General features: G+C 42.0%; 3 protein-coding genes across 8 annotated transcripts; 1 reads left to right on the top strand and 2 right to left on the bottom strand.

Annotated features, from left to right (window-relative positions):
• Nucleotides 1–2,736: 2,736 nt before the first annotated feature.
• LOC123086759 (uncharacterized) lies at nucleotides 2,737–6,593 on the bottom strand. Of its 2 annotated transcripts, XM_044508553.1 has the most exons (4): nucleotides 6,138–6,593; nucleotides 4,316–4,576; nucleotides 3,889–4,114; nucleotides 2,737–3,139 (listed from the first exon to the last, which is right to left on the bottom strand). In XM_044508553.1, exons 1-3 carry the CDS (start codon nucleotides 6,519–6,521, stop codon nucleotides 3,923–3,925), a joined length of 837 nt encoding a protein of 278 aa, XP_044364488.1. In that variant the 5' UTR covers nucleotides 6,522–6,593; the 3' UTR covers nucleotides 2,737–3,139; nucleotides 3,889–3,922. The 2 variants fall into 2 exon arrangements, with proteins under 2 accessions (XP_044364488.1, XP_044364487.1); XM_044508552.1 differs by lacking the exon at nucleotides 2,737–3,139 and having other exon boundaries at nucleotides 3,769–4,114.
• Nucleotides 6,594–37,425: 30,832 nt separating this feature from the next.
• On the top strand, nucleotides 37,426–43,663 carry LOC123086757 (probable serine/threonine-protein kinase At1g54610). 5 transcript variants are annotated; one of them, XM_044508549.1, is made up of 10 exons: nucleotides 37,426–37,866; nucleotides 38,221–38,312; nucleotides 39,059–39,643; nucleotides 39,764–40,048; nucleotides 40,133–40,450; nucleotides 40,563–40,790; nucleotides 41,484–41,584; nucleotides 41,679–41,760; nucleotides 41,965–42,261; nucleotides 42,731–43,663. In XM_044508549.1, the coding sequence occupies exons 3-10, from the start codon at nucleotides 39,152–39,154 to the stop codon at nucleotides 42,866–42,868; spliced, it is 1,941 nt and encodes a 646-aa protein (XP_044364484.1). In that variant the 5' UTR covers nucleotides 37,426–37,866; nucleotides 38,221–38,312; nucleotides 39,059–39,151; the 3' UTR covers nucleotides 42,869–43,663. The 5 variants fall into 5 exon arrangements, with proteins under 5 accessions (XP_044364484.1, XP_044364483.1, XP_044364485.1 ...); XM_044508548.1 differs by having other exon boundaries at nucleotides 38,977–39,643; XM_044508550.1 differs by lacking the exon at nucleotides 37,426–37,866 and having other exon boundaries at nucleotides 37,895–38,312; nucleotides 40,154–40,450.
• A 217-nt stretch (nucleotides 43,664–43,880) lies between these two features.
• On the bottom strand, nucleotides 43,881–45,392 carry LOC123086758 (glucuronoxylan 4-O-methyltransferase 2). The gene has a single exon (XM_044508551.1). It carries the CDS (start codon nucleotides 45,114–45,116, stop codon nucleotides 44,142–44,144), a length of 975 nt encoding a protein of 324 aa, XP_044364486.1. The 5' UTR covers nucleotides 45,117–45,392; the 3' UTR covers nucleotides 43,881–44,141.
• Nucleotides 45,393–72,089: the final 26,697 nt, after the last annotated feature.

Genomic DNA, 72,089 nt, shown 5'->3' with positions numbered 1-72,089 from the left:
GACCGATACAGACCCGCATTGGATGGCTTCCGCGGTTCGAATCGTTGCGGGAGGTTTGCGGGTCAGCCCTCAAATATGTTAGAGTTGGATATATATGTATATATATAGGCGGCACAAAGACCAAGAAATGAGATTGCATGATGAATAGAGACTTTGCACAATGGAATACCATGAAATTGTCGCATTAATCTATCGCACTCCGTTTCGAAAGAAAGATGTACGTGCTTTACACACACGCTGAATAAGGACTACTCCCTTCGTCCGGAAATACTTGTCCTACAAATGAATAAAATAGATGTATCTATAACTAAAATAAGTCTAGATACAACTATTTCGAGGATAAGTATTTTCGGACGAAGGGAGTACAAGACTAAACAGGAAAAATGAAAAGGACATCACACCAGACAAGAAGCATAGAGAACCAGGATAGAAAAGGAAGTATGTAATCTACTGGAGGAGGAAGAAGGGTGAACATGAGCCCAGAAATATCTGCCAACAACGTCCAAACTTCAGTTAAGTATGATTAATTTTGATCCTTCCCATTTCTCATTTCACCATTCCTGGCTCAACTCCCAAACATTACCAACATTCCCTTCAGATCATGAGAGCATATGTCCCTTGGCCCAGAATCGATTTTCGCTCTAAATTACCCTTAGACTGCCACTTTCTGGTATGCGACTTTGCAATTGACATCTAAGAATAAAACCACAAAATTTTGTTGCCGCGTAGATCAAGAAAAAAGGTATACATAGGCAACGGGATTGTTTTGTGCTCAAGGAAGCTTCCGAGGTCAAAACAATGTAGGGGGCAGAAAGCTCTAGTTTAAGGGTGTGTCAAAACAAGTCCAGGTTAACGTACTATCTGTTTAGTTGTCTGATTCAGTCCGCGTCTCCGAGATTTGGGTTTTTTTTTTTGAGAATCACCGGAGGAGGAGTCCCTCCACCTGAATATATTGCTCAAAGTGGTCATAATGCCAGGAGAGTGATCCAGTTTATAAAAAAATCGGATCGAAAATCTTAACAAATTGACCCCATTTATAAGGAAAACCAAGCCGAAAACCAGACAAGTAACGAGTGTTACAAGAAAAGGAGAGGAACGGGACGCCCAACATAAGGCAAGACCTAGCATTGCTAGTTCATTCCCCATGTTAGCAGTGTGGACTCAGCAGAAATGCATGCAGTATACAACGGTATAATCCTTGCACTCCGGATTGGTTGCAGCTCAGTGGTTATTGAGTCTGATAGTACAAATGCAGTTCAGATTTTCAACCAAGGCAATGAGTTCTTTGGACCAGATGTTGCCATAGTACTAGAATGCAAACAATTAATAGCAGATCTTACAAATGTGGAATGTATCCACTGCTTCCGAGAGGCCAATGAAGTAGCAGATAGCTTAGCAAAATTCTCTTTCAAAAATAGATTTTCCAATTTTTGGGAAAGTTCTATACCTGACTTTGTTTCTCACCTTATTGTAAATGACTTGGCTATCATATGAGAAATAAAGTTTTAAGTTATAAAAAAAAGACCTAGCTAGCATACTAACAGGACCAGGTAGATGAGGGGTGCATCGAGGGATCACAATACCAAGACTCTACAAACAGCCTAACGCACCAAGACTCCGAGATTTGGGTTGACCTTGAGCATGTTCTCCCTATTCCTTCCCGAGCATGACATTGGTCCTTTATCCCTTTATAAGTAAAGCTTAGGCCTCCTTTGGTTTGTAGGAATTTCATAGGAATTCTAGAGGATAGGATTTTTATAGGATTTTTTCCTTTAGAGCCCTTTGGTTCATAGGAATGGATTCCTATTCCTGCATAGGATTGGTTTCTATCCTCCATATTTCATAGGAAAATAAAAATGAGCCTAGATTCAATGGAAAAATTTCTTTGGTGTCAATCAAATGACATCTTGTTTCCTATTCCTACTCATAGGATTTGAAATATATGTCATCTCATTTCCTACAAGATTCCTATTCCTACGATAATCCTATCCTATGAATCAAAAGAGGCCAGGTTGATTTTGACTGCCATTGTGATTGTGGACATGTTTCGTGTCTTTGAACTATGTGTAAATTTTCAAAGGAGAAACAGTGTGTGCGATTTTGCAAACACGTAGCTATCGTACATGAATGTCAAATGATTAAATTTCTTCTGTAGGAGGGAGGCGATTTGGAGCTCGGACTCATATGCTCTTGCATGACCAAAGATCGTCTCTTCGAACTATATGTAATTTTTTTTGTGAATAGATGGCATGTGTACTGGTCTAGGCAAAAAAAAAACACTGCTAAAAAATCATGCAATTTTTCATAAATAAAAGACATGTTTGGGGATCTGGTCTTTTATTGACAAAAGTTATCACACGGTTAGAAGACACGAACGTGTTGATTAAAAAGATCAGATTTTTTTTACTTTTTTTTCCTTCTATTTAACTGTTCACGCAGGTGCATAAGAGCCAACCTCCGTTTTGAATTTCCATCTATTGTGCATCCTATTTGAGAGAAGAGCATAAGCATTGTTGAGCTCTATACTCCACACTGAAATGAACCTGGGGCATCTGCTCTATACATTTCCTGACGATGACATTGACATTGTCGTGCACTTTTGTGTTAGATGGTGGATAAGTTTATTGCATCCCTGATTCTGCATCGATGATGCATAAAACCATCGCCCCCTTGATTAAGGTAGGTAGATTTCAACTAGCAATATAACCGGCCTGGCACTCGAATGCTGTACATAAATACTTCAAAACCAAACAATCAGCTGGCAGTGACAAACCAGATTTACTGGCTTGAGGAGAATAGCAGATTGCTCCACTAAACTTCACACCGGAAATAATACAGTATTGTTGTACTCCTTACATGATAACAAGCAGCAATCTCTTGTTATTCACTCGATCCCAAAAGAAGTGTTAGAAGTGTTCAAGTGAATAAACCACTTCTTTCAGGTTCGAGTGAATAAATCCAAAAATTAAACAAGCAAAAACCTAGATCTAAAATCTTCTCATCTTCTTTTGACATAAACCACTCAATGATCTCATCTGAGATACAGCCAAGTGCAGGAAAATGGGATTTCTGAAGCCAGGAACTGGAAGCAATGAGCTCCGTATGCTAACAGGGCAGCAATGCTGGCACAAAGAGAATGCTGGGGATGGAAACAAAGAAGCTTCAGCACTTTTGTAAGATAGGGCCCAAACTTAATCCTAAAATCCTAAAATGAGATTGTTTTGAAACTCAAATAGTTAAAAAATTCTCATTTTATGGTTCCTATCTAACTTTATCGAAAAAGGGGTAGAAATGACCTATCTTACAAAAGGTGAGATTTTAGGAAGTTTGGGTAACCTTCAATACCACCAGGACATATACAGCAAAAAACAAAATTGCTAAGAGAAGTTAAATTTGTAATACATAATATGGTGGTTTCTCCCCATAGTATTTGGCTTTCAGAAGTATCTTCGTGATCAGATTTAAATAAAGGAAAATAAACAAAAAAGTTTTTCCTGGTACAATCAGCTTTGTTGTTTCCCATGTCATACATGCAATCTACTTTCTTGGTTTTCCTTAACATCAATTTTCTCATTCACATGATCTTGAAACTCACATGAACCCCAATCAGGAAATGGAAAAGTGAGTTTATTACCGATTATAAGATAAGCCCGTAGCCCTTTTTCTTGCTTAGATGATTCACAGCCTACATGTTGCATATTGAGTAAACATGTATACATCTATAACCTCATTTTGGGGTTTATGGACAATCAGACAGATCCAAGAGTGTGAGTACAAGAAGTTCTCTTGTATTCCTTACTTTGTGGGCAAACATAGTGTTCACTTACAATTGCTCGTGTACTCAACTGTATGTAAACAAAATCTAGACTTACATGAGTAGTGATATACCTTGATAACACTGCACACTAAACAGAAAACATCTTTACGAGCTGAAAGCACTTGAAATTGCATAGATGAAGTCCAACAAACCAGTCCCCTTTAGAAGGCCTTTACCAGTTAAAAGTTCAAAATCTATCAACAATAGAAAGCCAATTATGGCAGCTTTTCCGTTGACCAGTTCATTGTAAGCAGTGAAACCAAAACCTCCTACACCTTCATCGACCACCATTCTAACCTGAAAATGTAACACAAACATGTCATATTCTAGTTGCAAACTGTAACCAGTTTGGTAAAATTCCCTTATTGCTAAGAATGGAGTACACTAGAGTAAATTATCCATGCAGGGATCACCTAATGAAAGATAAAAGAAATGTATTATGCATAGATATGATCTTAAGCTTCAGAGTAAAAGTAATGGAGCAAGGGAGAATGAAACCTCTTCGATGTTGACATCAGATGCAGTACTCCCTGGTTGAGCTTTCCCGCTGAACAGAATCTCAGCTGATCCACCAGAGCTAGCAGCGCCCCTAATGCTGATGTATATATTTTCTCCATCCGTTTTTGCAGGGTACACGAATAGTTTTCTCAATACAGGTGTCAGAGCCCTTAAAACAGGGTTTTTCGGATACCACTCTTCTATTTCCCCAGTGCGAAGATCAAAGGTACTATCTGTTGATGGGCAAACAATGCAGCCATCCTGAAATGCAAAATACATAAGGTTACATCCTTGAGATATGAAGAGGAATTATCTCATGCAAGCAAGCGATATAGTTTACACAGAGTGTGTGGTAATAAAAAAAAAGACTAGCAGCATTGCAGCTTGCAGTATAAGAAGAAATAGCAGCTAACGAAGTAATATGGTGCACCAACAAGCAAATAACTATCTGAAACCTATAGAACTTTGTCTTAACTCGAAGTGAAGGTGTTTCCCTCACATCAAATTTCTGAACATATTTAAATGTAAATTTTTATGCAAACCCAGGTGCCCAAAAGTTGATATAACAGCACAATATATATACAGTTCAGAAAATAAAATGTGTGTTCGAATTTATATCCTTAGTGATAGAACTCACAGAATTGCATGTACCTTCGCATATTTGGAGCAGTGACCCTACCATTTCTTTACATTAAACATAAAGATTGTTGAATATTATGTCAAGGTTGTCCCATAGCATAATTCTGTTTGAAATGAAAGGATATTCCAAAGCATGTCTCGGAGGAAGGCAGGCAACTGGAAAGAAGAAACTAGAAAACTAAATGACATGAAATCACTCCTATGTGAACTTGCTAGCTAATAGGCATCTCAGCAACAAATTGACTCTGACACCTGTCTCACTCAGTTCATAGTCCTGTTACCCTTTTCCTCCTTTTTGAAAAAAAAATTTAGTCCTGTTACCCAAATTGATACAAGGCAAAAATCCCCTATGACATGGAATTTTAAAATATGAGAAACTAGGGCTACTTACAGTAGTGGCAAAACTGTCAATGACATGAAATTCAAGAAATTGAACACCAAATCTCTGACAAATATATTTCAAACAGGAGTTTAAGGCCTCAAATCTCTGATATGATATTTAATTCAAGAATTTCCACCATCCCTTGATGAATATATGTGCATACTTGTAACAGAAATACAATATGTCTTGCGTGTCCATCTTTCCTAACTATCTTCATCTCAGCGTTCATATTCAGAACTGTATTATGTTTGGTTTAATATAATGAAACTTCAATGAATTGCCCATGAATTTTTTTTTCAATTTCAGATCATTAATAGGTAATTTTTAGCATTTACTTCTTGATTAATTAGTAAAATTCCACACACCTGCTGATCAGAATAAAAATATAATTACACGGCTATAGAAAAGACTGTCCGATGAAAACAGGGATGATCTACATCATAACACAATTTCGCACTCCGAGGAGATACACAAAATCCATAACAGATACAAGATAAAAAAAAAAAAGCAAAGCAGAGACATGTAGAGCTCGCTGTCCTTCAGCTTAATCAGTCTCGGTGTGTGCAGGTCAATTAACCTAGAACATGGAAATTTTGTACTGATATAGTAGAATAGAAGCCATGCTCTACATGCACCATTTAGTATGTATCTTGTCCAAGTGGTTTTTCGCCTATGCTTCTATTATTCTGTAGAGCACTTTGAAAAACTGACTGTGTGACCTTATAACCTTCCAAAAGAGACACACAGATGGATCGGGTACAGAGACTAGACTACATGCAGGCATTTTGCCGAGCAGTTTACCTGCGTGAGCTTGGCGTTGAGGAGGCCCTCGGTGTACGCGCCCTCCGCCGGGGAGCGGTTCTCGATGGCGAAGACCTCATCCTTGTACCAGAGAAGCAGGATCTCCTCGCCGTCCTGTACGATCACACGGCGCTCTCCCCGCGGGAGCGCCGCCAGCGGCACCACCGGTAACCAGCTGTTGCCCCCACCGGTCTCTGGTGGCGCCGAGGGCTCGGCCCCGGACACATCGGTGGCGCGGCAGGTGAGCCTGTAGTGGCACCGGTTGCGCGCGTGGAAGGGAACCAGGTGGCTACGCGGGGGCGGGATGGTGGTTGTTGGTGGTGACGAGGAGATACGGCGGTGGAGGAAGGAGGAGGACGCGGTTGTGGTGGTAATGGCCGCCATTGGGGGAATGCAGGGAGGCGTGTGGGGGCGGAGGGGTTAGGGTGGTGGAGGAGGAGGGCGGGGTGGTGGTGTGGGGTGGAGCGTCCATGGCCACAGAGCGAAGATAAAAGGACGGGCACGAGGCTCCGTGACAGCGTGTGGGTGTGGGGAAGACAAGCGGACACATTTATAGGTTGCTGTCCCGTTGCGGCCTGAGTGGTCTGGAACGAGTTGCACGAACGAACCGATGACGTGGCTCAATTCTAAGTGCAACTTCAACACCGATCACCGAATGGGGCTGCTAGGCGTGAGCCGGCTGATACGAAAAGATCAGCCGCCTGGCCAGCCGTTCATTTGCATCGATTTGAGCCGCATGATCTCGGCACCACGCCATCACTAATCACTTCCACCCCAAGACACGCGCATATATCTCATGCGGGCGAATACCATACGGAAACCAATATTCAATGAAAATTTCATGAAAACCATATTTTAAAGTTTTAAATAAATCTGAAAAAATAGGGATGTTAAGAGGGTGATGTTTTATTGTCACGCAAAATTTCAAGTTCAAACACAATACAAGGTGTGAGCTATGAAAAAGACAAATTCAGCCATAAATAGTGACATTACTGTTCGGCACTATTTAATGTTGATTTTGTCTTTTCCATAGCTCACGTCTTGTAGTGTGTTTCAACTTAAATTTTTGTGTGGCAATAAAACATAATTCTCTTAATATTCCGTATTTTTTTCAGATTTTTTTGAAACTTCAAAACATTTGCTTCTTGTGGTTTTTACCGGTTTCCATCGAATGTTGGTTTCCGTATGATATTCTCTCTATCTCATGCAACGACTCCAGCCAGCCATTGTATGCAACGCAGCATCATTGCTTCCCATGTGACAAGCCGCGGTTGGCTGACATGGACTACAACTTCTGCTTGCACTAGACGCAACGCTCAGGTTGAATCAGCCGTGTTGCCGGGCATCTCAAAGCAAAACGCCGACGAGCTCGTCACATACCAGTCACAGCTGCAACACCGACGTTGTTGCGACCATCTTCTGAAGCATCATCGATGCTCCGGCGAAACCATCAATGCTCCATCACAGCACCAATGATGCTCCAGCAGCTCGGCAATGCTCCGTTGCAGCACCGATGATGCTTCGATGACGCGTTGATGCTCCGTCGCAGCATCGGCGATGCTCCGATGACCAGTCGATGCTCCATCACAGCACCGGTGATAGTCCGACGACCCGTCGATGCTTCGTTGCAGCACCGGCGATGCTTCAATGACGCGTTGATGCTCTGTCGCAGCACCGACGATGCTCTGAAGACCCGTCGATGCTCCATCGCAGCACCGGCGATGCTCCAACGACCTGTCGATGCTTTGTTGCAGCACCGGCGATGCTCTGACGACCCGTCAATGCTCTGTTGCAGCACCGGCGATGCTCCAATGGCCGGTCAATGCTCCATTGCAGAGCACATGAGGTTCCGGCGGCTCGATGATGTTCCATCACAGCACAGGTGATGCTTCGGTGACCCGTCGATGCTCCGTTGCAGCTCCGGCGATTATTCGGTGACCCGTCGATTCTCCATTGTAGCACCCGCAAGGTCCCGACGGCCCGATGATGCTCCATCCCAGCACATGTGATGCTCCAGCAGCCCTCAATGCTCCGTTGCAGCACTGGCGATGCTTCGGCGACCCGTCGATGCTCCATTGCAGCACTCGCAAGGTTTCGGTGACCGGCGATGCTCCATTACAACACCCGTGGGGTTCCAGCCGCCCGACAAATGTTCCAACCCGGCACCGGTGATTCTCTGGTGGCTCGGCCATGCTCCATCGTAGCACCGATGATGCTTCATCACGACCGGGCAGAACCAACAATGCTGCATGGCAGTATGACGACTCCTCGAAGCAAGCACTAGTAGAAAAACGGTCAAATGTGAAGCACATTAGTGCCGGTTTGAATTTGAGCCGACACTAATGTGACCATTAGTGCCGGTTCCAACGGCTAGCCGGGCCGCTACCATTAGTACTGGTTCGTGGCCAATCTTTAGCACCGGTTCGTTCCACGAACCGGTACTAAAGAGAGTGGTGGCAGGATGTTGTCAGTCTGGGGCCCCTCCAGCACGTTTAGTACCGGTTCGTGACACGAACCGGTACTAAAGGTCGTCCTACATAAACCCTTCGTCCACCCGAGCTCGCTCTGTTCTTCCCCTTTCCCCTCTCCTCTCTGTTCTTCCCCTCTTCCTCTCGAGCTCATCACACATTTTTCCCAAAATTTATCAAGATTTGAAGGCCCCCATCCATTCAAATGATCACTAAGGTTAGCAACTTTGTCCTTTCATCTCTCATTGCTAGATTAGCTCTTGCAATGCGTTATATAGTGATTAATTTGTGAGTTTAGTAATTTGGGAGGAAATATATGTGCTAGTATTTGATTTATATGCAATTTGAGGTAAAAATAACACTTAGTTTGTATATGTAGGTGTGCTTTACTTAGTGCCTTCTAAATCACCGTCGTGACCACTGTCGATCGCCCACAGCGTCCCGTCGTCGGCACCACCTTGTGGTGAGCCTCTTGTTCATGAATGTTTTATATAAAAAATTGATGTTTGTGTGATTTGGATATATAGTTACTCATATAATTATCTTACCCGCACGTTGTTTGTTATACATAGTGCCATGGTTTTGATATCCGTCCCCGTCGGCCCTCGTCCTTGTTATGATTCGGATGTGGTATATTCTCTTTTAAAACTATTTGTTGCATTTCGTGTTTATGACAAATTATGCCCATCAAGTTGACATAGATATTTGTATGTAGGAGGTATGTGAACCGAAAATTCCAACCGGCCCTATTGTCGAGAGGTTAAATTTAGTTGAAAGAGAAAACGAGGATTTGAAAGAAAAATTGAAAAGAATTGAGGGGGAGAAGATGGAATTGGAGTTGCATGTTGCCGATATCGTCGATTATCACAAGATCAAGATGGAGAAAATGCGCTTGAAGATTAGAAAGATTAGAAAATATGACATTCATAGTGAGGCTTGGTATCATTATGCTGTTGGATCAATTGTTACCTTAGTTGCGATCTTGATCGCATTTGTTGTTGCATTTAAATGCTTTAGCTAGAGAGTTATTTGTTTGTTGCATTTAAGTGTTGTATGAACTTTATGTATATATGAACTTTATGTATGAACTTGTATTAATTTGGTCTTTTCGGTGTTGTGTAATGAAGATGAGCCGACAATGGATGTACGATGACCGATGCTCTCCCGAGTTCATTAATGGCGTGCAAACTTTTCTGCTTGCGGCTGAGGCAAACAAGCGGGCGGATGGTTTTATGCCTTCTCCATGTGCTGGCTGTAAGAATGATCACAATTACTCTAAGTCAAGAACCACTCACGTCCACATGTTTGAGTCTGGTTTCATGCCCCACTATAATGTTTGGACCAAGCACGGAGAAAGAGGGGTTATGATGGAAGACAATGAAGAAGAAGAGGACGACGACAGTTATCCTAGCCATGGATTCCCTGAATACGATGATACAACAATGGGGGAAGAAGCTGAGCCAGTAATGCAGGAAGAAGCTGAAGAAGAGGCATCAGATGAGCCCGCTGATGATCTAGGTCGGGCCGTTGCCGATGCAAAGAGAAACTGCGCAAGTGATTTGGAGAATAAGAAGTTGCAGCGCATGTTAGAGGATCACAAGAAATTATTGTACCCGAATTGCGAAGCTGACAAGAAAAAGTTGGGCACCACACTGGAATTGCTGCAATGGAAGGCAGAGAATGGTGTATCTGACAAGGGATTTGGAAAGTTGCTGGTAATAATAAAGAATATGCTTCCAAATGACATCGAATTGCCCGAGAGTATGTACGAAGCAAAGAAGGCTGTCTGCCCTCTAGGGTTAGAGGTGCAGAAGATACATGCATGCCCTAATGACTGCATCCTCTACCGCGGTGACCAGTACGAGGATTTGAACGCTTGCCCGGTATGCGGTGCATTGCGCTATAAGATCAGCCGCAATGATCTTGGTGATGTCGAGAGCGAGCGCCCCAGGAAGAATATTCCTGCCAAGGTGATGTGGTATGCTCCTATAATACCACGGTTGAAACGTTTGTTACAAAACAAAGAGCATGCCAAGGCGATGCGATGGCACAGAGAAGACCGTAAGAAAGACGGAAAGTTGAGAGTACCCGCTGACAGGTCGCAGTGGAGAAAAATCGAGAGAAAGTACAGGATGGAGTTTGCAGGTGACGCAAGGAACGTATGGTTTGGTCTAAGCGTAGATGGCATTAATCCTTTTGGGGAGCAGAGCAGCAACCATAGCACCTGGCCTGTGACTCTATGTTTGTATAACCTTCCTCCTTGGTTGTGCATGAAGCGGAAGTTCATTATGATGCTAGTGCTCATCCAAGGCCCTAAGCAACCCGACAACGACATTGATGTGTACCTAAGGCCATTAGTTGAAGAACTCTTAGAGCTGTGAAATGGAACAGGTGTACGTGCGTGGGATGAGCACATGGGGGAAGAATTTGACCTAAAGGTGTTGCTGTTCGTGACCATTAATGATTGTCCTGCTCTCAATAACCTTTCAGGACAGACAAACAAGGGATACCGTGCATGCACGCACTGTTTGGATGATACCGGCCGTATATATTTGGATAATTGTAGGAAGAATGTGTACATGGGACATCGTTGATTTCCGAGCAGGCGTCCCGTAAGAAAGAAAGACAAGCATTTCAAAGGTGAGGCGGATCATTGGACGAAGCCTCGCCACCATACTGGTGCTGATGTACATGATATAGTCAAGGATTTGAAGGTAGTCTTTGGAAAGGGTCCTAGCGGACAACCTGTTCCGAATGATGTTGATGGACGCGCACCCATATAGAAGAAGAAATCTATATTTTGGGACCTGCCCTATTGAAAAAACCCAGAGGTCCGCTCCGCAATCGACGTGATGCACGTGACGAAGAATCTTTGCATGACCTTGCTTGGCTTCTTGGGCGTGTATGGGAAGACAAAAGATACACCTGAGGCATGGGAGGATCAGCAACGTATGCACGGAAAAGATGGCATACATCATGGTCATGCCAGCTAAGCTCTTACCAAAGAAGAGAAGGAAATCTTCTTTGAATGCCTGCTTAGTATTATCCTATGATGGTTCCTTCTCTTTGGGTGTCAGGTTCTCCAATACCTGACAGGTTCTTTGGGAGATGACCGGAGATATGATCCTGTGATGGTTCTTTCTCTTTGGGTGTCCACCGCCCGCGCCTCGGGAACCGCGAGTGGCCTAGATTCTTCTATAGTATTCGATCTTTATTAGCTAGCTAGCTAGCTAGTGATGTATTCGATATATAATATTCGAGATGATGTATTCGAGATTATATATTATTAGAGACGATGTATTCGAGATTATATATTATTCGAGACGATGTATTCGAGATTACATATTATTCGAGACGATGCATATTATGTACTATGATTCAGTTTTTCCTTATTGATTGCATCCATGCATTGTAATATGAATACTAAATTGTTTTATATTTCTTCTGAATTAGTTAAATAAAAGCTATGGCGGACAATACCGGCAGAGAGGGAGAAGAGACCATGTTCGAGATCATACGCAGCCCTCGCGGGCCAGATGATCAGAATGAAGATTATGACGGCTCCGAATATCTGAACAATACCGAGGAGGGTGATGATAAGATATTCGATGTCGACGACCGACTTGATGAAGTCATGAACTATGATTATGATTATGATGACGCAGAAAATCTTGAAATAACAAAGACTAGCGAGGTATATTTATATAAGCAGGCATCTGGTGATCATCACATGTTTTTTGATTTGAAGATATATTAACGAATCGATCTTTCTTCTTTCAGCCCTTCGGATCGAGCAAATCTGCTTCTACAGACAGCAAGACAAAGCGAGGCCCAGGCAAAAAGTTGAAGGACGGTGTAAAGTACAACATCGATGCCATCAAAACTAATGGAGAACCAATCACGCCTAAGAACATTGCGAACAAGTTCGTTCATCGGTGCGGAGTTCTTGTGAAGGACCAACTACCGATCTCCATTCAAGAATGGAACGAGCTAAAAAAATAAATAGCCAGATGTTACTTGGGTCGACGACAGAGCAAAATAATGCTTTGGGAATCTCTCATGGAACATTTCACCCTACCAGATCATTTCACTGATGCAGATGTGCAGAAAGTCAAGGACGCTGCTCTTAGGAAGATGACAATTGCATTCAACACCCACAAAAAAACTGTATGGGCCAACTACGTCGAAGAAGGAAAGAAGACTCAAGAATTCAAGGGAACACTGGAGAAGCAAAGAGAACACTGGCCCGCTTTCGTGAAATTCAAGGAATCAGAATTATCTAAGGAACGGTCGAGAAAAAACAAGGCCAATGCCGCAAAAAAGACGCAGTTCCATAGGCTGGGGCCAGGTGGCTACGCGGTGGCAATGCCTAAGTGGGATAAGTCTGAACAAGAGATGCTGGATGCAGGGGTCGATCCAGTTACTAGAGCTGCCCCCCCCCCCAGGTGCAGAACTTGGTTCTATGCGCATGGGGGGCGTTGGACTCGAAGACAGACCTGGTTTCGAAGAAGGCAAGTCTAAAAGGAGTCGAAGATAAGTTACTTCAAGCAATAGAAGATGCTCGAATGGGGGTGTTCACGCCCAACAGAGAGAACGACGAGCTTACGCACGCCCTGGGAAATCCTGAACACCCGGGAAGAACATGAGGCAAGGGCATTGTTCCGTCGTATGAGGGCTTTTCGGAATGGAACACCGACTACAGAACCCGTAAAAGAAGGAAGATGGAGGAGGAGAAGAAGAGGAAGCTGGAGGAGGAGCAGATGAAGCAGGAAGCAGAACGCCTTCAAGGCCTAGAATCAGCGCACGTATACTTGGCACTCAAATTCCCGCGGCAGCAGCAGCAGATCGACTCACTTAGCTAGGAAAGGGGGTCTCAGCAGCGGCAGCAGCTAGCGGATGATCCAACATTGGATAACACCGTCCCATCCATGCCGAGAAGCAGCGTTGGTTCCGCCCCGAGCGACACACTGCTGGATACATACCCTATGGATGACATCATAGAGAACACTAACTGTGAGCTACATTTCAAAATGAAGAACATATCCATGAAAGTGGCGGACGCCATTGCTTTTACAAATCCCCCCGAAGCAAACTTCCACTGCAACCCGATTCCAGCGGGCTATGCTCGTGTCCTAGTTGATGAGGTGGTGGACCAATATTCAGGGCTAGAGCTTGACATTCCTGGAGGTGACGACGAGCACACACTGGAAGAGGCCATACATCGTATCATCCTATGGAGAAAGGATTGCATCATATTTCGAAGGCAACCGACACCGTGTCAGCCGACTCCTCCTCGAAGTACGCCACCGAGCCAGCAGACTCCCGCTCCTCCAAGTCCACGAACGCGTGAGCCGACTCCTCCTCGAAGTCCGCCACTGTGTCAGCAGACTCCCGCTCCTCCAAGTCCACGAACGCGTGAGCCGACTCCTCCTCGAAGTCTACCACCGTGTCAGCAGACTCCCGCTCCTCCAAGTCCACCAATGCGTGAGCAGACTCCTGTTCCAACTCAGCCACGTCAGCCGTCTCCGCCGCCTCAGCAATCGCAGAAGAGAGCCACCGCAGCTATGGTGCGTAGTGCTACGAGTTGAGGTAGTACAGGAGGTACAAGCCGAGGCAAGCGATATAAATATGGTCCAAGCCTCGGTCCTCTTCTGAGAGGCCTTACGACATGACCGAGGAGCAAAACACAGCCATAGTGAAGGCCCAAGTGGACGCCCATTTTGGACCGAAACCGACACCGCCGTCAAGGGAGAAAGTGCCCGAGAAAAAGATTGACCACTGATACGTCTCCAACGTATCTATAATTTTTGATTGTTCCATGCTATATTATATCCTGTTTTGGACATTATTGGGCTTTATTATACACTTTTATATTATTTTTGGGACTAACCTATTAACCGGAGGCCCAGCCCAGAATTGTTGGTTTTTGCCTATTTCAGGGTTTCGCAGAAAAAGAATATCAAACGGAGTCAAAATGGAATGAAACCTTCGGGAACGTGATTTTCGGAACGAACATAATCCAGAGGACTTGGACCCTACGTCAAGACATTAACCAGGAGGGCATGAGGTAGGGGGGCACGCCTACCCCCCAGGTGCACCCTCCACCCTTGTGGGGCCCACGTTGCTCCACTGACATACTCCTTCCTCCTATATATACCTACGTACCCCCAAACTACCAGATACATAGCCAAAAACCTAATTCCACCGCCGTAACTTTCTGTATCCACGAGATCCCATCTTGGGGCCTTTTCGGAGCTCCGCCGGAGGGGGCATCGATCACATATGGCTTCTACATCAACACCATAGCCTCTCCGATGAAGTGTGAGTAGTTTACTTCAGACCTTCGGGTCCATAGTTATTAGCTAGATGGCTTATTCTCTCTTTTTGAATCTCAATACAAAGTTCTCCCCCTCTCTTGTGGAGATCTATTCGATGTAATCTTCTTTTGCGGTGTGTTTGTTGAGACCGATGAATTGTGGGTTTATGATCAAGTTTATCTATGAACAATATTTGAATCTTCTCTGAATTCTTTTATGTATGATTGGTTATCTTTGCAAGTCTCTTCGAATTATCAGTTTGGTTTGGCCTACTAGATTGATCTTTCTTGCAATGGGAGAAGTGCTTAGCTTTGGGTTCAATCTTGCGGTGTCCTTTCCCAGTGACAGTAGGGGCAGCAAGGCACGTATTGTATTGTTGCCATCGAGGATAACAAGATGGGGTTTATTTCATATTGCATGAGTTTATCCCTCTACATCATGTCATCTTGCTTAAAGTGTTACTCTGTTCTCTTGAACTTAATACTCTAGATGCATGCTGGATACATGTTGATGTGTGGAGTAATAGTAGTAGGTGCAGGCAAGAGTCGGTCTACTTGTCTCGGACATGATGTCTATATACATGATCTTACCTAGATATTCTCATAACTATGCTCAATTCTGTCAATTGCTCAACAGTAATTTGTTTACCCACCGTAATACTTATACTCTCGAGAGAAGCCACTAGTGAAACCTATGGCCCCCGGGTCTATTTTCTATCATATTAATCTTCCATCAACAAGCTATTTCCTTTTTTGTTTATTTTGCTTTCTTTACTTTGCATCTTTATCATAAAAATATCAAAAATATTATCTTATCATATCTATCAGATCTCACTCTCGTAAGTGAACGTGAAGGGATTGACAACCCCTTTATTGCGTTGGTTGCGAGGATTTTATTTGTTTGTGTACGTGCGAGGGACTCGTGTGTGACCTCCTACTGGATTGATACCTTGGTTCTCAAAAACTGAGGGAAATACTTACGCTACTTTGATGCATCACCCTTTCCTCTTCAAGGGAAAACCAACGCATTGCTCAAGAGGTAGCAAGAAGGATTTCTGGCGCCGTTGCCGGGGAGTCGATGCAAAAGTCAACATACCAAGTACCCATCACAAACCCTTATCTCCCGCATTACATTATTTGCCATTTGCCTCTCCTCCACTTCACCCTTGCCGTTTTATTCACCCTCCCTCTCCGTCCCCCTTATTTTTGCCCCTTGTACTTTCTGTCATTATGTCTGAAATTGGGGAAATTATTGTCGATATGGACAATAATAATATCATGGAAAATTCTGATGCTCCTATTGAAGAACCCCCTATCTTACATACAAAAAAATTCCGAATTGGTAGTGGTAATATTATTGGAAAAGGAATTATCCAAGATTTCTTTACTTGTGCCGGTGCTTTGTCTTCTATGGGTAGTTCTATTCTTCATAGAACTAGTAGTCTTGCGGACGCTATCGCCATGCTCGTAGTTGAACTTGAAAGACAATTTATGCACATGCATCCTTGCATACAAAGGATTTCCTAGAATTTTCTAATATTGAGCATTCTTCTGTTAAGCATGCCGCTACTATATTTTTGGCTCATGAGTTTAGATTTATAATAAAAGAGGCCAAAGAAATCTTTGCGCATTATAGGGTGGACGCTGGTCGTTCTCCCATAGAAGCTATCCTTTTTGATCAACAAGAAATAATGTGTTTTCAATCTCTAGACTTTGTTGCTTTTAATGAAAATCTTAGAAAAAGGGTTCCTACCAATGTTCTAGTTGATAGAATTTCTGAACTTAATAATGATTTGGCTATTCGAAATAATGAGCTAGGATATTCTCTCGAATATAGGCTCACGAAGTTCTGTCAAAAGAATGCTTATAATGATGAATTGGTTGTGCAATACGAAGGGCCAAAGGAGGAACCTATACCTCCTAAAGTTGATCTTGGGGACTTTGGTCCCATTAAATTTAGGCCTTTTGATTACTTTTTCTTGCCTCAAAGAAAACTTGCTGCCGAATGTAGAGAATATGAAATGAGTTTTAGTGATCTATCCTATTATTATGGCGATACCGAGATCTATCCATGCTTTTATGCCTAGCTAGGGGCGTTAAATGATAGCGCTTGTTGGGAGGCAACCCAATTTTATTTTTGTTCCTTGCTTTTTGCTCCTGTTTAGTAATAAATAATTTATCTAGCCTCTGTTTTGGTTGCGTTTTTTTGTTTAATTAGTGTTTGTGCCAAGTAGAACCGTTGGGAAGACTTGGGGAAAGTCTTTTTAACCTTGCTGTAAAAAACAGAAACTTTAGCGCTCACGAGAATTGCTGCCATTTTTATTTGGAAAGTGCTATTTAGTTAATTCTTTTTGCAGATGATTAATAGATAAATTCCTCATGTCCAGAAATTTATTTTAGAATTTTTGGGGTTCCAGAACATGCGTTAGCTACAGATTACTACAGACTGTTCTGTTTTTTACAGATTCTATTTTTCGTGTGTTGTTTGCTTATTTTGATGAATCTATGGCTAGTAAAATAGTTTATAAACCATAAAGAAGTTGGAATACAGTAGGTTTAACACCAATATAAATAAAGAATGAGTTCATTACAGTACCTTGAAGTGGTGTTTTGTTTTCTTTCGCTAACGGAGCTCACGAGATTTTCTACTTTAAGTTCTGTGTTGTGAAGTTTTCAAGTTTTGGGTGAAACATTGATGGATTATGGAACAAGGAGTGGCAAGAGCCTAAGCTTGGGGATGCCCATGGAACCCCAAGATAATCTAAGGACACCTAAAAGCCCAAGCTTGGGGATGCCCCGGAAGGCATCCCCTCTTTCGTCTACTTCCAACGGTAACTTTACTTGGAGCTATATTTTTATTTACCACATGATATGTGTTTTGCTTGGAGCATCTTGTATTATTTGATTCTTTATTTGTTAGTTTTCCACAATCATCCTTTCTGTACACACCTTTTGAGAGAGACACACATGATTCGGAATTTGTTAGAATACTCTATGTGCTTCACTTATATCTTTTGAGTTATATACTTTTTGCTCTAGTGCTTCACTTATATCTTTTAGGTCACGGTGGTAGATTTGTTTTATAGAAAATATTGTTCTCTCATGCTTCACTTAGATTATTTTGAGAGTCCTACAAAACAGCGTGTTAATTTGCTTTAATTATGTTAGGCATTCAAGATTTTTTTTTTTTATGAGTGTGTTGAATACTATGAGAAGTTTGATACTTGATAATTGTTTTGAGATATGGAGATGGTGATATTAGAGTCGTGCTAGTTGAGTAGTTGTGAATTTGAGAAATGCTTGTGTTGAAGTTTGTGATTCCCGTAGCATGCACGTATGGTGAACCATTATGTAAAGAAGTTGGAGCATGAATTATTTATTGATTGTCTTCCTTATGAGTGGCGGTCGGGGACGAGTGATGGTCTTTTCCTACCAATCTATCCCCCTAGGAGCATGCGCGTAGTACTTTGCTTCGATAACTAATAGATTTTTGCAATAAGCATGTGAGTTCTTTATGACTAATATTGAGTCCATGGATTATACACACTCTCACCCTTCCACCATTGCTAGCCTCTCTAATACCACACACCTTTCGCCGGTATCAGACACCCACTGTATACCTTCCTCAAAACAGCCACCATACCTACCTATCATGGCATTTCCGTAGCCATTCCGAAATATATTGACATGCAACTTTCCATCGTTCCGTTTACTATGACACGCTCCATCATTGTCATATTGCTTTGCATGATCATGTAGTTGACATTTTAGTTGTGGCAAAGCCACCGTTCATAATTCTTTCGTACAAGTCACTCATGCATCATTGCTATCCCGGTATACCGCCGGAGGCATTCATATAGAGTCATACTTTGTTCTAGTATCGAGTTGTAATCATTGAGTTGTAAATAAATAGAAGTGTGATGATCATCATTCATAGAGTATTGTCCCAAAAAAAGAGAAAGGCCAAAAAAAGGAAGGCCCAAAAATTATATAAAGGGACAATACTACTATCCTTTTCCACACTTGTGCTTCAAAGTAGCACCATGATCTTCATGATAGAGAGTCTCCTATGTTATCACTTTCATATACTAGTGGGAATTTTTCATTATAGAACTTGGCTTGTATATTCCAATAATGGGCTTCCTTAAAATGCCCTAGGTCTTCGTGAGCAAGCAAGTTGGATGCACACCCACTTAGTTCTTTTTGTTGAGCTTTCATATACTTATAGCTCTAGTGCATCCGTTGCATGGCAATCCCTACTCACTCACATTGATATCTATTAATGGGCATCTCCATAGCCCGTTGATACGCCTAGTTGATGTGACACTATCTTCTCCCTTTTTGTCTTCTCCACAACCACCATTCTATTCCACATATAGTGCTATGTCCATGGCTCACGCTCATGTATTGCGTGAAGATTGAAAAAAGTTTGAGAACACCAAAAGTATGAAATAATTGCTTGGCTTGTCATCGGGGTTGTGCATGATTTAAATACTTTGTGTGGTGAAGATGGAGCATAGCCATACTATATGATTTTGTAGGGATAACTTTCTTTGGCCATGTTATTTTGAAGAGACGTAATTGCTTAGTTAGTAGGCTTGAAGTATTATTATTATTTCTATGTCAATATTAAACTTTTGTCTTGAATCTGTCGGATCTGAATATTCATACCACAATTAAGAGAATTACATTGAAATTATGCCAAGTAGCATTCCACATCAAAAATTAAGTTTTTATCATTTATCTACTCGAGAACGAGCATGAATTAAGCTTGGGGATGCTTGATACGTCTCCAACGTATCTATAATTTTTGATTGTTCCATGCTATATTATATCCTATTTTGGACATTATTGAGCTTTATTATACACTTTTATATTATTTTTGGGACTAACCTATTAACCGGAGGCCCAACCCAGAATTGCTGTTTTTTTGCCTATTTCAGGGTTTCGCAGAAAAAAAAATCAAACAAAGTCCAAACGGAATGAAACCTTTGGGAACGTGATTTTCGGAACGAACATGATCCAGAGGACTTGGACCCTACATCAAGACATTAACCAGGAGGGCACGAGGTAGGGGGGCGCGCCTATCCCCCAGGCGCGCCCTCCACCCTCGTGGGGCCCATGTTGCTCCACCGACGTACTCCTTCCTCCTATATATACCTACGTACCCCGAAACTACCAGATACGGAGCCAAAACCCTAATTCCACCGCTTTAACTTTCTGTATCCACGAGATCCCATCTTGGGGCCTTTTCCGGAGCTCCGCCGGAGGGGGCATCGATCACGGAGGGCTTCTACATCAACACCATAGTCTCTCCGATGAAGTGTGAGTAGTTTACTTCAGACCTTCGGGTCCATAGTTATTAGCTAGATGGCTTCTTCTCTCTTTTTGGATCTCAATACAAAGTTCTCCCTGATGTCTATTACACAACCTTCTTCTTGTAGACGTTGTTGGGCCTCCAAGTGCAGAGGTTTGTAGGACAGTAGCAAATTTCCCTCAAGTGGATTACCTAAGGTTTATCAATCCGTAGGAGGCGTAGGATGAAGATGGTCTCTCTCAAGCAACCCTGCAACCAAATAACAAAGAGTCTGTTGTGTCCCCAACACACCCAATATAATGGTAAATTGTATAGGTGCACTAGTTCGGCGAAGAGATGGTGATACAAGTGCAATATGGATGGTATATAGGTTTTTGTAATCTGAAATTATAAAAACAGCAAGGTAACTAATGATAAAAGTGAGCGTAAATGGTATTGCAATGCGTTGAAACAAGGCCTAGGGTTCATACTTTCACTAGTGCAAGTTCCCTCAACAATAATAACATAATTGGATCACATAACTATCCCTCAACATGCAACAAAGAGTCACTCCAAAGTCACTAATAGCGGAGAACAAACGAAGAGATTATGGTAGGGTACGAAACCACCTCAAAGTTATTCTTTCCAATCAATCTATTGGGCTATTCCTATAAGTGTCACAAACAGCCCTAGAGTTCGTACTAGAATAACACCTTAAGACACAAATCAACCAAAACCCTAATGTCACCTAGATACTCCAATGTCACCTCAAGTATCCGCGGGTATGATTATACGATATGCATCACACAATCTCAGATTCATCTATTCAACCAACACATAGAACCTCAAAGAGTGCCCCAAAGTTTCTACCGGAGAATCACAACGAAAACGTGTGCCAACCCCTATGCATAGGTTCATGGGCGGAACCCGCAAGTTGATCACCAAAACATACATCAAGTGAATCACGTGCTATCCCATTGTCACCACAGATATGCACGGCAAAACATACATCAAGTGTTCTCAAATCTTTAAAGACTCAATCCAATAAGATAACTTCAAAGGGAAAACTCAATCCATTACAAGAGAGTAGAGGGGGGAGAAAACATCATAAGACCCAACTATAATAGCAAAGCTCGCGATACATCAAGATTGTATCACCGCAAGAACACGAGAGAGAGATCAAACACATAGCTACTGGTACATACCCTCAGCCCCGAGGGAGAAATACTCCCTCCTCATCATGGAGAGTGCCGGGATGATGAAGATGGCCACCGGAGAGGGATTCCCCCTCTGGCAGGGTGCCATAACGGGTCTAGATTGGCTCTCGGTGGCTATGGAGGCTTCTGGCGGCGGAACTCCCGATCTATTATGCTCTCCGATTGTTTTAGGGTATATGGAGATATATAGGAGGAAGAAGTACATCAGGGGAGCCACGAGGGGCCCACGAGGGTGGAGGGCACGCCTAGGGGGGTGGGCGCGCCACCTGCCTCGTGGCTTCCTCGTTGATCCCCTGACGTGCACTCCAAGTCTCCTGTATTGCTTTCTTTCCAAAAAAATAACTTTTCCGAAGGTTTCATTCCGTTTGGACTCTGTTTGATATTCCTTTTGTGCAAAACACTGAAACAAGGGAAAAACATAAACTGGCACTGGGCTCTGGGTTAATAGGTTAGTCCCAAAAATCATATAAAATAGCATATAAATTCGTATAAAACATCCAAGGTTGATAATATAATAGCATGGAACAATAAAAAATTATAGATACGTTGGAGACGTATCAGTATCCCCAAGCTTAATTCCTTCTCGTCCTCGAGTAGGTAAATGATAAATACAGAATTTTTGATGTGGAATGCTACCTAACATATTTATCCATGTAATTCTCTTTATTGTGGCAAGAATATTCAGATCCATAAGATTCAAGACAAAAGTTTAATATTGACATAAAAATAATAATACTTCAAGCATACTAACTAAGCAATCATGTCTTCTCAAAATAGCATGGCCAAAGAAAGCTATCCCTACAAAATCATATAGTCTGGCTATGCTCTATCTTCACCACACAAAATATTTAAATCATGCACAACCCCGATGACAAGCCAAGCAATTGTTTCATACTTTTGATGTTCTCAAACTTTTTCAATCTTCACGCAATACATGAGCGTGAGCCATGGACATAGCACTATAGGTGGAATAGAATGGTGGTTGTGGAGAAGACAAAAAGGGAGAAGATAGTCTCACACAAACTAGGCGTATCAACGGGCTATGGAGATGCCCATCAATAGATATCAATGTGAGTGAGTAGGGATTGCCATGCAACGGATGCACTAGAGCTATAAGTGTATGAAAGCTCAAAAAGAAACTAAGTGGGTGTGCGTCCAACTTGCTTGCTCACGAAGACCTGGGGCATTTTGAGGAAGCCCATCATTGGTATATACATGCCAAGTTCTATAATGAAGGATTCCCACTAGTATATGAAAGTGACAACATAGGAGACTCTCTATCATGAAGATCATGGTGCTACTTTGAAGCACAAGTGTGGTAAAAGGATAGTAGCATTCCCCTTCTCTCTTTTTCTCTCATTTTTTTATTTTTTATTTTTTTATTTGGGCCTTTTCTATTTTTATGGCCTCTTTTTTCTTTTCTTTTATTTTTCGTCCGGAGTCTCATCTCGACTTATGGGGGAATCATAGTCTCCATCATCCTTTCCTCAGTGGGACAATGCTCCAATAATGATGATCATCACACTTTTATTTACTTACAACTCAAGAATTACAACTCGATACTTAGAACAAAATATGACTCTATATGAATGCCTCTGGCGGTGTACCGGGATGTGCAATGACTCAAGAGTGACATGTATGGAAGAATTATGAACGGTGGCTTTGCCACAAATACGATGTCAACTATATGATCATGCAAAGCAATATGACAATGATGATCCATGTCATAATAAACAGAACGGTGGAAAGTTGCATGTCAATATATCTCGGAATGGCTATGGGAATGCCATAATAGGTAGGTATGGTGGCTGTTCTGAGGAAGATATAAGGAGGTTTATGTGTGACAGTGCATATCATATCACGGGGTTTGGATACACCGGCGAAGTTTGCACCAACTCTCAATGTGAGAAAGGGCAATGCATGGTACCGAAGAGGCTAGCAATGATGAAAGGGTGAGAGTGCGTATAATCCATGGACTCAACATTAGTCATAAAGAACTCACATACTTATTGCAAAAATCTATTAGTTATCGAAACAAAGTACTACGCGCATGCTCCTAGGGGGATAGATTGGTAGGAAAAGACCATCGCTCGTCCCCGACCGCCACTCATAAGGAAGACAATTAATAAATAAATCATGCTCCGACTTCATCACATAACGGTTCACCATACGTGCATGCTACGGGAATCACAAACTTTAACACAAGTATCTCTCAAATTCACAACTACTCACTAGCATGACTCTAATATTACCATCTCCATACCTCAAAACAATCATCAAGTTTCAAACTTCTCATAGTATTCAATGCACTTATATGAAAGTTTTTATTATATCCCTCTTGGATGCCCATCATATTAGGACTAAATTCATAACAAAAGCAAATTACCATGCTGTTCTAAAGACTCTCAAAATAATATAAGTGAAGCATGATAGTTCATCTATTTCTACAAAATAAAACCACCACCATGCTCTAAAAAGATATAAGTGAAGCACTAGAGCAACAACAAACTACTCCAGAAGATATAAGTGAAGATCAATGAGTAGTTGAATAATTATGCAACTATGTGAAGACTCTCTAACATTTAAGAATTTAAGATCTTGGTATTTTATTAAATCAGCAAGCAAAACAAAATAAAATAAAATGACGCTCTAAGAAAAACACATATCATGTGGCGAATAAAAATATAGCTCCAAGTAAAGTTACCGATGAACGAAGACGAAAGAGGGGATGCCTTCCGGGGCATCCCCAAGCTTAGGCTCTTGGTTGCCCTTGAATATTTTCTTGGGGTGCCTTGTGCATCCCCAATCTTAGTCTCTTGCCACTCCTTATTCCATAGTCCATCGAATCTTTACCCAAAACTTGAAAACTTCACCACACAAAACTTAACAGAAAACTCGTAAGCTTCGTTAGTATAAGAAAATAAATCACCACTTAGGTACTGTTGTGACTCATTCTAAATTCATATTGGTGTAATATCTACTGTATTCCAACTTATCTATGGTTCATACCCTCTGATACTACTCATAGATTCAACAAAATAAGCAAACAACACATCGAAAACAGAATCTGTCAAAAACAGAACAGTCTGTAGTAATCTGGATCAAACGTATACTTCTGGAACCCCAAAAATTCTAAAATAACTTTCTGGACGTGAGGAATTTATCTATTAATCATATGCAAAAAGAATTAACTATATAGCACTTTCTAAATAAAAATGGCAGCAGTTCTCATGAGCGCTAAAGTTTTTGTTTTTTACAGCAAGATTGAAAAGACTTTCCCCAAGTCTTCCCAACGGTTCTACTTGGCACAAAGACTAATTAAAACATAAACACTCAATCATAATAGAGGCTAGATAAATTATTTATTACTAAACAGGAGCAAAAATCAAGGAACAAAAATAAAATTGGGTTGCCTCCCAACAAGCGCTATCGTTTAACACCCCTAGCTAGGCATGATGATTTCAATGATGCTCGCATAAAAGATAATAATTGAAACATAAAGAGAGCATCATGAAGAATATGACTAACAAATTTAAGTCTAAACCTCTTCCTATGCACAGGGATTTTGTGAGCAAACAACTTGTGGGAACAAGAATTAACTTGCATAGGAAGGTAAAACAAGCATAACTTCAAAACTTTAAGCACATAGAGAGGAAACTTGATATTATTGCAATTCCTACAAGCATATATTCCTCCCTCATAATAATTTTCAGTAGCATCATGAATGAATTCAACAATATAACCAGCACCTAAAGCATTATTTTCATGATCTACAAGCATAGAAATTTTATTACTCTCCACAGAAGCAAAATTCTTCTCATTCGGAATAGTGGGAGTATCATAAGAGACTCGAATACTATAAATTGTTTTCACATTAAAAGAGTGATGTTCAGAAAAAGGGTAATCATAATCATGACAAGTTTTATAAATATAATCACTACTTTTTATAGCATAAGTATCATCACAATAATCATCATAAGTAGGAGGCATGCTATCATCATTATAAATTTGCATATCAAAACTTGGGAGACTAAAAATATCATCTTCATTAAACGTAGCATCCCCAAGCTTGGGACAAACATTAATTGCAGCAAATATATTCTCAAAAACATCATCTTCATCAAACATAGCATCCCCAAGCTTGGGCCTTTTCATATCATAAGCATAATCACCCTCATCATCAATAGTATGGATAGCACCAATAGTATAACAATTATCATATTCTTCCAAGCAAGTGCCAAAAAGATTGTCGAGATCATAAGAAGTATCATTATCTTCCACAATTATATTTTCATGAGGCATAATAGTAATAGGAGCAGCATTATTTGCGGGAGATATCTTTTTACCTCTCTTCCTTTTTCTTTTCTTCTTCTTCACCACATCATGTGTGGGTTCAATCCTCTTTTTGGAGCTCCTTATTAATGAGATTGGTTGAATATGAGGCTCCTCCTCGTTGCCTGATTCATCATAAGAAACAATAGGAGGATATTGGGAAGTCTCTTCCCTTTCATTAGTATGCTCTTCATCTTCTATTTCTTTTCTTTTCTTTATGTAGTTGGCAATATAAGGATTTTCAATACAATTCACCGCACAATACATATAAATTTTCTCTAAATCAAAGCCAAGAAGTTTATCACGGGCAAATACTGGAAGATAGTTAGTTATAAGTTTCATTTCTTTGTAACCCATAAGCAAACTAATTTCATTATGATGTGCAAGAGAAATCAAGTCATCACAATTTTTGTAAACGATTAGATCATGAAACAATTTGCATCGGATGGTTAAATGACCACGTTCATTGCAAAGCTCACAAGTATGGCCAAGAAAATTTAAAATTTTAGCACAAACATCTAGCCTTTCTTGCAATAATTTAGTTTCTAAGTACTTATGCCTCTTGAAAAATCTATCTTCCCTAATTGGTGTGTACTTGCAAACCCAATGCACTCCACAAAAATTGACATGTTTATAGGAGACATTTTCATCATAACTAGTGCAATCATCATTAGTACTATGGATATTCAAGGAGTTCGTACTAACAACATTGCAAGCATGCTCATTATTCAAAGATTTAGTGCCAAACATTTTAATGCATTCTTCTTCTAGCATTTGAGCACAATTTTCCTTTCCATCATACTCACGAAAGATATTAAAAAGATGAAGCGTATGAGGTAAACTTAATTCCATATGCTTTTGTAGTTTTCTTTTATAAACTAAACTAGTGATAAAACAAGAAACTAAAAGACTCGATTGCAAGATCTAAAGATATACCTTCAAGCACTCACCTCCCCGGCAACGGCGCCAGAAAAGAGCTTGATGTCTACTACACAACCTTCTTCTTGTAGACGTTGTTGGGCCTCCAAGTGCAGAGGTTTGTAGGATAGTAGCAAATTTCCCTCAAGTGGATGACCTAAGGTTTATCAATCCGTAGGAGGCATAGGATGAAGATGGTCTCTCTCAAGCAACCCTGCAACCAAATAAAAAAGAGTCTCTTGTGTCCCCAACACACCCAATACAATGGTAAATTATATAGGTGCACTAGTTCGGCGAAGAGATGGTGATACAAGTGCAATATGGATGGTAGATATAGGTTTTTGTAATCTGAAAATATAAAAACAGCAAGGTAACTAATGATAAAAGTGAGCGTAAACGGTATTTCAATGCGTTGAAACAAGGCCTAGGGTTCATACTTTCACTAGTGCAAGTTCCCTCAACAATAATAACATAATTGGATCACATAACTATCGCTCAACATGCAACAAAGAGTCACTCCAAAGTCACTAATAGCGGAGAACAAACTAAGAGATTATGGTAGGGTACGAAACCACCTCAAAGTTATTCTTTCCAATCAATCCGTTGGGCTATTCCTATAAGTGTCACAAACAACCCTAGAGTTTGTACTAGAATAACACCTTAAGACATAAATCAACCAAAACCCTAATGTCACCTAGATACTCCAATGTCACCTCAAGTATCCGTGGGTATGATTATATGATATGCATCACACAATTTCAGATTCATCTATTCAACAAACACATAGAACCTCAAAGAGTGCCCCAAAGTTTCTACCGGAGAATCACGACGAAAACGTGTGCCAACCCCTATGCATAGGTTCGTGGGCGAAACCCGCAAGTTGATCACCAAAACATACATCAAGTGAATCACGTGATATCCCATTGTCACCACAGATACGCACGGCAAGACATACATCAAGTGTTCTCAAATCTTTAAAGACTCAATCCGATAAGATAACTTCAAAGGGGAAACTCAATCCATTACAAGAGAGTAGAGGGGGGAGAAAACATAATAATATCCAACTATAATAGCAAAGCTCGTGATACATCAAGATCGTATCACCTCAAGAACACGAGAGAGAGAGAGATCAAACATATAGCTACTGGTACATACCCTCAGCCCCGAGGGAGAACTACTCCCTCCTCATCATGAAGAGCACCGAGATGATGAAGATGGCCACCGGAGAGGGATTCCCCCTCCGGCAGGGTGCCGGAACGGGTCTAGATTGGCTTTCGGTGGCTACGGAGGCTTCTGGCGGTGGAACTCCCGATCTATTGTGCTCTTCGATCGTTTTAGGGTATATGGAGATATATAGGAGGAAGAAGTACATCATGGGAGCCACAAGGGGCCCACGAGGGTGGAGGGCGCGCCCCCTGCCTCGTGGCTTCCTCGTTGATCCCCTGACGTGCACTCCAAGTCTCCTGTATTGCTTTCTTTCCAAAAATAACTTTTCCAAAGGTTTCATTCCATTTGGACTCCGTTTGATATTCCTTTTCTGCGAAACACTGAAACAAGGGAAAAACAGAAACTGGCACTGGGCTCTGGGTTAATAGGCCATTCCCAAAAATCATATAAAATAGCATATAAATGCATATAAAACATCCAAAGTTGATAATATAATAGCATGGAACAATAAAAAATTATAGATACGTTGGAGACGTATCAGCATCCCCAAGCTTAATTCCTGCTCGTCCTCGAGTAGGTAAATGATAAAAACAGAATTTTTGATGTGGAATGCTACCTAACATATTTATCCATGTAATTCTCTTTATTGTGGCAAGAATATTCAGATCCATAAGATTCAAGACAAACGTTTAATATTGACATAAAAATAATAATATTTGAAGCATACTAACTAAGCAATCATGTCTTCTCAAAATAGCATGGCCAAAGAAAGCTATCCCTACAAAATCATATAGTCTGGCTATGCTCTATCTTCACCACACAAAATATTTAAATCATGCACAACCCCGATGACAAGCCAAGCAATTGTTTCATATTTTTGATGTTCTCAAACTTTTTCAATCTTTACGCAATACATGAGCGTGAGCCATGGACATAGCACTATAGGTGGAATAGAATGGTGGTTGTGGAGAAGACAAAAAGGGAGAAGATAGTCTCACACCAACTAGGCGTATCAACGGGCTATGGAGATTCCCATCAATAGATATCAATGTGAGTGAGTAGGAATTGCCATGCAACGGATGCACTAGAGCTATAAGTGTATGAAAGCTCAAAAAGAAACTAAGTGGGTGTGCATCCAACTTGCTTGCTCACGAAGACCTATGGCATTTTGAGGAAGCCCATCATTGGAATATACATGCCAAGTTATATAATGAAAGATTCCCACTAGTATATGAAAGTGACAACATAGGAGACTCTCTATCATGAAGATCATGGTGCTACTTTGAAGCACAAGTGTGGTAAAAGGATAATAGCATTGCCCCTTCTCTCTTTTTCTCTCATTTTTTATTTATTTTTTATTTGGGCCTTTTCTCTTTTTTTATGGCCTCTTTTTTCTCTTTTTTTTTATTTTTTGTCCGGAGTCTCATCCCGACTTATGGGGGAATCATAGTCTCCCTCATCCTTTCCTCATTGGGACAACGCTCTAATAATGATGATCATCATACTTTTATTTACTTACAACTCAAGAATTACAACTCGATACTTAGAACAAAATAGGACTCTATATGAATGCCTCAGGCGGTGTACCGGGATGTGCAATGACTCAAGAGTGACATGTATGGAAGAATTATGAATGGTGGCTTTGCCACAAATACGATGTAAACTACATGATAATGCAAAACAATATGACAATGATGAAGCGTTCCATAATAACGGAACGGTGGAAAGTTGCATGGCAATATATCTCGGAATGGCTATGAAAATGCCATAATAGATAGGTATGGTGACTATTTTGAGGAAGGTATATGGTGGGTTTATGGTACCGGCGAAAGTTGCGCGGTACTAGAGAGGCTAGCAATGATGGAAGGGTGAGAGTGCATGATTGGTACATGAAAATTACCAAGAGTTCCAATCGAGAGTCCCTCATGGTGAAGGTCAAGGAAGAGCATTACTTCCATAAGCTAGCTCTGTGCGTTGAGTATTCAGAGCTATTTCAGTTATTCAATCAAGATGCACTCGACAAATCTCTCGTCAGTTGCTATTGTCTGTAAGTGATTTCTTTCTATAATTTAAGTCTCAAGCTAGATTTAGTGCTCATTGATCGATCATTACCTGTAATTATCTTCACTATATTCTTTTTTGTGGTATTATGCAGGATGAAGATGTATGAAATGAAAAAAGTTGGACGCTATGACATTGGGTTCATTGACCCAAATATCATTAATGAAACGACATGCACATATGATCATTGTAAACAAGATGTAGAGAATAAAATGCTAGAGTTCTTGAAGCGCCTCAATAGCAATGAAGATATACTACTTCCTTACAACTTCAGGTGAGTCACACTGTCTTGTAGTACAAATCCTGTTTTTGCTTACTAGCTAGCTAGATGTTAATAATTAACTATATAGGGTTTAGGGTAGTTGATTAGTGTTATGCACATGCCCGCTTAATTAAGACATGCAAACGTGTGCATATGCAGTTACCATTGGGTCTTGTTAGACATTAAAGTTGAAGAATGAAAAGTTGAAGTACTGGACTCACTACTTAAGAAAGAAAGTGACTTCACCATCGTGAAGAGGATACTCGACAGGTAATTTCAATCATTATTAACTATATCTCGGTCTATTTAGTTCGTCATTTCCTGATATCAACTATATTTAATAACCCCTTTATTAATTTTCTTTGCCGGCGGGTAGGGCTTGAGCAAAGTTCATCAAGGTGACTCCAGGCAAATGGCGAAAAAAGCTGTTGTGGCATTGACCCAAGGTCAGTAATTAAGTACTACTAACTAACTACCATCTCTTTAATTCTTGTTTCAATACCATTAATTAATTATCATGCTTGATTAATTATTATCTGATTAAATTCTATTCTCGTAAAGGTCGTGAAGCAGGCGTCGGGGACTGATGTGTGTGCATACTACATTTTCGAGAACATTTGAATGATGGTGTCCGAAAAAAGCAAATCTCAAAGACAGAAATGTGTACGTTTGCCAGAACACTATTCATAATTTTTACATGATTATCGATATTTAGTCACACAACTAATACACATGCATATTGATCTCCTTAACAGTTCAAAGAGGTGCGGGACAAGTTCCTAGCAACGGAGCGCATACGAGCACTTTAAGAGGAAATAGCGGGATTTTTGCTCGACCAGGTCATAGATCCCAAAGGAGAATACTATTACCCGCTACCGCCCCCATGAACCACTCCTAATTGTCATCGTGCTTCGAAGGCACCAAGGCAATATGTAGGAGAAATTGTATGTGTATACATGTGTATGTGTATAATGGTGGTTGTGAGACATTCGATGATATATGGGTCGCGCTATTCGTCATCTAGGGTGCAGAATAAATTATTCTTCACCCGAGGTAATCTTACGATCGCTACTTAAATAAATCACGTTTAAAATATAAATAGTTACATGTATATTGATTTAATATATAAATTTTGGTATAAAAAAACAAAAATATAGGTTATAAGACTAGAAAAATCACATTTTATGTATGTTTTACACTATATTTTTACATTCGTAATTTTACGTAACATAAAATATTTTTTACGATGAATACATATTTTTTTACGTTCTCTTTTTATGTATGAAATAATACAAAATTTACGAAACGTAAAAATATGGTGCATTGATGTCAAAATAGAGAGGGGGTGAAGAATAACTATTCCTCACCTAGGATGACGAATAGCGCGACCCATATATATATGATCGATTCTACGAGAAATTCTATTTATATATATGCATAACGTGTACAATATGTAGTATCATAAAATACCAGCAAATAAAAAAGAATTAAATAGAAAACACAAAATTAAAGAAAAAATAAAAAATAAAACCAAAACCATCCAAATATTTCAGTACCGGTTGGTGTTACCAACCGGTACTAAAGGGCTCTCCGTCCCCGGCGCTGTCTCGTGTCACGTAGTGGCCCTTTAACAGCGGTTCGTGTAGAACCAATACTAAAGGGGGGGACCTTTAGTCCTCACTCTTTAGTGCCGGTTGCAGAATCGGTACTAAAGGCCCTTACGAATCGGTGATACATCCCGGTTTTGCACTAGTGAAGGGTGATGTTGCGAAACTTGGCAAGCCTCTGGTTGCAGCACCTGCTCGCTTGCAGTAGCGTCTACCATGGCATCTCAACTCCGGCCATCCTGCCCTCAGGGGCGGAGCCAGGGGGGACGAGCAGGGGCCTGCCCCCCCAATGATCGATAATTTTAATAGCAGCGATGAGTAATTACCTATGAGATTAGATCAATATATGTACTCGGCCTCCCCTATACTCGAATCCTGGCTCCGCCACTGCCTGCCCTCGTCAACATCGCTGAATATTGGCTCACAGCGGTGTCGCCGCGCTCATAATGGTTTTCCTCCACTCAAAAAGTAGCGGTGGTCTTGTATGGTGTCGCGAGCACGTCGGCTTGGGCAAGGGAGTGGTGGCGGAGTGGGGGCGCGAGGAGGGAGCTGCTGGAGTAGAGAGAAGATATGCCGGCGAGATATATTGAGCAGAATAGAGACGCGCCTCGCCGGCCAGAACGACGAAGCAGCGGGCCGCATCATCATGGTGCTCATCATAGACCTGACGCCGGAGGGTTTGGATCACGACAGTGCACTAGAGGCGCCCGCGGAGACAGCGGGCACCGGGGCATGGCGTGGGAAGCGGCCGCCGATGTGCGGCGGTGGATGGATGCAAGGCGGGCGCGTAGGGAGCGGGCTGAGCCTGGAGGCGGATGAGAGCGGCCTGCGTGGCGGCCGGGGCGGAGGAGGAAGCCTAGTGCGTGGACGCAAAGTGTTTTTTACTGGAGCCGAGAGCTACCGGTGATCCTCCCACCAATGAGGTGCTGCCACATCTAAAATTGTGGGACCATGTACATGTGTATATGAAAGTATTGATTGCAAAAAATCTCTTGTATTTCTGATTTTAGTCTAATCAATGTCAGAATGATGTAGTACCTTTCCACAGCAACGGTACGCATGCATGCATGCAGAATCTCTCCTCCGTGTCACACACAAATCCATTCATTTTATCTTTGTTTAAAATTTTAGATGGACAATATCTCTAACACTAATTTTCTATTATTGAATTTTTTATATATTCAAATTCCTGAACATGTGATCTGTAAAACAAGACCAATTTTGAATATATTTAAATTAGTTTAAGTTTTTCTATTTCAATCATATCAAAATTTAAATTTCACTTATTTCAAATGAGCGAGTGTAATTTGTTTTCTGAAACTAGTGAAATGTGTGAAATCTATCTTTTGGAATGAGTGAAATCAGTTTTTTGATTTTTTTTAGTTTTCTTTATTCGTTTGCCTTTGTACATAACTTTATTAATGAAAATTTACCGTAGAACAATTGTTCTACGGTTTCGGGGTCAAAAAAAAGAAATCAGTTTTTTGAAACGACTGAAATATAGTATTACAACTGAGTGGGTGTAATGTGTTTCTCTAAATTGAGTGAAATCTAATTATGTAAGTGAAATTAGTTTTCTGAAATAAATGGAACCAAAACTTTAAGATGAGTGAAATCCCTTCAAATACACATGCCACATTTTTTCGGTGTGAAATATGTGAAACTAGTTATTTAAAAAAAATTAAACTAGTTATTTCAAACATGTGAAACTGATTATTTCAAAACTTTTTTGAAATGAGCAAAATATGTTTTATGAAGCGAGTGAAATTGTTTTTGGAAATAATTGAAATATGTTTTTGAAATAATTGAAATTAGTAAATCAAAATGACCAAAATCAAGTTTTTTTCACAAAACCTGTGGAATCGGTCTCTTAAGGATTGAAATAAATTTTTCGAAATGAGTGAAATTATATTCTGAAATGAGTGAAGTGAGTTTTATGCAACAATTTAGGTCCATTTTTTAAATATGTGAAACTGGTTATTTCGGCTATGTGAAATGGATTGTTGCGTGTGTGAAACTGATTATTTCTTTTTTTGAGAGGAGTGAAACTGATTATTTCAAATATATGAAATATTTTTTCAAAGCGAAACAATTTTATGTTTTGTGAAAGTCATTTCAAAGATAACTGAAATATATAAAATAAAAAGTATTTCAAATATATCCAAGATTGATCTTGTTCTAAAGATCTTGTCACCACGATTCCAAATATATAAAAAATTTCAAAAATGGACATTTCATTTAACAGATATCAATCATTTAAAATTTAAGAATGAAATTAAGTGCATGTCATTTGTATGGAGAGAGAATACATGCAGCCTCCGTCTCTCAATTCTAAATCTCTCTCTCCTCTGCAAAAAGCTGCTAGTCACTGTTTCGTCTCAGACTATATTACGAAGTATAGTTGCTGGAATGAATTATTGTGTTATACCGGGTCAGACCGCACGAATCTTGATGAAACCGATAGACAGTGGATCTAACACCGGTACATCCCCGGATTGGAGCTGGGAAAGCGAGTTGCCCAACGCGGTCAACTCGTTCAACGTGCATGAGGAAGGAGGAATGTGTGGCTGTAGTTTGCTTCATGAGGCTGGTTGTAATATGGAGTATCATATATTAGTATCATGCATATGATACTAGTGTATGATACTGCTTTCCTAATGCATAGTATCATATATTAGTATCATGTAGTACTTTATTTATTACCATGCATGACACAAAGTAGCATAGCATTTATTATGATACGGTATCATGATATGATACTATCCTCTCTATTTTTTCATTTAGTGCTATGACACCTTATCAAAATTGACTAGTTGGCATGCATGATACTAACTATGATACTACCATTATAACCAGTCTGAGATGGCAACAGGGAGAGTGACGCTTGGGTACACATGGGGACACGTGGCGATCATGTGAGGCGGTTGATTTCGGGTTAGTTTGATTTATGTCCTGGGCGTTTTGTGCCTGGCTTGAGTCCTCCCTGGATGTTGTATGGTTAGGAGCCTGGAGATGCCTGTATGAGCCTGGTCTGGAAGCCGTTTCTTGAGTTTAGCCTGGTTAAAAAAAATCTGCATGCACTTAGCCGGGTCCAAATATGCATGCATGCGGTTAGCCTGGCCCAGGCATCTGAATATGGACGCCTGGCCTCTACCTCACCTGCCTGGGATTGCTAATAAAGTAACTAGGACAGGTATGGGGTCCACCTAATAATCAGCCATGCTAGGCGCGAACCAAACACTACCATCGCATGTGAGCCTGGTCAGGCAGAAAACCATCACCTCTCCAGGCTCATTCCAGGCACAGGTTTTCCTCAGGCATAAAGTTGTGGATGCAATTCAAGAAATCAGTCGGGCAAAAATAAGGGTTTTCCATCACCGAATCGCCCTGAACGTCCCGACCAGGCTGTGCGGACATTTTTTGTCTTCCAATGTCATGCCTTGGTCTGGATGTCCGAAATCTCACAAACTGGTTGCAAAGTTGGGAGGTTTGTAGGTATCCAGACCTTCTCCATGTAGGCCCGTGACACCTCAGACTTAGCCAAAACCATGGCGAAGCCCGCACGTTCTCACTTCGCCCCTCCTCCATTACTCTGTATCCGCTCCCTTCCCAAACAGACGGCGACGTTGTACCATTATCGGCCGCCCACCCAGACCTTGTCGGACGTCCGTCACTCCATCGGGTATTTGGCATGCTTCAAGTCCATTTTGCATTTGTTTGAAGACATAAAAATATGGGATTTAGAGAAATTGTCGGAGAAGATGACGATAGGGGGGTTTTCTTGGGGCTCGAGAGATTGACTGGATAGGGTCCCACAAGTTGTTAATTCACCGGTGTGATCATGCACAACATGATTGTGAGGGTGAGGCAGTTCACACTATTTTGGATTTTAAAAATATGTGTGATCCTATCAAATTTTCACCCTAGTATCCGAATGATATTTCATAATTTTATCCAAATAGATCAACAGATTCAACATCGAACTTCAGAATCTGGTTGAGCACCTGTGAGTGCTTCAGAAGGACAACTAGAACATATGCCCAAATAAGTTGAGTTCAAATTTGAACTATTTTACTTTAAAATTTATATTGGATTGTAATATTTACATTTGGACTATTATTGCATTAGAATATTTGCATGCTATTTTATGGATGAACTGTTCTATTTATCTATAGTTATTTTGGGTACTCTGGACAGAGAAAGAAAAACACAAGGGAAACATTTTTTTAGTACAACTAGTCGTATCATAACTTTATTAGAAGGCAGAATTGTAAGTAAAAGAAGACTACCACTTGCTACGAACCACGAGCGTAGCACGAACACCACACCACCAGCGACCATACAAAAGTACAAAGCAAAAGCGCCTATCCTAACAGATAACTACACCGGCAGGAGCAGATCCGGCTCGATCCATAATATGTTTTCGACCACTACTTCTGCGATGAAGAGGGTAAGGGTAAAGGCAAAGGCAATGGCAAAGGAAAGGATGAGGGCAAGGGCGGCCTAGGATGAACTTCGTCTATAGTCAGATTTTAGCTAGTACAACATGTCAATTTTGGGCAGTCCGATAGCATGTACGAGAACTCCCCTATGCTACGTGTGTTAATCTAGATGAGTTACGTATGTTTGTGTTTTAACGCTGCATGAGATTATATGAAATTGACGATTTTTGCATGAAAAAGGCCGCTTTGGACGCGAACATTTGAGAATGACCGGACGCTGTCTGCGGATGTTTAGAAGGTCCTATAGACAAGTCCGGTGTGTAGATGCTCTTAGTCATCGTATGTTAGAATGTTACGTGTCCGTCGGGTAATAAAATGATAAGATCAGCCGTCTCAACAATCGTCGGATGCCGCCCAAAACAGCCGTCCGGTCTACTGTCCCAGCCAACTGGGCGCCTTCGCAATAGCTAGCTTATTGCCCTCATGGTTGCAAAGGTCCACTGAGACAACACCACTGCCCCGTTATGGTATGAGTCCCTCGGCCATAGAGTGTCGCCGGCCGCCGGAGTCGTGGCGCCTCCTCCGAACCAGCACCCCAAGAAACTGCCTCTACTCCAGCACGACAACGCACTCGTATGGCAATTTCTACAACCGAAGCTATTTCTGAAATATGCGTCGTGTTGCAATGCATGGCCTTGTATGCTCTAACGCGGGACGCTCATTCTGCGTTTTCTGCAACCGGGGCTATGTTTCTTAAACAATACCCTTGTTGTAGAAGAGAAAATATTTATCGTCGAACCATTTTTCTTCTTTTTGAAACAAAAGACCTTTGTTGCAGAAACTTTCTGAAACTAGACCATGTTGCCGAAAGAAAAACTTCACCACCAAATACTTTTTTTCTTTCTGAAACAAGATCTCTGGTGCAGAAAGCTTCTGAAACAAGATGCTTGCTGCAAAGAAAAAAAAAACTAGCTGCACGGGACTTGTCGCCCGTGCGAACGCTGGATCGAAATCAATCCGACGGCAACGCTGGCGGCGGATGTTGTGTGAGCATCAGCCGGCTGAAGGTTAACGTTTTCCTTACTTAGTTAGTGTAGCAGACAATTTTTTTGCTTCTGTTGAAAAAAGAATTTTGAATTTGGAACGCCACAACTAAAACATGCGCTGAACAAGCGACCATCGGACAAGACACAGAGAAGTGGAGAGGCAGTGGTGATGCAGCAGCAAGCTCCCAGCAGCGCCCTCCTAAAATTGGACGAAGGACACGAAGTTCGAAGAAGCAGTCCCCGACGTTATCTCTCTCTTCTCATGCCGGCCCCGGCCGGCACGTACCTCCAGTTCCACATCCACCACTGCGTGCAACAATCTTGAATTTAATCGGCAACGTTCCCCATCACCACCAATTCACCATAAGGTCGCGGTGCCTGCTCGACGAGCGTGAGGAGACTGACCATAAGGTGTTCGACGAAATGCTGGACTAGGATTGTTATGTGCTCGCACTTGTTCGGGTGTCAAGCTTGTTGCAATCTTCGAACAAGGCCAGTTCACATGATCAGCTCACCCCAAGGTGTTGTAGAAGGTGACGTCAAACTGTCAGTCGGATAGACTCTGGGTATGCAGGGATCCTGACCTGCACCGCAAAGGTTTAGTTACTTCTGCAAGCTTCTGTAATTTCTTCTTCCCTAGATTTATTTCATGGTTTATTTAGTCACCCACTTCTATCCATAATAGGGCAGGAAGAAAATAGACAGAAGAAACATGCATACATGCTAACTTTAGTTCTCTACAAATCCTCCCCACCTGTAGTTTTTAATCTACATCACTGTACCTTTTAGGTGCCATTTTCTATTGTCTTTTTTTGTTTGAATTTTCTCTACCTTACTTTTTGTTCAATTAGCGCGAAAGAGATCTTCACAAAAATATACCATTAAGGCACAATCTCATTTTAACAAATTCATTTTGCATAGTTATTCCCACCTTCCTCTCCTCCATTTCAGGATTAGAATGGAGTGAGGGGAAGGTGGGGGAGATTGTTCAGTTTCTGGTGCCATTGCATTTTCTTGAAAGGGGCGTCAAGCGGGAAATTAAGGTATCCATCATAATTCTTCACATATTTCCTCGAAATGTTGAAATATATGACTAGTTGACAGCTAAACTATATATGGTTCTGTCCTTTGCTGTGAAGAGCCTAAATTGATTAGTTGTGTAGGACAAGATTGTAGTTTTCATGGATTGCTGGCATCCCTTTCTCATGTTGTTGACTTCTTAACTTGTGATTTTGCTTTATAGGTTTATTATTTGATTTCCCTTCAAAAAGTAATTTCGATTGTTTTAGCCTTAATGTTTTGCTCTTAAAATCGAATCAATTTTAACCAGAAGAATGACCAGTTCATGATATAGCCTCAGAAGATGGAATTTTGATCATATTATTTTATTGTTGTATTAGAACATTGCAGTTTTGATGGATTGTCTATATCCTTGCTTTTTTTTCTTGACTTCTTAACTTGTGACTTTGGTTTACGGATCTATTTGAATTTGTATTTGTTTTAAATTGTCCTTGATATAGTAAAACTGTTTTGCTCTTGATGCTAGCTTCAAAATGTGGAATTTCGGTCACATTTGGCTGCTTACAGTATAATTCCTTTTTGAATTTGGAATAACTTCCTTGGATAGAGTTAGAAATTGCAATCATGACTATGGTGAAGTTTCTCTTTTTTATTCTCGACATAAGATTCTAATTGAGTTTCTACTAGTTTTGCTTTCTTAATCTAGTACAATGAACTTTGCACTCAAGTTGAAGGAAATATTTGGACATATCTTTTCTTCATATTACAGTCTGGAATTTGGACTTCTCATGCCGTCAAATTAAAATATCTTCAAGGCTGCTGTAACATTGAGAAGTTCAGGCATTGCTTGTCTTTTTGCTGAATGAAGATACATATTCAATTCCTTCGATCAAGTGGAAAGGCACTAAATGTGTTTATAGGCCGCTTTTGTTCTAAATGCACTAAACAAGAAGATAGTGCCACCTCGAAAAGCCAGACCACTGATGGCACGTGTATACATGGGTTAATCGCACCGTCCAGCAAGGATGAATTGTCGGCTGTACCTGAAGTTGCTGGTGATGGCAGAAATACAGAAGTGCCCAATGTCCAGTTGAAAGAGAAGCCAGTTCTTGGTTTTGACCCTCCTAGGAAGCCGAGGGCAAGACATAGACTCAAAATCTGGATCAGCACTCGGCACAATGGCATAATTGGACGATACGGTAATAAACTGGATTTAGGTTTCTTCAATGGGGCGAAGCGGTTATCAGCTGAACATTTGAATACTGGATGGCCAGATTGGCTTGTGACTGTGGCACCTGAGGCAGTGCAAGGCTGGGCCCCACTGCGAGCTGATTTGTTTGAGAGATTAAGTAAGGTACATTATCAGTTTGATGATACAAGTTACTTCATCAGGAAAAAAATGATATTATTTCTTGTTAGTACTTTCTTCTTCTTCTCAATTTCCCCGTTTTGCATTTATTCTTTTGAGTTGCAGATTGGACAAGGGACTTATAGTAGTGTTTACAAAGCTCGGGATCTTAGAACAGCCAAAATTGTTGCGCTCAAAAAGGTTCGGTTTGCCAATACAGATCCTGAAAGTGTGCGCTTTATGGCTAGAGAAATATGTGTTCTTCGGAAACTCAATCATCCCAATGTTATAAAGTTGGAAGGGATAATAACATCTCCTGTTTCACAAAACCTATATCTCGTCTTTGAATACATGGAACATGACCTTGTTGGCCTTGCTGCAACTCCAGAACTCAAGTTCACCGAGTCACAGGTGATTATGATACTATTCTTCTACTGATATTTTGATTGGAATGCATGACATGAACTTAAATTATTTCTCATGAGTCTCATCCAGGTCAAGTGTTTGATGCAACAGATATTTAGTGGCCTTGATCATTGCCACAGCAAAGGAATTCTTCATCGTGACATGAAGGGCTCCAATCTCTTGATTGATAGCAATGGTGTTTTGAAGATTGCTGACTTTGGCTTAGCTACATTTTATGATCCTGAGAGTCGGCAACCACTGACAAGCCGTGTTGCAACATTGTGGTACAGACCACCAGAACTTCTGCTTGGTGCCACCAGGTACAGTGCTGCTGTGGATATGTGGAGTACAGGGTGCATTTTTGGGGAATTGCTGGCTGCCAAGCCAATCATGCCAGGCAGAACTGAGGTACAAGAAACTGCTACACTTTTAGCATCAAGAAAAGGGTATATTGTGATCTGGTTGACTCACAGTTGCTCTTATGTTATTTAATATGTGTTCTACAATAATTCCATGCTAGGTGGAGCAAATTCACAAGATTTTCAAGCTCTGTGGATCACCTTCTGACGAGTACTGGCAGAAATTGGAAGTGCCCCCAACAGGGATGTTCAAGCCCCTCTGCCAGTATAAGCGGTGCATTGCTGAGAATTTCAAAGATTTACCTCCATCAGCTCTAGTTCTTCTAGATAACTTGCTTGCATTAGAACCAGAAGCTCGTGGAACAGCTGCCTCAAGTCTTCAGAGTGACGTAAGTTTAGTCAACCTCTGCTGGTTCCTGGTCATCGTATTTTAGTTTGTAAACTATTGACTTATAGAAATTCTGAAAGTATTATATCATGACACTAATAAAAGGATAATACCAAGGCAGGGCAGCCACAAGGGTTCAAAGGACAATACTATTGGGTCTGTTAACAGCAACCTGAAATACTGATCAGGACTAGTACCATGAAAACTTTTAGGTTACCACGGTATAAAAGTATCTACTTTTGTACAATTTGTTTGTGGTAAGTAGAGGAATTTGAACATCTTTTGATGAGCCTGAATGTTTTTTTGCTGCAACAACTTTCATGCATATGTTATGTCATGAGTAACAAAATGAAACTAAGTTAATTAGTCTACTATATGTGGCTAGTTACCTCACTGAAGCATTTGGACTAGATCTGAACTTGGTCAGTTTTCAGCTTATTGCATGGAAAATTGTGCATACAGCCTGAATAAGCTATCAGATTTTGTTTGCTGGAATAAACTGTCAGATTGGTCCAGTAGTACCTTTTAAAACCTAGCATCATGCCAAAACTAATCTAACCTGGTGAAGATCATCAACTTATTATTTCTAGATCAGTTGGTATATATTTATTAGGTCAGCTGGCTAGTTTTGCAAACTGCATTTATTAAAAGATATTTGCGTACCAGCATTTAACCTATGTATCCAATTCTTCAGTTTTTTAGAACAGAGCCACTTGCTTGCAGCCCTTCGGACTTACCAAAGTGTCCACCGAGCAAAGAATATGATGCTAGACTCCGACAAGAGGAAGCAAGAAGGTATGATTTCATATCCTTTCTTTCTGTTCATAGGGAAGATGCAGTTGAGATGCTTTGTTAGTTGACCCAGAAATACTTCTTGCTCTTTGGATAGACAAAGAAGGCCAGAATCTGTTCGATCAGGAATTGAGAATCCTAGAGAAAACCGTGCTGCATATGGTTCTATTAAACCGCAGGTGCGTACAATCGCTCGGCAATCATTTGTTGAGATGCTTCCTTTCTGTGTATAGTTTTTCATTGATGATCACTGCAATCAGAAGAAACGGAATGCCTTACGTGAAATGATGCACTCCTACGTCTTTTTTCCTAAAGTGGTCACATTCTGCACTCTTTTTAATAACAGGATTGCATTATTTGACTGTTGCTTTTCCATCATACAGAGGCTTCAGCATACCAAAACAAGGTTCAATAGTGCACATCTCAATCCAAAGGATGATCAACTGACGTTGGCTACTGAGGTACAACCTCTAGGGTTTGATTCCACATGGAACAATGGAGGTAACAATTATATGGACCATCACGAAGTACCTGAACGCAAATACAGATCTGGCCGATTGGCAAATTCCAACATTTCAAGGACAAAGGGCTCAGACATGTTTAAACCTGAATCGACTGGCGTAGGGAACATTGTGCCTGCTTCTCACAACAAAGAGATAGGAGTAAAAGGCCCAATGGTGGTAAGTATGGTAATGCTAAAGATAGTGCGTTTTTTTACATATAACTGCTGTTTAATCAACCAAAGCATAAGTCTGGACAGCAGAAAATCACATAATATGTCAGCTAAGCGTTCGAGGACCTTTTTTAGTGCAAGCCCAGTGATACTGTTGGTGTATTGGCGCTGTTTATGCTGCAAAACTATTCCTTAAGTAAAAGGAACTCTTCTGCTGACATGATAAAAAATATTAAATATTTATATTAGTATTTCTAGAATAAGAAACACAAAGGTTATTTGTGAGTGCTTGATTTAAGATGAATTATTTTCTGCTGAGAGTTCAGATGCTTATATTGTCCTTTGTTGGGACATCAGTTCACCATCATTTCATACATATTGGTTTCTTTTGTATGTACCTTCCAATTTATTCTATTAAAACATTTTGAGTGTCTCTTACCTAAAATATTATATGTCTTTGTTTTTTGTCTGATCAGGACTACAAGGGTAAGAGCAAAATAGTCAATTTGTCTGGTCCACTGGCTACTCAAGATGGGAACATAGAGGATATGCTCAGAGAACATGAGCGGAATGTTCAGGAAGCGGTGCGCAAAGCGCGCTGCATCAAGAGTTGAGATCTGTGAAACAGATGAGTGGGATCGAACTGTCAAAGATTCCAGCATTTCAAAGTTCAAAGTCCTGGGATGGCAGTATGCATTTTTCTACAAAGCATCTCTAGAAGAGCAACTTCTCTCCAAATGGCCATAATTAATTGAAAAAGAGCTACTGCCATTTTTGTACAGCTGAAGATCATTACAAGAGTTGGGCGATACCGGTACCATTATTTTTAAGTGAGGCAGATGCCTTGTGAGCTTAATGAGCATATGCTGCCATTTGTATTGAATGTGTACTAAGGGGGCATGGTGAAGCTTAGGGGCTGGGGAGGTCTAAGAAATACAAGCCAAGGTTTGTAGCGGATTTTTGACGGTTTATGGCCCTCATATTTTGTCTTCGTGATGATATTTGAAGTACAAGAAGATTTACAAGGAAGGATGTACAGTACAAATACCACAGATTGCTGTAGCAAATTATCTGAACATAAAGAACATAGTTCTGAACAAACATTGAGGAGAGAAAATGGCAATTTCTCATGATAAAGCAATGTAGTCCAGTATCCCACCATGATAACCCATGGTGGATGCATTATGCAAGCATGACAACTGAACAAACTCCAAATCCTTGGGCCTGCCTCAGTCGCATAATTTTCTGTAATATTAACATGAAAATGCAGAAGCTGAACCCATGATGCTGCTGGGAATCAGAACGATAGCTGCAATTGGTATTGCAGTTCGATCTTCCTGAAAAATTAGGAAAAATGCAATGACTAGATCAGACCATATCTCCTATGACATATACCCCATTGCTCCGTATCTTGAGAACAAAAGGTGGTTGTAAATCTGATCCTGCTAACAAAAGGTGGTTAGTTCATGAGTCGACTGGGCCATTCCTTTTAAGTTGTTGGAGGAGTTGTTGAGGTTGGTGCTTGCATAGGAAGGAGTTGGTGACTCCCTACCTGGCTGGGTGGCACTACATTGCTTGATCGATTGCAACGTCGCATGGAAAATTTAAAATGTACACCAAAAGATAGATCACTGAAATTCAGGAAAGAATTCACACAAATTAATGTCACAGGGAGTGTTCATCCTGGAGTCCGTATACAACAGATCCCATCTTCCCATGTTTATAACTGAAAATGGATCAAAAGAAATCAAAACATTCTTGTTCGTCCCAGGGCAACAAAAAGAAATCAAGAATCTTGGAATTGCCATGTTGCAGATCCTTTTGGTTCTAAATCCTACAAACATAGTAGTATAGATTTTTGTAGTTGTATGTGCTTATGTTTTGCTCTCAAGGGCAAAATGGCATTCCTTCCTTTTCCCTGTGGCTCGGGATGGCGAAGCGCCTGAGCCTGCCGACCTCCTCCTCAAGGTAGCCTGCGCACAGGAACGCCCTGGAGAAGCTGTCCTCCACCGTCCTGTCCACGTCGTGGACCAACACCTCCGTCTCGCCACTCCCCGGCCGCCGTGCCCGCGCCGCCATCCCGGCCATGTATATCGCGCCGCCCACCCTCCCCGGCGCCTCTGGCACCCACCCAGTCGGCGCGTCCACCATGATCACGTCCCACTCCGTCTCGTAGAACGCTGCCGGCAGCCCACGCATGGCGAGCTTGCATGGGGATCCCTCGAAGTGGTCCGGCGAGAGTGGATGATCCTTGGGCGGGGAGGCGGTGCAGTCCGGGGAGCCGCGGAGGCCGAGGAGCTCGTCGGCGTCGGCGAGCGTGGTCTGGTAGGCGACCTGGTGGGACTCGAGGCCGAGGCCCGGGTGGCGAGCGCCAACTTCGGTGATCAGGGCGGCGTCCTCCTCGAGGAAGGCGGTGCGTCCGCCGTGGTTGAGCGCCGCCCAGAGCGCGCTGTCGGGGCCAAGACCGCCGAACACCAGGAGGTTGCACGGAGCGCGCTGCGCCAGCAAGCGCGCGGTCATCGCGACCTCGGCCGCCGTCTGCGGCAGCGTCGCGTTGGCGGTCGCGTAGTGAACCAGCGCCTCGGCGACGGGCCCAGGCAGCTTCGCGCACCCGCCCTGCTGTTGCTGCTGCGTGTTGCGCCGTACGGCCTCGGGCGGGGAGGTGGTGGACGAGGCGGCGCCCGGTGATCTGGCGTGCGAGGCGGAGAGGGTGCGGACGGTGAGGAGGAGAATGAAGGCCGCGGCGGATGCGGCGGCGACGAGGACGATGCGGCGGAGGGTGACGTGCTGCCTGAGCTTGGCCTTCGCGGAGACGAGGTGGTTCTTGAGCTTGGCCTTGCGCGCGAGCGTGGGGCTCGTCATCGTGTATGCGGTATGCTGTGTGGCACTTTCGGCAATGCGATGAAATATCACGGCGGTTTGGTTTAGCGTGGTGTGGTGTGAGATAGTACTGAGATGTTGCTTCAAGGGGCAGCATTGTCTGCTTGATGGGTGACGAGGACCAGAGACCTAAAGTTTGGTGGGCGTTTGTTAGATTTTCCCCGCTTTTGTGGGTGTTTAATGGATTTGATTGGGAGCTACTCTCTCCCTTCACTATTACTAGCACAATGCCCGTGCGTTACTACGAACCCATAAAAAAAAATAAAGAGTTGTCACCGGCTTAGGAGATCGTCAAAAGATGATGGTATCATGTGACCGTTGCATGGTTCACAAGAAAAAAAAGCGGAACTATAGTGAAAGATCATGTTGTAGTAACTGAATAGTATCGAGTGATCATAATAGGTCCTTTGCAATATTTATAGCGAAATAACATACATATTATAATGGCCATGAGTAACCTTTTTCTGAATGGTATGAGTAAGTTGAATGCACAAGATGGTAGATTAGGCAGGAGACAACATCAATCACCATGTTGAAATTGCAATTTGTATGCCCCCATCTACTATGACATAGAACTGAAAAAATTGGCTGGGTAGAGAAACTACAATCAAGACCATGTTTTTGAGTTGAGATCACATACATGCATTTATAATTTGTGTTTCTACAGTAGTGGTGTTCTCATACTAGTATTTATTTATTTGGGATATCTCGCACCTTGTAAAAGTAACATTTGTTTACTTATGTCTAGTCTCACATTTGTTTACATGTCCTTGGAAATCCTTTTGGTGTCCATCTAACATATCTCATAATTTTAATGCGTATTAATTGCTAGTATAACACAAACTAACTTTAAGCATCGCAGCGGTGAGACAATCTCGCAGTAGTCAACTCCTTGAATTTTTTAGTAGCAACAACTTGATCTTTATGGATAAAAACCAAATTTGATTTGTATCAGTTTATAGTTCCATACGTATTCGTTAGACTCTAAGTCTTTCGGAGGAGTTTATCAAGATCTAATCTCGAATCATGTATATGGATACTATCTCTGATTATTTTGGTATTTAGCCAATTCTGAAGTCAGGGCCCACCAATGCTTGCATGTGTACCGTAGATATACCGTTGTCTAACAACAATGCCTTGTTTGCATGAGTTTTTCCTGCATGGTTCAGCTGCAAGTTCAACTGAAGTGTATACATATCATGTAGAGACTTCTGTATCAGTCATTACAATAGGAAACTCTGGAACAACTTCCATTGTTTCTTCCTTTGATGGGATGATGCATATTATGTTATCTCGTCGAGTTGCACTGTCCTCATACTCACTCTTTTGCAAAAGGCATTTTTTTTCAAAATATACCGCTCTCTATGAAAAACACTTTGCCTCGACATAGTGATGGAGGAATACCCAACATTTTGGGATAACCTGTAAAGTAGCACTTGTTTGATTTGAATAGTTTTGCAAACACTTTGCACATTTCTTAAGTTCCAAATGTTAAGAAAAGACAAACGTGGTTTAGCGTACCAAAAAATGGTGTCACTTCAACAGATTCAACTGCGCTACTTTTTGTGTAAATCTACAATGACTAAAGCATTACCTCAAAAAGGATAACGACAAATTGATTCATGTCATCTTTGGTCTTATCATGTCATATATGGTTTGATTACATCCACTACAGGAAACAGGTAATTTGCCGTCTGTGGATCACAGACGGCAAAGATTTTGCCGTCAGGAAGCAGACGGCAAACTCAGACGACAAAGATAAGTCGGCAAAGAATACTTTGCCGTCAGCTTTTCATCAGGAAGACGGCAAAGACTTTGCCGTCTGCCAATCCCAATAACACACGACAAAGAAATATCTTTGCTGTCAGCTGAAACACAATCTTTGCCGTCAGCTGATCTAATTTACAGATGGCAAAGATTTTTTTAATTTAAAAAAATCACGGGACATTTTCTAAAACTTTTCTCATGACATTCTTCATAGATCAATTTACACAACAAGTCTATTACAAATGGTTCACACAACACCTGACCGTCAAAAAATGGCAGCTACAACATTGTTTGTATATCAATTTACAGAACTCAACATCAATATTTTCGATAATCAATATATCCTAGCCTCCTCCGTCCCTCCGTACCAACAAGGGGTAGTACAGGAATATTGACATGTTGTCCATCGACTACGCCTTTCGGCCTGATCTTAGGCCCTGACTCACCCCTCCGTGGTTCGCACAACACCTGGCCGTCAAAAATTGGCAGCTACAACATTGTTTGTATATCAATTTACAGAACTCAACATCAATAATTTCGATAATCAATATATACATTCATGCTACAGAGAAAAAGAGCCAAGCAACTCTGCTACCCTGCCGCAGACCGCACCGGGCACGGGGCAGCGCCCGTCGGCAGCCACTCGGTGTCCTGCACCCGATGGAGACGAGCGGTAGCGGCCCTCCGCGCCCGGCGCTGTTCCCTGCGACGGCCGGTGACGCGAGTGAGGCGGGCTCCGGCAGTCGGACAGCACGGGCGGAGGTGGGTGATGGTGTCTTGGACTAGGGGGTACTCACCACGTCGTCTCCCGACCAGCTGGATCGGGCCGAGGACCCCCATGGCGGTTCACTCATGGCCCACTTCGGGCAGCCCATGCCGCACACGAGGAAGATTTCACAAGACTTGATGATCAAGACAAAGACTCCTCTCCACCAACGTATTCGACTAGGAATCTTGTTATCCCAGGCCTTCGGTACATTATATAAGCCGAGGCCAGGCTAGTCGCTAGATCATTATGACATTATTCATCATAACCTCGTGTTTTAGACCACAACATATGATCTCGAGGTAGATCAACTCTGTACTTGATACTCCATCAATATAAACAAGAGTAGGACGTAGGGTTTTACCTCCATCAAGAGGGCCCGAACCTGGGTAAAACATCATCTCCTTCGTTCCTGTTATCATTGATCCGAGAATCCACAGCTCGGGACCCCCTACCCCGAGATCTGCCGGTTTTGACACCGATAATGGTGCTTTCATTAAGAGTTCCACTATGAGATCGACAAAGGATCAATGACTCGCCTGCAGATCAACTACGACATCGGCGTCTTCGTCGCCGGGTCGACTGGTTACCTTGGCTTGACCAAGGACTGTGCCCCGCTTCTAATCGTCATGTTTGGACGAGGGCCTTCATCAAACATCAACTCCGATCTCTATCACGATCATGGAGGAATCATCCTTAGAGCTCGGGGGCTCAACGTCAACATTGCCCTCGGGCGACCGTGCTGTTCTTTTGGATAGCAAAATTGTATCTGCTGCCACCACCATCGCTTTGACGATTCCTTCAGTGGAATTGTGCGAAATTGAGTCTACAACAACCCTGTAAAATTTTGTCGCGTTCCGACGGAGCAATCTCCGCCGATCTCCGATATACCGGAGCCCTGTCGAGTCTAGACAGGAATCAGGACGAGTTTAGGGCGTGGTATCCAGAGCCCATCTCGGAGGTTATTTGGAAGATCCAACCGTTCATCTGCTGCAGAATTTCCATATCTACCACCTCTCAAAATTTCAGCTCGATCCGACCGTTCAAACTTCAGAAACCTTCCGATTAGTGCATCACTTTTCGGATCTGTTTTCTACGCGAATACGAATCGACCTGAGATCATCTCTCTTCATGAACGAGATATTGGACAATCTTTTTGGAAGAATCTCTTTCTAGGGTATTGTGTTTTGTTTCCGAACACATGCTCACGAATTTTGCTCCTTTTCGGAGGTAATCTTCACCGTCATGCTAGTGTCAAATCAGTCCGGCAATATTACTTCACGGTTGCCAACCTGCACTAGACATGTCGTCGCTTTGTTGAGCCGAGCTCAACTTCTTCGGATCATCATCTCGGCGAGCCGAACAAAGAATTCGGAATCGCAAAGGATAAATAATCGCCAACATCGCCACCCTATGGATCACACAGAGCGGGCACACCGATATTGCCGCATGATCACTTCATCAAGCCAACATTGACCGCATCATAAGTTACGACCTGCGTCGGCATGGCCGCACTGTTGCTTCTTCAAGTCGATGTCCATCACGCCGAACTGCTTCAACACCTCTGCTGACACGGCAGCTACAACGTCTCCTTACCGACCTGCTCTGTCACCTCGGCTGGACCGGGGGCTTCACCATATCTTCATCAAACCTACTCCAGTTACTCCGGCGTCACCAGCCGACTAGCTTCGTCACGTTAGCTGGACCAAGGGCTTTGTCTCGGCGAGTCAAGCTTTGCCAGCGTCGCCATGCCGTCGTTTTATCGCCCATCAGGCAATGGGTGTGCGGATCGAGTCCCAATTTTGGGAGTCACCTTTCTTCGGATTGCTATAACAAATAAACCAGGTGCTATTAATCCTAGTAATTTTTGCTTGTTTAGGTTTATTTTTCCGAGGAATTATTACTCTGGTTTGTCTATCAAATGGTGGCCGCATTAACGACGATCGCGTGGTCGTTCGGCTTTGCCACGCCTTTACCGCATCACGCCGACGCCCTGCATCGACAATGATTTCGGCGCCAGGCCACATATCTTTGGATAAACTATTTTGCGTAAATTAATTACGCGAGGATTTTTATATATTTATATTATTATTGTTGGACTACACTATTTTACATGTGTAGGTAAGAGCAACTCCAACGGGCTGACCCAAACGGACGGTGTTTTTGTCCGCTTTTTGTCCGTTTGGGTCGGCCGCTGATACGTCTCCAACGTATCTATAATTTTTGATTGCTCCATGCTATATTATATACTGTTTTGGACTATATTGGGCTTTATTTTCTACTTTTATATTATTTTTGGGACTAACCTATTAACCGGAGGCCCAGCCCAGAATTGCTGTTTTTTGCCTATTTCAGTATTTCGGAGAAACAAAATATCAAACGGAGTCCAAACGGAATAAAACCTTCGGAAACGTGATTTTCTCACCGAACGTGATCCAGGAGACTTGGACCCTACTCCAAGGAGTCAAAGAGGCGGTCACGAGGGTGGGGGGCGCGCCCCCTGCCTCGTGGGCCCCTCGGTGCTCCACCGACATACCCCTTCCTCCTATATATACCTACGTACCCCCAAACGATCAGAACAGGAGCCATAAACCTAATTCCACCGCCGCAACTTTCTGTATCCACGAGATCCCATCTTGGGGCCTATTCCGGAGCTTCGCCGGAGAGGGCCGTCATCAAGGAGGGCTTCTACATTACCATAGCCTCTCCGATGAAGTGTGAGTAGTTTACCTCAGACCTTCGGGTCCATAGTTATTAGCTAGATGGCTTCTTCTCTCTCTTTGGATCTCAATACAAAGTTCTCCCCCTCTCTCGTGGAGATCTATTCGATGTAATCTTCTTTTTGCGGTGTGTTTGTTGAGACTGATGAATTGTCACTACTGGAAAACAGGTTATTAATGGCGCACCTATCTTGGCTACTAATGGCGCACATTAGGTGCGCCATTACTAGCATGCCATTAGTAAGTTTTAGTAATGACGCACATTTGGTGCGCCATTACTATCCTAGACAGTAATGGCGCACCTAATAGTGTGCCATTACTAACCCTTAGGTGCCCCACTAGTAATAAAGCCAAGTGTGCCACTAGTAACCTTAGAGGTGCGCCACTAGCTAAAAAGCTAGGTGCGCCACCAATAAAGGCTGAAATGCGCCACTAATAGTATATTTGAAAAACAAAAAAAAAATACAAATTTACAAAAAACAACCTATAAGGAAAAATAATTTAAAAACAAAAAATGAAATAGAACCATAATTTTTATTATAGCAAGAATATTACCATGTCTTTACAAGTATCCAATAAAAAGAAAATTGCACAGAAATAAAACAAAATCCTATAACTAATCTTCTACTCCCTCCATCCAAGAATACCTCTCGCAAGGGGAGGAAATTTTGAACTGAAGTGCATTTTTACATTACAACCCATCATATTTCAAATCAAAATCAATTGAGTCCATGTCCGATCGGCAGCAGCGCCTCGTCCTGGCATCGAGGAGAGCCAGAACTCATCTCTTCGGTAGCTCATCACCACCCTCCCAGCAGCCTCCGACATCACATACCCACCCTCCCGGCGTCGATCAACTGCTTTGAGGTAGCAGATTCCTCCTCTGTGTCTGCTCCTGCAATTAACACTTTGAATGCAATTAACAATTTGAATGTTAACAAGGGGCAAAGACAAGATGGATCAGTATATAACAATGGAGTACATGCACAATTAGATGTTCAAGCTGTTTAATGTCACTCCCATCATCACAATTTCATCTCAGGAAATGGAGTAGAATAGATTTAATTGGATGTTTGAATGATATGGTTACTTACAAGTGTCAGGGCTATTACCGTCAGTTAAGTAATTACACCAGATTAAAGAGGAGCCAAAGAATTTACAAGTGGTCTAGTGCATATGCAAGTGCAAGTTACTCAGTTAAAATTCAGTACTCCATTGCCCAAAATAATTCAGTTAATTTTTTTTTAAAAGATCACTGAATTAACCAAGTACTCCAGGTCAGGTCCTAGTGACTCAATGCATAATTTCTAAACCTATCATCAATGGAAGGTCACCAATTATAATTGAGCAGTAGCTAATTGACCAAACACACTGAGCTTATGCATAAAACATTAGCTGTAGAAAGTACTCACCTTGCGGTGATTATTTCACAGGGATAAACCTCCAAATATAACCACTATACCACGCTATATAAATTGTGAATCAAGGAACTGCTGCAATTGACATGAGAAGATCAACAATATATGCTCACCTCCAGGAACAAAGTCAGCTCCATATATATGCTAGCTCCAGGGTAAATATGCCACAATATCACACCTTGTGAAAAGAGCATCTTATTAAACAGTCGGTCACAAACATTCTAATTTCTTAACATAAAAAATTACCTTGTTTGAGGTAAATTAATTGCTAAAGTTAACATAAAAAAATGTAAATTAGATTAACTGTAAACTGTTCAAGGAAACAGAAAGTGCAAACCGCATAACAAACAAAAATAGCAAGATTAGCCTCTTGTTTACCATTAAGTTTGGACTTTGGACAAAACGTGTTTTGATTGATCATACAGTAGATTTACAGGGCATCTCGCCGAAGGACGGGTCCTTGGCGATCTGCTCCGCCATCTCCTTGATGCTCAGGTCCTGCGCCCACGCCACAACAAAATCCATGATTCAAGTTAATTGTCACACAAATTCCCATGAAATCAAAACAAATTCACAGGAAATTCGAGCTTGTATAAATAAATCTTCCCAAGAACTCAACTTTGACAATGGAGAGAACAGAGAAGAATATTTCTAGTTTTGCAGAAACTGTAAAATGCTTTAGTAGAGCTTGGTTACATTGAGCAAGTTCGAATATGTTAAAAATGGACGCGAATATCTTTAGTGAAACCCAACGAAATTAACAACCGATTCAAACCTGTAGTATATGTAAGTCCTCCAAGAACTCGCATATGAAAATGAACAGAACAAAACAGAGTATGAAACTGTAAACGCTTCATTCAGATAATTCAGTATAAGCTCTTGGTTACATTCAGCAAGTTCATCACGGTGGAGAAGTCGAAGGGGCTGGCCGGAGCAGCCGCCCTGCGCGCGGGCTGCCGCCTCTGCTCCTTCGCCGCAAGTTACAGTCATACACATTAAACTGATATTAAGTTATATTACCTCTCAATGAGTATAACTATGAACTACTGAACCCCATTTAGATCGGTAATGCATTTTATTTCTATCGTCTACCTACCACAGTTGGATATTAACCAATCATAACAATATCTATATGACATGGCTAAACAAATTGACGATCCCAAAAAATGCTCAAGAAACTCTGAGCGTACTCATTGACAGGGAGCAAAGTATTACATCATATACCTGTATATCCTGGAGACTCTGAAATGATAGAAAATGGGATGATTATGGCAACTCTAATACACTGGAAACATGCATTGACTTTAAATTAAACCAGCTTGGCAAAATATTAAGCTGCAGGAAAGAACTCAACAGACATTTGGCAGTTCAAAAAGTTGTAATTGGGGCAATAGAAAACCAGGTCAGAGACTGACCAAAAGGCATAGCTGGTCCAGGTCGCCACGGAATGGCAAGATTACAGTTGGCACGCCGCCCGTCAATTACTGGATAGGGATCCATGCAGGCCATCCTCGCTGAATCTGGATCGCGGAAGGTCACCTGTTCGCATGTCCGCACAAAATTAAGACAAATTAACATCGTTGAAACACATTCCCCCAATTTTCCTTCCCCAAAACGAAATTGCTTCCGCATTCACTTCAAATAGTTCTGCAATTCATGATGAAACACCTAAATTTTAGTCCAATTTAGAGGCCTAAAAATTCCCAAGCAGCCAAAAAATGTTTTTACATGGACGACGCCCTAGGCCTCATGAAAATTTTCCCTGTTACCGCCCCAAAGCAATCAGCTCCGCAAGCTTGCTTTATTATTAGCACCGCAAAACTCCCAAATTCACAAGCCTTGCAAGCCGATCACCGCCGTTTGAGGTCACAAACCACCCCAATTGAACCCCAGACCCCTGATCCCCACAAACCTGTGGCCAAAATATCACAAAACTCTAGCTTGAAAATCAAACCCTCCCCATGATCCTCACCCCGGAAGAACACACAGCAGGAAAGAAGAAATGGAGGAGGAGGAAGGAAGCATGCTCACGAATCCGTATCCCTTGGACCTCCGGTGGCGCGGTCGGTGATGATGACAGCCTCAAGGATGTCCCCGTGGCTGGTGGCGGAGGGGGTGGCACCTGTGAAGCTCGTGGGGCGTCTCTGGCCGGTTCCCAGCGAGTGGAGACGGCGGCGGCTCCACCACTCCTAGATCCAACACCGACGCTGCCTTCCGATCCGTCGCCGCCGAGCTCGGGCTCCTTGGCTGCGACTGCCGCGAGGAGGCGCGAAGGGGACCGAAGAGAGAGGAGGGCAAGGGCCGCCGCGCAGGAAGAGGAGGGAGCACTGGGAGGCGGCATGGATCGGGGCCGGGGCGAGGCCGAGAGACGTGTGTGCGTGGGGTGAGGGAGAAGAGGATAGGGTTCCATGCGAGAGAGAGAGAGGAGAGAGATGGTGGGCGGTCGGGCTGCGGCACTTGCCTACAAAACCACAATGGCGCACCGCATGGAAAAGTGCGCCATTAGTATCAAAAATAGCAATGGTGCATCAGGGGAAAAGTGCGCCATTACTATGTTCAGAAGTGGGTCAAAGCTTGGTCAAACATAGTAGTGGCGCACTTTTTACTAGGTGCGCCATTACTATTTTAGATACTAATGGCGCACTATGTATAGGTGCGCCATTACTATATAGTAGTGGCGCACCGTATGTATAATGCGCCACTAGTGTCTATATTATCTATAGCATGTTTTCTAGTAGTGTGTGGGTTTATGATCAAGTCTATCTATGAATAATATTTGAATCTTCTCTGAATTCTTTTATGTATGATTGGTTATCTTTGCAAGTCTCTTCGAATTATCCGTTTGGTTTGGCCAACTAGATTGGTAGTTCTTGCCATGGGAGAAGTGCTTAGCTTTGGGTTCGATTTTGCGGTATCCTTTCCCAGTGACAGAAGGGGCAGCAATGCACGTATTGTATCGTTGCCATCGAGGATAACAAGATGGGGTTTATTTCATATTGTATCATGTCATCTTGCTTAAAGCGTTACGCTGTTTTTAACTTAATACTCTAGATGCATGCTGGATAGCGGTCGATGAGTGGAGTAATAGTAGTAGATGCAGAATCATTTCGGTCTACTTGTCACGGATGTGATGCCTATATACATGATCATGCCTAGATATTCTCATAACTATGCTCAATTCTGTCAATTGCTCAATAGTAATTTGTTCACCCACCGTAGAATACTTATGCTCTTGAGAGAAGACACTAGTGAAACCTATGGCCCCGGGTCTATTCTCATCATATCAATCTCCATCACTTTAATCTTGCTTTGCTTTTTTACTTTGCCTTTTACTTTTCACTTTGCATCTCTATACCAAAAATACCAAAAATATTATATCTATCAGATCTCACTCTCGTAAGTGACCGTGAAGGGATTGACAACCCCTAATCACGTTGGTTGCGAGTAGCTATCGTTTTGTGCAGGAACGAGGGACTTGAGCGTGGCCTCCTACTGGATTAATACCTTGGTTCTCAAAACTAAGGGAAATACTTACGCTACTTTGCTGCATCATCCCTTCCTCTTCGGGGAAATCCAACGCAATCTCAAGAGGTAGCAAGAAGAATTTCTGGCGCCGTTGCCGGGGAGTCTATGCAAAAAGTCAACATACCAAGTACCCATCACAATCCCTATCTCTCGCATTACATTAGTTGCCATTTGCCTCTCGTTTTCCTCTCCCCCCAATTCACCCTTGCCGTTTTATTCACCCTCTCTTTCCCAATCTCCTTCTCCTCCTCCCTCTCTTTCTCTATTTCCCTCTTTTTGCCCGCTTGCTTCTTGTTTGCTCGTATGGTTAGAATAGTTGTTTATTTATTACTAAACAGAGAACCTAAGATCTATGGATCCTCATCCACTTTCTAATGTTTTTAAGAGGTCCAATTATGATAAACCAATTGCTAGTGAGTTTTGTGCACTAGATTATCTTTATGAAGTTTTGCTTGAAATTCGTGAATCTGAAAAGTGTGATGATTTACCTCATAAAGTGATTCACGATAGATCTTTGAATAGAAAGCATGATTGCAATGATTCTATTATAAATTCTATTAATGTCAATTGTGCTAATAATATGCAAAACCCTAAGCTTGGGGATGCTAGTTTTGCTATGTCCTCTACTTGTTGCAATGATCATGATTGGGGTGATTCTTCTTATGATCTTGAAAATTTATTTAAGCCCCATGATGAATATGAGATTGATAATAGTGTTTGCAATATTATTGAAAGTGGATTTGGAAGAATGTCAACTTTAGATCCCACATATTTGGAGAACGTCCAATCTTATGAAATTTTTGATAAAAGTGGGTTTGGAGAAGTCATGACTTTACTTAATGTTAATCCCACTATTTTGAAAGAGTGTCAACTTTGCATGTATGTGGATCGTGTTGAAAATATTTTATGTGATAGCTATTTTGTTGAATTTGCTTATGATCCCACATACAATTATTATGAGAGAGGAAAATATGGTGGTAGAAATTTTCATGTTACTAAGTTGCCTCTTGTTATGTTGAGATTGCTATTGTTTGTTTACGCTTCCTTGCATATGCTAGTTGTTGCTTGCCTTGATAAGTTGTTTGCCTATAAGATTCCTATGCATAGGAAGTATTTTAGACTTAGATGTGTTTGTCACGTGTTTTATGATGCTCTCTTTGTGCTTCAATCCTTGTCTTTCATGTGAGCATCATTAAAATATTATGCCTAGCTATAAGGCTTTAAAGAAAAGCGCTTGTTGGGAGACAACCCAATATTTATCCTTGCTGTTATTTAATAAATAAATTATTTAGCCTCTGTTTTGGTTGTGTTTTTTGTGTTTAATTAGTGTTTGAGCCAAGTAGAACCGTTGGGAAGACTTGGGGAAAGTTTTGTTGAACTTGCTGTAAAAAACAGAAACTTTAGCGCTCACGAGAACTGCTGTCATTTTTATTTGGAAAGTGATGTTTAGTTAATTATTTTTGCAGATGATTAATAGATAAATTCCTCACGTCCAGAAATTTATTTTAGAATTTTTGGGGTTCCATAAGTTTGGGTTAGTTATAGATTACTACAGACTGTTCTGTTTTTGACAGATTCTGTTTTTCGTGTGTTGTTTACTTATTTTGATGAATCTATGGCTAGTAAAATAGTTTATAATCCATAGAGAAGTTGGAATACAGTAGGTTTAACACCAATATAAATAAAGAATGAGTTCATTACAGTACCTTGAAGTGGTATTTTGTTTTATTTCTCTAACGGGGCTCATGAGATTTCTATTGAGTTTTGTGTTGTGAAGTTTTCAAGTTTTGGGTGAATTCTTTTGATGGATTATGGAACAAGGAGTGGCAAGAGCCTAAGATTGGGGATGCCCATGGCACCCCCAAGATAATCCAAGTACACCAAAAAGTCAAAGCTTGGGGATGCCCCGGAAGGCATCCCCTCTTTCGTCCACTTCCATCGGTAATTTACTTGGAGCTATATTTTTATTCACCAACATGATATGTGTTTTGCTTGGAGCGTCTTGTATTATTTTTTTCTTTGTGTTTTAGTATGCCACAATCATCCTTGCTGTACACACCTTTTGAGAGAGCCATACATGAATTAAAATTTGATAGAATACTCTATGTGCTTCACTTATATCTTTTGAGCTATGTAGTTATGCTCTATGTGCTTCACTTATATCTTTTTGAGCTAAGTAGTTTTGCTCTATGTGCTTCACTTATATCTTTTGAGCATTATAATTTTGCTCTATGTGCTTCACTTAGATCTTTTAGAGCACGGTGGTGGATTTGTTTTAAAGAAACTATTGATCTCCCATGCTTCACTTAAATTATTTTGAGAGTCTCTTAATAGCATGGTAATTTGCTTAATAATAATATGCTTGGTATTCAAGATTTGTGAAACTTTCTTTTGAGTGTGTTGAATACTAAAAAAAGATTGAAGCATGATAATTGTTTTGAGATATGGAGGTGATAATATTAGAGTCATGCTAGTTGAGTAGTTGTGAATTTAAAGAATACTTGTGTTAAAGTTTGTGATTGCCGTAGCATGCACGTATGGTGAACCGTTATGTGATGACGTCGGAGCATGATTTATTTATTGATTGTCTTCCTTATGAGTGGCGGTCGGGGACGAGCGATGGTCTTTTCCTACCAATCTATCCCCCTAGGAGCATGCGCGTAATACTTTGCTTTGATAACTTCTAGATTTTTGCAATAAGTATATGAGTTCTTTATGACTAATGTTGAGTCCATGGATTATACGCACTCTCACCCTTCCACCTTTGCTAGCCTCTCTAATACCGCGCACCTTTCGCCGGTATTATACACCCACCATATACCTTCCTCAAAACAGCCACCATACCTACCTATTATGGCATTTCCATAGCCATTCTGAGATATATTGCCATGCAACTTTCCACCGTTCCGTTTATCATGACACATTCATCATTGCCATATTGCATATCCCGGTACACCGCCGGAGGCATTCATATAGAGTCATATTTTGTTCTAAGTATTGAGTTGTAATTGTTGAGTTGTAAGAAAAATAAAAGTGTGATGATCATTATTTTTAGAGCATTGTCCCAAGTGAGGAAAGAATGATGGAGACTATGATTCCCCCAGAAGTCAGGATGAGACTCCAGACGAAAAATAAATAAAAGAGGCCAAAGAAGCCCAAATAAAAAGAGAAAGAAAAGAGGCCATAAAAAAGAGAGAAAAGGCCCAAATAAAAAAATAAGAGAAAAAGAGAGAAGGGACAATGTTACTATCCTTTTACCACACTTGTGCTTCAAAGTAGCACCATGATCTTCATAGTAGAGAGTCTCTCATGTTATCACTTTCATATACTAGTGGGAATCTTTCATTATAGAACTTGGCTTGTATATTCCAATGATGGGCTTCCTCAAATTGCCCTAGGTCTTCATGAGCAAGCAAGTTGGATGCACACCCACTTAGTTTCTTTTTGAGCTTTCATATACTTATAGCTCTAGTGCATCCGTTGCATGGCAATCCCTACTCACTCACATTGATATCTATTAATGGGCATCTCCATAGCCCGTTGATACGCCTAGTTGATGTGAGACTATCTTCTCCTTTTTGTCTTCTCCACAACCACCATTCTATTCCACCTATAGTGCTATATCCATGGCTCACGCTCATGTATTGCGTGAAGATTGAAAAAGTTTTGAAAAAGTTAGAGTATGAAACAATTGCTTGGCTTGTCATCGGGCTTGTGCATGATTTAAGTACTCTGTGTGGTGAAGATAGAGCATAGCCAGACTATATGATTTTGTAGGGATAACTTTCTTTGGCCATGATATTTTGAGAAGACATAAATGCTTTGTTAGTATGCTTGAAGTATTATTATTTTTTATGTCAATATAAACTTTTGTCTTGAATCTTTCGAATCTGAATATTCATATCACAATTAAGAAGATTTGCATTGAAATTATGCCAAGTAGCATTCCGCATCAAAAATTCTCTTTTTATCATTTACCTACTCGAGGACGAGCAGGAATTAAGCTTGGGGATGCCTGATACGTCTCCAACGTATCTATAATTTTTGATTGCTCCATGCTATATTATCTACTGTTTTGGACTATATTGGGCTTTATTTTCCACTTTATATTATTTTTGGGACTAATCTATTAACCGGAGGCCCAGCCCAGAATTGCTGTTTTTTGCCTATTTCAGTATTTCGGAGAAACATAATATCAAACGGAGTCCAAACGGAATAAAACCTTCGGGAACGTGATTTTCTCACCGAACGTGATCCATGAGACTTGGACCCTACTCCAAGGAGTCAAAGAGGCGGTCACGAGGGTGGGGGGCGCGCCCCCTGCCTCGTGGGCCCCTCGGTGCTCCACTGACATACTCCTGCCTCCTATATATACCTACATACCCCCAAACAATCAGAACAGGAGCCATAAACCTAATTCCACCGCCGCAACTTTCTGTATCCACGAGATCCCATCTTGGGGCCTGTTCCGGAGCTCCGCCGGAGAGGGCCGTCATCACGGAGGGCTTCTACATCACCATAGCCTCTCCGATGAAGTGTGAGTAGTTTACCTCAGACCTTCGGGTCCATAGTTATTAGCTAGATGGCTTCTTCTCTCTCTTTGGATCTCAATACAAAGTTCTCCCCCTCTCTCGTGGAGATCTATTTGATGTAATCTTCTTCTTTTTGCGGTGTGTTTGTTGAGACTGATGAATTGTCGGTTTATGATCAAGTCTATCTATGAATAATATTTGAATCTTCTCTAAATTCTTTTATGTATGATTGGTTATCTTTGCAAGTCTCTTCGAATTATTCGTTTGGTTTGGCCAACTAGATTGGTAGTTCTTGCCATGGGAGAAGTGCTTAGCTTTGGGTTCGATCTTGCGGTGTCCTTTCCCAGTGACAGAAGGGGCAGCAAGGCACATATTGTATCGTTGCCATCGAGGATAACAAGATGGGGTTTATTTCATATTGGATGAATTTATCTCTCTACATCATGAAATCTTGCTTAAAGCGTTACTCTGTTTTTAACTTAATACTCTAGATGCATGCTGGATAGCGGTCGATGAGTGGAGTAATAGTAGTAGATGCAGAATCGTTTCGGTCTACTTGTCACGGACGTGATGCCTATATACATGATCATGCATAGATATTCTCATAACTATGCTCAATTCTGTCAATTGCTCAACAGTAATTTGTTCACCCACCGTAGAATACTTATGCTCTTGAGAGAAGCCACTAGTGAAACCTATGGCCCCCGGGTCTATTCTCATCATATCGATCTCCATCACTTTAATCTTGCTTTACTTTTTTACTTTTCCTTTTACTTTTCACTTTGCATCTCTATACCAAAAATACCAAAAATATTATATCTATCAGATCTCACTCTCGTAAGTGACCATGAAGGGATTTGAGCGTGGCCTTCTACTAGATTGATACCTTGGTTCTCAAAAACTGAGGGAAATACTTACGCTACTCTGCTGCATCATCCCTTCCTCTTCGGGGAAATCCAACGTAAGCTCAAGAGGTATCAGCCGCCCGCCCGCCATCCGCCCTCTTTTAATTTTGGGTCGGCAGTACGCCCGACGGGTCGACCCATTTCATGACCGCGCACGTTTTAGATCATGTCGTCGCCCTGGTTTTGGTGCTCCAGCCCACGGGCAAGGTTCATGTGCGCGGGGGAAAGAGGCCTAGCGCGCTCTGGTTTTGGCGCTCCAGCGCGTGGGAAAGGTTCGTGCACGCGCTGCGGCCGACGCTCGTTAGAAAGAAGGCGCTCCCTCCATACTCTGTCCGCCGCCCACTCTCACCGCCTCTGCGCCACCATGTCGATCCGCCGCCTGGGCGCTTCGGATTTTCGCGGAGTCCGCGAGTGCCGCTCCGGCGCCTTCTCCTCCGAGATCTGGTTTTGCGAGAAACGTCTCATCCTCGGCACCTTCGACACCACAGAGGAGGCGGCCCGCGCGCACGACGTGGCGGCGTGGCGCCTCCTGAGGCCTCGTCGGGATATGAATTTTCCCAATGTGTTGAGACAGCGGGCGCAGGATCTGGCACCTCTCCCGTGGCTTTTCACCGACGAGGATCGTCGTGTCATCTGGAGGCGGCAACGTCGCCTCGCCATCGCGGAGAAGGACGTGGAAGCCTTGATGGTGTGCCGCGGAGGCTTCCCGCAGGACATCGTCGACGAGCGCCAGTTCTACAAGCAAAGGAGGTTGGAGAGGGACGCGAGGAGGAGGGAGCGAGCCGCCTATCGGGAGGACAAGCGTTCGCGGAAGCAGGAAACTCAATTGAAACTGAAGCTACGAGAAACGTTGGGTTGGGACTTTGAAGACTAACAGCATGCTGACGCCTACATTCAGACATCGGAGGAGGACATTACCGAGTCGGAGTCAGAAAGCGACGAGTAGTGATCTTTTCTTTTATCTGTGTACGCTAGAACTATCAATGTATCCATCTTTATCTGAAAAAATGGCCGGCGGCGTCGGCAACGTAGCAGGCGGGCGAGGCTGTGAATCTAATGTGCCACCGACCAGCGGGCCCAGTGAGGAAATAGGGCGAGCGCATGCGCGTCCGTCTTGTGTCTGTGGTGACGCAAATCAGGCTAAAAAATGGGCCGGGAATGGGTCGGCAGGAGGACGAAAGCGGACGTGCGTCCGTTTGGGTCGGCGCGTTGGGCCGGGTTTTTTGTCCGCGTCGACCCAAACGGACGGTCGCGGACGAAATGGGTCGCCCCATTGGAGTTTCTCTAATCGACTTCGACTGCGTCACATGGTCACTTTGGCAAGCCGATGTCATCGTCCCAATCGGCCTAAATCGGCTCGTGTGATCACCTTGTTAGTCGAATTGCCATACCGACATGTTCGGTTGCCTCGGGACTTCGGCATCGCTGAGGGAGCGCTACCTCATCGAGTGTTCGACAACATGCCATATTTATTTTATTACTCACTTTGCATAAATTATTAATCATGCATCCTTTTTAAAAATTATTATTATTATTACTATTATCTCCGGCTTGCACTATCTTCTGCGCACAAGTAAATGATCCGGATTGGGCAGCGCTGTCACCTTGGCGAATCAACATACCACGTCACCTGGGCTAGACCGGAGGCTTCGTCATCACTTCATTAACCCACGCCGGGTACTTCGGCATCACATTGCCGGCCTACATCAGCTGTGCTATGTCGCCACTTCGGAGCGTCGAGCTCTTTGCTCTACCACCTCGGGACCGGCTTGGGGGCTGGGAGCTCATCCCGCCGTAAGCTCGGACCACGTCATCAATACCGAGCACATTAACCAACTAAGTTGCTTTCATGCTCAAAAACTTTTAGTTTTCAATTTTGTTCGGTTCAACCAAGCATTATACTTTTTTGGCAAAAAATTGTTTGTGAAAAACCTCCTTGTCAAAACTTTGTTTGTGACACACAAATTCAAATGCCCTATTTACTTGGGGGCTTCCTTTATGAAGCCTTTCCTCTTGCATATAATTATACTTGTATGGCTTCGTTCCTTATTCGTGTATTACGCCACAATATGCACCATGTTGACTTAAGTGTTCCGCAAGCTGGGTTGCCTTGCTCCTGTGTTTACCCCTACGTTCCCGATTGTTTGGCTAGGGAGTAAAGGGAGCACCTCTGTGATTGTCACGATCGGGTCATCCGAGCTCGGATCTCAAACTGGGTGAAGCCGAAAGCTAGCGCTCTTATTGTTTTCAATCATGGTCGGCACACAACGGAACTCATGAGTACAAAAATCTATTGCACAAGTATCATAGTAACAATGAGCAACCGAAGAAAGGTATCGATGGGGGTACTATTTTCTTCGAAGATGCTTCTTACACTTCGTCAGTAATATAGCATAAGTTCCCTGAGCGCGCTTTGTCTGTTACAGCCTTATGGCCTGATTGCCTGGTTATCGGAAGCACCGTCGATATTCTCGACAGGTGGAGTACATAACACTTTTCAGCCCTTGACCAAAGAGGGAGAAGTCGATGGTCGGTTAAGACGCATTTAAAAGTTCGGGTGAACACTATGATATAAGTACTTCGGTACATACAATCATTATACATAAAATTCTTTTACCCAAGTTTACTGGGGGCTCTTAAATTTATATGAGCCGTTTTATAGTAAATGTGTTTTCTTCCTAGTCGTTGCAAAATCTTTTTCTATCACTCATTTTTTGACGTGAGTGTGTGGTCAATAGCCGGATAGCCCATTTTCTCTCTAGTGATCGCTCGACTTTCGTTTGCTAAACTGGTCTAACGAGCAGTACTCCACCTTCGGGATAGGAGGTTGCAGCCGTAGGCTGACCCGCTTGAAGTCTTGAGATCGGATGTGTCATATTAATGCACGACAGAAGCACAAAAGTAAGACCAATTTTCGGATTGGCACCAAATGACTTGATTTAGTTCGGGCGTAAAGTTTTTACTGAATTTTTTGGGGGTTTTCAAGCCTATGGCACTTTTAAACTATTTGTTCGTTTCCATCATAAGTCACGTAGTGCAGAGCTGGACACCTTTAGCGATTCGGCACAAAAATTCTTGGATATTGCTATATATGCATTGGTTTCGAATTGTGTCTTTGGTCAATAGTTGGGTTGCCCGGCTCCTGTGCTTGCCTCCTACGTTTCTCTTTGTTCGGCTAGGTGTGCAAAGGGAGAACCACTACGATTGTGCTTCCGGCTCGAATGGTTAAGCACCTCAGTGGAGAAAGCCGAAAACTGACTATCACAATGGGCGTAAACTGGTCAGCGATCCGATGATGGTATCAAACTATAGATCGATACCGATTACCCCGTGTTAAACGATGGGCCTTTCATAACATTAGCCAAAGTGATAATGGCTAGACTTCGGTCGGTGCCGAACACTAACCGGGGGCTCATAGCTAGCTTCCCTAGTTTAAAGCTCCTATGACTAGGTGAAAGTTATAAAGCCCGCATATTTGATTGCCTCGTTTTTGCTAACACAACCGCCTTCGGGCACCGAGACGTCGGCTAAGGGTTGTCTTGTTATTGCGGAAACACCCTGCGTAGCATCTACAAGGGGGTGGAAGCCGACGATGGGCCACTTTCAAGTGATAAACGGTCGCAACGGAGTCAAAATAAATATATCATTGGCATCATATTTTATATACGAGGGCTACCTTCCATAATCATCGTTATAAAGCCATAAATATGCATCAATTTGACTTAAGATTTTAGCCAAGCTGGGTTGCCTGGCTCCTGTGCTTACCCCTACGTTCCCGATTGTTCGGCTAGGCGGTAAAGGGAGCACCTCTGTGATTGTTACTACCAGGTCATCCGAGTTAGTACCTCAGACTGGGTGCAGCCGAAAGCTAGCGATCTTAAAGGATATAATTGGTCGGTAACGATGGAAGTGAAATTTTTGGTTCATTAATACCATAGAGTTGGGGAACTTTCCCCGAACTAAATCCTCAATATTTTCCTCCCACATTGATTGGAGGTGAGGTTTCATGATCATGATCAGCATGACAACCCAAAGAAAGGAACCGATAGCGGGATTATTTTCTTTGGAAGATGTTTCATATCTCTCCGCGTACCTTTGTTTATAAAACTGTATGGCCGGATTGCCTTGTTTTCCATAAATCTTTGCCCTTATAACGGCTTTATAAAGTAGGACAAACACTCCCCAGCTTCTGGCCGAGGAGGTTGAAGCCGATGGTCGGTCAACAAAGTTTTGTACAATGCGGATCCGAGCATTAATGATGTACAGTACTTGGATACGTACACATAATTTGTGATTTTACTTTGGATATTGATCCTTAATTCGGCCACCCGTGCCCACATTAAGGCTCGGGGGCTACTGGGCTTCGGGCTTATCATTCACTAATATTAAAAGGGGCGTATCGATCCCCTGATCTGGTGTTGCCACCTGACCAGTGTCTCGGGGGCTACTGCATTGCCTATACAATGCAGAAAATTCAAAGTGCTTGGTGTTCGGCTGGACCGAACTATGGGCAAACGCGTCTTCGAACAACAATAAGTACCATCTGGGACTTATCCAGCATCAAGCTAATATATTATGGCGACTTCTCAAAACCCTTTCTTAAGGGCCCGTCCGCCGATCACTATTACCTCTAATATATTACATTGCATTTCTATTCCTATGTATGCCGCCGAGCTAGGAGTTAGGTGAAGGCTAGCAAAAGACTGGGAAGCGACCAGCTAGAGAGCGACAACAATCATGAACATGCATTAAAATTAATCAACACCGAATGCAAGCATGAGTAGGATATAATCCACCATGAACATAAATATCGTAAAGGCTATGTTGATTTTTTTTCAACTACATGCGTGAACATGCGCCAAGTCAAGTCACTTAAATCATTCAGAGGAGGATACCACCCTATCATACCACATCACAACCATTTTAATAGCATGTTGGCACGCAAGGTAAACCATTATAAGCTCCTAGCTAATCAAGCATGGCACAAGAAACTATGATCTCTAGTTGTCATTGCAAACATATTTATTCATAATAAGCTGAATCAAGAACAATGAAGTAATCATATTTACAAAAACAAAAGAGGTCGAGTTCATACCAGCTTTTCTCATCTCAGCCAGTCCATCATATATCGTCATAATTGCCTTTCACTTGCACGACCGAATAGTGTGAATAATAATAATAGTGCACGTGCATTGGACTAAGCTGGAATCTGCAAGCATTCAATAAACAGGAGAAGACAAGGAAATATGGGCTCTTTTGTTAGATCAATAATAATGCATATAAGAGCTACTTCAACAATTTAATTATGGTCTTCTCCTATCGACCCCCAAAGAAAAGAAAAGAAATAAAACTATTTACACGGGAAAGCTCCCAACAAGCAAAAGAAGAACAAGAAATCTTTTTGGGTTTTCTTTTTAATTACTAGTACAAGCATGGAAAGTAAACTAGCTAAAAGCTACAACTAATTTTTTTGTTTTTTCTTAAGGTTTATTAAACACACAAGAAGAAAGCATAAAAAGGAAATAAACTAGCATGGATGATACAATGAAAAAGTATGAGCACCGACATCTAGCAATGAGTGTGTGAACATAAATGTAATGTCGGTGAGAAATACGTACTCCCCCAAGCTTAGGCTTTTGGCCTAAGTTGGTCTATGTCCACGGTTGGCCTGGCGGATATCCATAGTAATAGTTGGGGTCGTACTGCGAAGAAGAAGACTCTGACTGCCACTGGTTGGCAATCATTTCCGGGTCCCAATGGTAATTAGACTGTCGTGGAGGATCAACTTGTGGTTCCGACTCTGGCTCTGTGGCTGATGTAGGGTTCCGATAGGCGTGAATAGCCTCTAACAGAACAAGGTACTGGCCTGTAGATAAATCAAACAAGGAAGGAGCAGGCAGGGTAATAGTCTCAGGATGATGTTTATCAAAGAACAATTTGTATTTAAGCTCCCCTTCCCTATTCTTAACAATAAAATCATGTGTTACCATACTCTTATAATCTAAATAAACACGAGGCAACAATTTTTCTTCCTTCTCATAATGCCTAATAGGTATGTTAAAATATGCAGCTAGGCGTGAAGCATAGATGCCTCCAAAGATGGGGCCCTTTGTACGGTTTAGACTTAACCGTTTAGGAATACTACCGCCCATACTAACAGAGTTATCACTGAATAAACCGTGGAACAAAATAATAATATCAGGAACACTAAGGTTTCCACAGTTTCCGCGACCAATTAAGCAACGACTAGCAAATATTGCAAAGTAGCGTAAAACAGGAAAATGTATGCTAGTGATTCGTGCATCAGAAACCTTCCTCGTTTCCCCTATAGTGATGGTATCAATAAACCCATCCACATCGCTGCGGTGTGGTTCCTCTGTCGTGCCCTCGAAAGGGACCAAACAAACCCGACAAAAATCATAAAGTGACATCTCCTTATGCTCATCATATAAATAAAACTCTACCATAGGTGGTAAGCTCCTAGAATGGAAATGAAAGTTTTGCACAAAGATATTTGTGAGTAAGAGATACTATTCACGTTGGTCGTGGAGGAAGGTGGTAAGGCCTGCATTCTCAGCCAATTCATAAAAATCATCATAAATCCCGGCTGCTCTCAAGAAATCATCGGAAGGCCATTCACACGGCCGAACCTTCACGGTGCGAGGCAGATTATACTTGGGCTTCTGTGCCTTTTCCTTCGAGCTTTGGCTCGATGAGCCCCTAAAAAATCTCTTCATTATTTTTTGAAAAATTCTGAAATTTTTAGTAACTTCAAAATAAAAGTGAACAAAGCTCAATAATATTGATAGCAACTACTCCTACAAGTGCCTAGAGCCTATATCATGCATCAAAACTACTTTTGACCATATAAATTTGACATGCAAGCTCAAGAACAGGGTCACCTAACCAGCACAAATTTGCAATGAATAAAGCACTAGAACAAAAACTAATTGGACCAATGGAGGAGTCACATACCAAGGAACAATCTCCCCAAGCAGTTTTGTGAGAGGTGCTTTGAGCAAGGAGATCGAAAATGGCAGCAAAATGAGCTTGGACTCGGGTTTGAGCTGGATATTCGTGTTTGTGGGAGGAAGAAGGAGTGTGTGGGTGCAAGGATAAGTGGAGGAGGGCCATCGTGGGCCCACGAGGCAGGGGGCGTGCCCAGGGGGTAGGGCGCACCCCTGACCCTCGTGGTCAGGTGCCAGCTCCTCCTGTTGTGTTCTCAGTGCCAAATATTCTCAAATATTCCAGAAAAAATCATATTTAAATTTCAGGGCATTTGGAGAACTTTTATTTTCGGGGTATTTTTATATTGCATGGATAAATCAGATACAGACAGAAAAATACTAATATTATTTTATTTAACATAAATAACAGAAAGTAAAAGTAGGGTACAGAAGGTTGTGCCTTCTAGTTTCATCCATCTCATGCTCATCAAAAGGAATCCACTAACAAGGTTGATCAAGTCTTGTTAACGAACTCATTCCAAATAGCATGGAACCGGAGAAATTTCGAATAACACTATGTTACCTCAACGGGGATATGCACATCCCCAATAATAAGAATATCATATTTCTTCTTGACAGCAGGAAGAGGAAATTCATAACCTCCAAATATAATCGATGGAATTTTTCCAATAGAGTTGATACTATGAACTTGAGGTTGTTTCCTCGGAAAGTGTACCGTATGCTCATTACCATTAACATGAAAAGTGACATTGCCTTTAGTGCAATCAATAACAGCCCATGCAGTATCCAAAAAGGGTTTTCCAAGAATAATAGACATACTATCGTCCTCGGGAATATCAAGAATAACAAAGTCCGTTAAAATAGTAACGTTTGCAACTACAACAGGCACATCCTCACAAATACCGACAGGTATAGCAGTTGATTTATCAGCCATTTGTAAAGATATTTCAGTAGGTGTCAACTTATTCAAATCAAGTCTACGATATAAAGAGAGGCATAACACTAACACCGGCTCCAAGATCACATAAAGCAGTTTTAACATAGTTTCTTTTAATGGAGCATGCTATAGTTGGTACACCGGGATCTCCAAGTTTCTTTGGTATTCTACCCTGAAAAGTATAATTAGCAAGCATGGTGGAAATTTCAGCTTCCGGTATCTTTCTTTTATTTGTAACAATATCTTTCATATACTTAGCATAAGGATTCGTTTTGAGCATATCAGTTAATCGCATACACAAAAAGATAGGTCTAATCATTTCAGCAAAGCGCTCAAAATCCTCATCATCCTTTTTCTTGGATGGTTTGGGAGGAAAAGGCATGGGTCTCTGTACCCATGGTTTTCTTTCTTTACCATGTTTCCTAGCAACAAAGTCTTTCTTATCATAACGTTGATTCTTTGATTGTGGGTTATCAAGATCAATAGCAGGTTCAATTTCTATATCATTATCATTACTAGGTTGAGCATCATCATGAACATTATGATTAACATTATTACTAGTTTTAGGTTCATTACCAGATTGTGTTTCAGTATCAGAGATAGAAATATCATTTGGATTCTTAGGTGTTTCAATAACAGGTTCACTAGAAGCATGCAAAGTCCTATCATTTTTCTTTTTCTTCCTTTTAGAAGGACTAGGTGCATCTATATTATTTCTCTGAGAATCTTGCTCAATTCTCTTAAGGTGGCCTTCAGGATACAAAGGTTCCTGAGTCATTCTACCAGTTCTAGTAGCCACTCTAACAGCATTATCATTATTCTTACTATTCAATTCATTGAGCAAATCATTTTGAGCTTTAAGTACTTGTTCTACTTGAGTGGTAACCATATAAGCATGTTTACTAATAAGTTTAAGTTCACCTTTGACATTAGCCATATAATCACCCAAGTGTTCAAGCATATTTGAATTGTATTTCAATTGTCTACCAAAATAAGCATTAAAATCTTCTTGCTTAACCATAAATTTATCAAACTCATCTAAGCATGGGCTAGCAAACTTAGTAAATGGGATTTCAGCTTTATCATATCTATAGAGAGAATTTACCTTTACTACCTGTCGTGGTTTTGTCACGGCAGATGTCCTAGAGAAAGGACTTAGTCGTGGAGCCATCGCGATGGGTTAGATTGAAGGGGTTACAGCGGACACAAGGACGCAAGGGAGTTTATACTAGTTCGGCCCCTTCAATGAAGGTAAAAGCCTACGTCTAGTTGTGATGGAATTGATGGGGTTTCGATGAATAGGGAGCAAACAAGCTTCGCCTATGTCTCGAGTTGTTGTGTGTTGTCCTTGAACCGCCGCTGGGTCGTCCCCTTATATACACGGGTGACTCCTGTCAGTTCACAGAGTCCCAACACCGGTCGATATTCGTATCCGGGTTGGTCTCTCCTTATTCCTAACTTACAATACAAGTTTATATACAAATTCCGGTTTACAGCTACCAGTCTTGAACCGGCTACGGGCCTTAGGCTCTCATCTGCCTTCTTGGGCTTTATCACTTCTGGAACTACTGATGAAGTTGACCCGGCCCAGATAGGCCGGTTTACGCCCAGCAGTAATATCCCCAACATTAGGCCCCAGATTTATTTGAACGGGTTCATGTCAATCTTTTAACAAAAACTTCATATTCAACGTCTTCTCTTAAATTGGTAAACCGCCATGATGTCATCTTCTCTGATTACTGCAAACCGGAGTGACATCACCTGTCATAATGAAGCTATCCATTATGCTTCTTTGTTTAATAGATCGGCGGAAATCGAGGCGACAGCTCCATTTTGTGGCCCCTTGATTGTCGCGCCTGACTCATGTTCTTTCGCCTTATAAATAGGACCGAAGGGTCATTTCTTTTCTCCTTCCGTTCCTTCTTCGTCTTCCTCACGTCGCCCGCCTCGGAGCTCCGCCGCCGCCGTTGACCTCTGCCTCATCCTTGGCCGCTGCATCAACCTGAACGCACCAGAGCATCGCGGCAACCTTCCGCATCTTCCTCAGCTTCGGTAAATCTTCTATCCTTTCCCCCGCAGATCTGACCTAGGGTTTCGCAGTTCTTCAGTGTTCATCTTCTACCTCTTGCTCATAGATAGATCTTTAGCTGAATCCGCAAATCCTTACTCTGTGCAATGATAGTTGTTTGACCTTCGCCTTCACTTATGCATCTCAAAACCATAGATCTATATGAACGTTTTGCTCATTGGTTCGGTACTGCTCCTTTGAACCTCTAAGTATTTATCTCTTTTCTGAACTTGCTTCAGATCCAATGCCATAAGGAAATCTTGTGAAACCTGTTTCTGCGTACTTGTCCATCCGCAATGCTTAGATCAGGCGGTTTAACCTTATAGAAATTTTTTCCAAACCGGTATATGCCATTAGTCCCCTTATTGAACCACCAGATGCTTGTTGCTTGTAGATTCCATCATGGCCAAGCAAGTGTATGAGTGCAATTGGGTTCCTTCTCGCGTCACAGAGGCTGAACTGGACGATTTAGTCCTGATTGGCGCTTTAGGAAGCAAAGATATCATCCATTGGAGAGCTCCTGGCAAAGAATGCCCTCCCACACCTCAAGAAGGAGAGGTTGTTGTTTTCGTAGATCACTTAGCCCGGGGCTTTAAACCGCCTGGTTCTAAATTTTACCGGGATGTTTTAGCCGATTTCCAGCTCCATCCACAAGATACTGGCCCCAACTCTGTTACAAATATGTGTCACTTCCAAGTGCTCTGTGAAGTGTTCTTTCAAGAGGAGCCCACAGTGGAATTGTTCAGAGACCTTTTCCATCTAAACCGCCGTATTGAGTTTACTGACGGCTCCAATACGGAGTTGGGTGGCGTGGCGATTCAGAAGAGGAAAGAGGTCACATACCCTCACGCCAAACTGCATAGCCACCCCAAAGAATGGAATCAGACATGGTTCTACTGCAAAGACACCTCCCCTGCTGGTGAGAATCCCTTGCCTGGCTTTCGACCGGAGCGGCTCAGCAATACACACCCTTTTCCACAAAGATTGACTGCACAGGAGAGAAGTAAATATGCTCCTCAACTATCAAAGCTCAGAGCCTTTATGGCCAACGATTTAACAGGGGTTGATCTCGCTCGCTGTTGGATATCATGGAGCATACTGCCCCTTAGTCAGCGCTCCGGTTTGATGTGCGAGTATACTGGCAGTGTTGATGACCCACTGCGACATTCCAAAATCCAGCTCACCGATGAAGAAATCATAGAAGCTGTGAATAAGATGCTGAATGAACCGGAACACGCCTGTGCTAGAAACGGCCTACTTCCCTTCTGTGCCACCAACAAACCGCCAGCTGTAAGACTTTGATTTTTCTTTTTGCTGAATCTGTTAACGATATATCTGGTCTTTGTTTA

Source organism: Triticum aestivum, chromosome 4A (assembly GCF_018294505.1).
Source record: "Triticum aestivum cultivar Chinese Spring chromosome 4A, IWGSC CS RefSeq v2.1, whole genome shotgun sequence".
NCBI classification, from domain to species: domain Eukaryota; kingdom Viridiplantae; phylum Streptophyta; class Magnoliopsida; order Poales; family Poaceae; genus Triticum; species Triticum aestivum.
The sequence above is the reverse complement of the archived record's forward strand: the minus strand, read 5'-3'. Positions and strand labels throughout refer to the sequence as shown.

Coding starts and splice junctions, on each gene's coding strand:
- LOC123086759 (XM_044508553.1), bottom strand. CDS start 6,521: ATGGCGGCCATTACCACCACAACCGCGTCCTCCTCCTTCCTCCACCGC. Junction 4,577..6,137: donor TCAACGCCAAGCTCACGCAG/GTAAACTGCTCG, acceptor TTTGCATTTCAG/GATGGCTGCATTGTTTGCCC. Junction 4,115..4,315: donor CTGATGTCAACATCGAAGAG/GTTTCATTCTCC, acceptor TTACATTTTCAG/GTTAGAATGGTGGTCGATGA.
- LOC123086758 (XM_044508551.1), bottom strand. CDS start 45,116: ATGACGAGCCCCACGCTCGCGCGCAAGGCCAAGCTCAAGAACCACCTC.
- LOC123086757 (XM_044508549.1), top strand. CDS start 39,152: ATGAAGATACATATTCAATTCCTTCGATCAAGTGGAAAGGCACTAAAT. Junction 40,451..40,562: donor TCATGCCAGGCAGAACTGAG/GTACAAGAAACT, acceptor ATTCCATGCTAG/GTGGAGCAAATTCACAAGAT. Junction 42,262..42,730: donor GAGTAAAAGGCCCAATGGTG/GTAAGTATGGTA, acceptor TTGTCTGATCAG/GACTACAAGGGTAAGAGCAA.